The sequence below is a fragment of the Prunus persica genome, chromosome G7, assembly GCF_000346465.2.
Source record: "Prunus persica cultivar Lovell chromosome G7, Prunus_persica_NCBIv2, whole genome shotgun sequence".
Lineage (NCBI taxonomy): Eukaryota > Viridiplantae > Streptophyta > Magnoliopsida > Rosales > Rosaceae > Prunus > Prunus persica.
The window spans coordinates 12632131-12703807 of NC_034015.1; the positions used below are offsets into that span (position 1 = coordinate 12632131).

General features: G+C 36.4%; 6 protein-coding genes across 10 annotated transcripts; 3 read left to right on the top strand and 3 right to left on the bottom strand.

Annotated features, from left to right (window-relative positions):
- Positions 8138 to 25242, top strand: LOC18771672. Of its 2 annotated transcripts, none has more exons than XM_020568062.1 (28): positions 8138 to 8542; positions 8707 to 8795; positions 10163 to 10286; positions 10724 to 11347; positions 11540 to 11908; positions 12003 to 12107; positions 12293 to 12475; positions 14169 to 14310; positions 14398 to 14579; positions 14665 to 14750; positions 14833 to 14881; positions 15715 to 15781; positions 15870 to 16348; positions 16425 to 16524; positions 16944 to 17077; positions 17697 to 17764; positions 17845 to 18061; positions 19022 to 19237; positions 19387 to 19542; positions 19673 to 19726; positions 19826 to 20040; positions 20136 to 20205; positions 20779 to 21092; positions 21943 to 22120; positions 22213 to 23595; positions 23693 to 24466; positions 24755 to 24826; positions 24967 to 25242. In XM_020568062.1, the coding sequence occupies exons 1-28, from the start codon at positions 8468 to 8470 to the stop codon at positions 24985 to 24987; spliced, it is 6546 nt and encodes a 2181-aa protein (XP_020423651.1). In that variant the 5' UTR covers positions 8138 to 8467; the 3' UTR covers positions 24988 to 25242. The 2 variants fall into 2 exon arrangements, with proteins under 2 accessions (XP_020423651.1, XP_020423652.1); XM_020568063.1 differs by having other exon boundaries at positions 15715 to 15778.
- LOC18771857 (dof zinc finger protein DOF3.5) lies at positions 27082 to 28073 on the top strand. Its single transcript, XM_020569175.1, has one exon. The coding sequence runs from the start codon at positions 27082 to 27084 to the stop codon at positions 28012 to 28014; it is 933 nt and encodes a 310-aa protein (XP_020424764.1). The 3' UTR covers positions 28015 to 28073.
- Positions 31619 to 33308, bottom strand: LOC18771530 (E3 ubiquitin-protein ligase PUB23). Its single transcript, XM_007204363.2, has one exon. The coding sequence runs from the start codon at positions 33005 to 33007 to the stop codon at positions 31790 to 31792; it is 1218 nt and encodes a 405-aa protein (XP_007204425.1). The 5' UTR covers positions 33008 to 33308; the 3' UTR covers positions 31619 to 31789.
- Positions 40046 to 41953, bottom strand: LOC18771438 (E3 ubiquitin-protein ligase PUB24). The gene has a single exon (XM_007203189.2). It carries the CDS (start codon positions 41528 to 41530, stop codon positions 40319 to 40321), a length of 1212 nt encoding a protein of 403 aa, XP_007203251.1. The 5' UTR covers positions 41531 to 41953; the 3' UTR covers positions 40046 to 40318.
- Positions 47227 to 50287, top strand: LOC18770284 (BTB/POZ domain-containing protein At3g05675). Of its 3 annotated transcripts, XM_020569369.1 has the most exons (4): positions 47227 to 47357; positions 48446 to 48500; positions 48619 to 49845; positions 50009 to 50287. In XM_020569369.1, the coding sequence occupies exons 2-4, from the start codon at positions 48489 to 48491 to the stop codon at positions 50030 to 50032; spliced, it is 1263 nt and encodes a 420-aa protein (XP_020424958.1). In that variant the 5' UTR covers positions 47227 to 47357; positions 48446 to 48488; the 3' UTR covers positions 50033 to 50287. The 3 variants fall into 3 exon arrangements, with proteins under 3 accessions (XP_020424958.1, XP_020424957.1, XP_020424956.1); XM_020569368.1 differs by having other exon boundaries at positions 48619 to 50287; XM_020569367.1 differs by lacking the exon at positions 47227 to 47357 and having other exon boundaries at positions 48417 to 48500; positions 48619 to 50287.
- On the bottom strand, positions 51054 to 56050 carry LOC18770310 (BEL1-like homeodomain protein 1). 2 transcript variants are annotated; one of them, XM_020567754.1, is made up of 7 exons: positions 55660 to 56050; positions 55262 to 55389; positions 55006 to 55055; positions 53460 to 54385; positions 52699 to 53072; positions 52457 to 52517; positions 51054 to 52346 (listed from the first exon to the last, which is right to left on the bottom strand). In XM_020567754.1, exons 4-7 carry the CDS (start codon positions 54300 to 54302, stop codon positions 51501 to 51503), a joined length of 2124 nt encoding a protein of 707 aa, XP_020423343.1. In that variant the 5' UTR covers positions 54303 to 54385; positions 55006 to 55055; positions 55262 to 55389; positions 55660 to 56050; the 3' UTR covers positions 51054 to 51500. The 2 variants fall into 2 exon arrangements, with proteins under 2 accessions (XP_020423343.1, XP_007204251.1); XM_007204189.2 differs by lacking the exon at positions 55660 to 56050 and having other exon boundaries at positions 55262 to 55579.

Below are 71677 nucleotides of genomic sequence, written 5' to 3' on the forward strand. Positions count from 1 at the left end.
CCATGTATTTTTTATAAATATTTCAAAACAGAGTATAGCCGTGCGGCTATACTATTTTAAATATAAAAAGGGTCCCCAATCATTAGGCGCCACGTGTCAGCCCTGGTATTTTAAAAAAAAATTTCAAAACAGAGTATAGCCGTGCGGCTACACTATTTCGAAATATAAAAACGTTCCCCAATCATTCTGCGCCACGTGTCAGCCCATGTGTTTTTAAAAAATTTTCAAAACAGAGTATAGCCGTGCGGCTATACTATTTTTAATATAAAAAAGGACCCCAATCATTAGGCGCCACGTGTCAGCCCAGGTATTTTAAAAAAAAATTTCAATACAGAGTATAGCCGTGCGGCTAGACTATTTCGAAATATAAAAACGTTCCCCAATCATTCTGCGCCACGTGTCAGCCCATGTGTTTTTAAAAAAATTTCAAAACAGAGTATAGCCGTGCGGCTATACTATTTTTATTATAAAAAAGTCCCCAATCGTTAGGCGCCACGTGTCAGCCCATGTATTTTTAAAAAAATTTCAAAACAGAGTATAGCCGTGCGGCTATACTATTTCTAGATATTAAAAAGGTCCCCAGCGTCACGTGGCTGCCCATGTTTTTAAAATTTTTTTGAAAACTGAGTATAGCCGTGCGGCTATACTATTTTTAAATATAAAAAACACCCCACCCATTAAGCGCCACGTGTCAACACATGCCTTTTTAAAAAAAATATTAAAAACACGGAGTATAGCCGGTCGGCTCTACTCCCCCTTTTTTTTTAAAAAAAAAAGAAAAAAAAGAGCCTCCATTGTTTTAAGCCACGTGTCAAAAAAGGTATACCCGAACGGCTATACTGTTTTTATTGTAAAAGTCTTTTGTATAGCCGTGGGGCTATACTGCTTAATTAAAAAATTAATGATAAAAAAAGGACCCTCCTACTTGCATTGGTTTGTACCTTATGGATATTAATTTGCAACCTATCCAAAATAGATATTAATCTTCCACTGTTTGATATTTTAATATAATTTTTATACCACATGTTATTATTATTCAATAATGCGTGAGAATTATTTGTATAATACGTGAATTTTGTGTGTCTTATTGAAAATTTCCTCAAAAATACGTGTACAAAACATTAGAAATACGTACGTATATGTACAATACGACTATTGTATGTTTGCTTTTTAAAGAAAACGTGAGACGTGTATGGAACACGAGTGTATTGTTGAAAAATACGTACCTACATATGTGTGTGTGTGTGTGTACCTGAGTATAGCCGCGCGGCTATACTGTTTTCAAATATAAAAAAGCCCCCCTCCCAGGCATCAAGAGCCACGTGTCAAGTTAAAAAAATTTCAAAACAGAGTATAGCCGTGCGGCTATACTATTTTTAATATAAAAAAGGTCCCCAATCATTAGGCGCCACGTGTCAGCCCATGTATTTTTTATAAATATTTCAAAACAGAGTATAGCCGTGCGGCTATACTATTTTAAATATAAAAAGGGTCCCCAATCATTAGGCGCCACGTGTCAGCCCAGGTATTTTAAAAAAAAATTTCAAAACAGAGTATAGCCGTGCGGCTACACTATTTCGAAATATAAAAACGTTCCCCAATCATTCTGCGCCACGTGTCAGCCCATGTGTTTTTAAAAAATTTTCAAAACAGAGTATAGCCGTGCGGCTATACTATTTTTAATATAAAAAAGGACCCCAATCATTAGGCGCCACGTGTCAGCCCAGGTATTTTAAAAAAAAATTTCAATACAGAGTATAGCCGTGCGGCTAGACTATTTCGAAATATAAAAACGTTCCCCAATCATTCTGCGCCACGTGTCAGCCCATGTGTTTTTAAAAAAATTTCAAAACAGAGTATAGCCGTGCGGCTATACTATTTTTATTATAAAAAAGTCCCCAATCGTTAGGCGCCACGTGTCAGCCCATGTATTTTTAAAAAAATTTCAAAACAGAGTATAGCCGTGCGGCTATACTATTTCTAGATATTAAAAAGGTCCCCAGCGTCACGTGGCTGCCCATGTTTTTAAAATTTTTTTGAAAACTGAGTATAGCCGTGCGGCTATACTATTTTTAAATATAAAAAACACCCCACCCATTAAGCGCCACGTGTCAACACATGCCTTTTTAAAAAAAATATTAAAAACACGGAGTATAGCCGGTCGGCTCTACTCCCCCTTTTTTTTTAAAAAAAAAAGAAAAAAAAGAGCCTCCATTGTTTTAAGCCACGTGTCAAAAAAGGTATACCCGAACGGCTATACTGTTTTTATTGTAAAAGTCTTTTGTATAGCCGTGGGGCTATACTGCTTAATTAAAAAATTAATGATAAAAAAAGGACCCTCCTACTTGCATTGGTTTGTACCTTATGGATATTAATTTGCAACCTATCCAAAATAGATATTAATCTTCCACTGTTTGATATTTTAATATAATTTTTATACCACATGTTATTATTATTCAATAATGCGTGAGAATTATTTGTATAATACGTGAATTTTGTGTGTCTTATTGAAAATTTCCTCAAAAATACGTGTACAAAACATTAGAAATACGTACGTATATGTACAATACGACTATTGTATGTTTGCTTTTTAAAGAAAACGTGAGACGTGTATGGAACACGAGTGTATTGTTGAAAAATACGTACCTACATATGTGTGTGTGTGTGTGTGTGTACTGAGTATAGCCGTGCGGCTATACTGTTTTCAAATATAAAAAAGCCCCCCTCCCAAGCATCAAGAGCCACGTGTCAAGTTAAAAAAATTTCAAAACAGAGTATAGCCGTGCGGCTATACGATTTTTAATATAAAAAAGGTCCCCAATCAATAGGCGCCACGTGTCAGCCCATGTATTTTTTTATAAAAATTTCAAAACAGAGTATAGCCGTGCGGCTATACTATGTTTAATATAAAAAAGGTCCCCAATCATTAGGCGCCACGTGTCAGCCCATGTATTTTTTTATAAAAATTTCAAAACAAAGTATAGCCGTGCGGCTATACTATTTCTAAATATAAAAAGGGTCCCCAATCATTAGGCGCCATGTGTCAGGCCAGGTATTTTTAAAAAAAATTTCAAAACAGAGTATAGCCGCGCGGCTATACTATTTCTAAATATAAAAAAGGGTCCCCAATCATTAGGCGCCATGTGTCAGCCAAGGTATTTTTCAAAAAAATTTCAAAACGGAGTATAGCCGTGCGGCTATACTATTTTTAATATAAAAAGGTCCCCAATCATTAGGCGCCACGTGTCAGCCCAGGTATTTTTAAAAAAATTTCAAAACAGAGTATAGCCGTGCGGCTATACTATTTCGAAATATAAAAACGTTCCCCAATCATTCTGCGCCACGTGTCAGCCCATGTGTTTTTAAAAAAATTTCAAAACAGAGTATAGCCGTGCGGCTATACTATTTTTATTATAAAAAAGTCCCCAATCGTTAGGCGCCACGTGTCAGCCCATGTATTTTAAAAAAAAATTCAAAACAGAGTATAGCCGTCCGGCTATACTATTTCTAGATATTAAAAAGGTCCCCAGCGTCACGTGGCTGCCCATGTTTTTAAAATTTTTTTGAAGACTGAGTATAGCCGTGCGGCTATACTATTTTTAAATATAAAAAACACCCCACCCATTAAGCGCCACGTGTCAACACATGCCTTTTTAAAAAAAATATTAAAAACACGGAGTATAGCCGGTCGGCTCTACGCTCCCTTTTTTTAAAAAAAAAAAAGAAAAAAAAGAGCCTCCATTGTTTTAAGCCACGTGTCAAAAAAGGTATAGCCGGCCGGCTATACTGTTTTTATTGTAAAAGTCTTTTGTATAGCCGTGGGGCTATACTGCTTAATTAAAAAATTAATGATAAAAAAGGACCCTCCTACTTGCATTGGTTTGTACCTTATGGATATTAATTTGCAACCTATCCAAAATAGATATTAATCTTCCACTGTTTGATATTTTAATATAATTTTTATACCACATGTTATTATTATTCAATAATGCGTGAGAATTATTTGTATAATACGTGAATTTTGTGTGTCTTATTGAAAATTTCCTCAAAAATACGTGTACAAAACATTAGAAATACGTACGTATATGTACAATACGACTATTGTATGTTTGCTTTTTAAAGAAAACGTGAGACGTGTATGGAACACGAGTGTATTGTTGAAAAATACGTACCTACATATGTGTGTGTGTGTGTGTGTGTACCTGAGTATAGCCGTGCGGCTATACTGTTTTCAAATATAAAAAAGCCCCCTCCCAAGCATCAAGAGCCACGTGTCAAGTTAAAAAAATTTCAAAACAGAGTATAGCCGTGCGGCTATACTATTTTTAATATAAAAAAGGTCCCCAATCAATAGGCGCCACGTGTCAGCCCATGTATTTTTTTATAAAAATTTCAAAACAGAGTATAGCCGTGCGGCTATACTATGTTTAATATAAAAAAGGTCCCCAATCATTAGGCGCCACGTGTCAGCCCATGTATTTTTTTATAAAAATTTCAAAACAAAGTATAGCCGTGCGGCTATACTATTTCTAAATATAAAAAGGGTCCCCAATCATTAGGCGCCATGTGTCACGCCAGGTATTTTTAAAAAAATTTCAAAACAGAGTATAGCCGCGCGGCTATACTATTTCTAAATATAAAAAAGGGTCCCCAATCATTAGGCGCCATGTGTCAGCCAAAGGTATTTACAAAAAAAATTCAAAAGGGAGTATATCCGTGGGGCTATACTATTTTTAATATAATTGGGTCCCCATTCATTAGGCGCCACGTGTCAGCCCAGTTATTTTTTAAAAAATTTCCCAACAGAGTATAGCCGTGCGGCTATACTATTTGGAAATATAAAAACGTTCCCCAATCATTATGCGCCACGTGTCAGCCCATGTGTTTTTAAAAAAATTTCAAAACAGAGTATAGCCGTGCGGCTATACTATTTTTATTATAAAAAAGTCCCCAATCGTTAGGCGCCACGTGTCAGCCCATGTATTTTAAAAAAAAATTCAAAACAGAGTATAGCCGTCCGGCTATACTATTTCTAGATATTAAAAAGGTCCCCAGCGTCACGTGGCTGCCCATGTTTTTAAAATTTTTTTGAAGACTGAGTATAGCCGTGCGGCTATACTATTTTTAAATATAAAAAACACCCCACCCATTAAGCGCCACGTGTCAACACATGCCTTTTTAAAAAAAATATTAAAAACACGGAGTATAGCCGGTCGGCTCTACGCTCCCTTTTTTTAAAAAAAAAAAAGAAAAAAAAGAGCCTCCATTGTTTTAAGCCACGTGTCAAAAAAGGTATAGCCGGCCGGCTATACTGTTTTTATTGTAAAAGTCTTTTGTATAGCCGTGGGGCTATACTGCTTAATTAAAAAATTAATGATAAAAAAGGACCCTCCTACTTGCATTGGTTTGTACCTTATGGATATTAATTTGCAACCTATCCAAAATAGATATTAATCTTCCACTGTTTGATATTTTAATATAATTTTTATACCACATGTTATTATTATTCAATAATGCGTGAGAATTATTTGTATAATACGTGAATTTTGTGTGTCTTATTGAAAATTTCCTCAAAAATACGTGTACAAAACATTAGAAATACGTACGTATATGTACAATACGACTATTGTATGTTTGCTTTTTAAAGAAAACGTGAGACGTGTATGGAACACGAGTGTATTGTTGAAAAATACGTACCTACATATGTGTGTGTGTGTGTGTACCTGAGTATAGCCGCGCGGCTATACTGTTTTCAAATATAAAAAAGCCCCCCTCCCAGGCATCAAGAGCCACGTGTCAAGTTAAAAAAAACGTGAGACGTGTATGGAATACGAATGTATTGTAGTGTCTTACTGAAATTTTCTAAAAAATATGTGAAAATTTTAATTTAAATAATTAACAAATTGGTTTTAATTTGGAGCCCAAGAGCCCCAAGGCCCAAGGCCCATCTTTTGATTAATTAAATGTATTAATTAACCACTGAGCCATCTAACTAGGCATTTAACCTTAAGGCCATACCCACATGCCACTCAATTAGGCCACTTGTATAGCATGTACAAACTATTCTATTTCCAAGAGTAAGTCTTATAAAGACTTCCAAGGAGCTCTATTGTTCCAATGTGGGAACTCAAACATGTTTGCAATGCCTTGCAAAACCAACAAAACTAAATTATGCTTCAATTTTCAAACAACACTTTCCTCAATTTATTCTAGAAGATAAGATTTCACGTCTACATGGTGTTGACTGCAACATAATATGCACACAACCTCGTCGTATTTCTGCTGTGTCTGTTGCTGCTCGTATATCCTCTGAAATGGAAGAGAATCTTGGTGAAACTGTTGGTTATCAGATCTGCCTGGAATCAAAACGTTCTGCTCGAAAAAACGTGAATTTTGCACCACTGGAGTATTACTTAGACAGTTGGTAATACAATTTTTCGAATATGTTTTTCAAATACTAAATTTCCTCAATCTATTTCTTAGAAAAATTGTGCTGGCTGCAAACATAGCAGAGAGTAGCATCACCATAGATGATGTTGTGTATGTCATATGCTGTGGAAGGCCAAAGGAAACCAGTTATGATGCTTTAAACAAGTTGGCTTGTCTATTACCATCATGGATTTCAAAGGCTTCAGAACATCATGTATAATTTACTACCAGAAGTAACCGAATTCAAGGTTTTACCTGTATGTCAAACTTGTTGAGAATCTACCAAGCTGGATCCATTTATGGTTTGTCAAAATAAACATTTTATTAAATTTTATTGCTTTGGTGATGATTCCAGAGGCGAGGGCGTGCTGGCCTTGTGCAGCCTGGAGTTTGTTACAGACTATATCCAAAAATGATCCATGATGCAATGCTCCAATATCAGTTACCTGAAATTTTCCGAACACCTTTGCAAGAGCTATGCCTCCACATCAAAAGTTTGCAGTTTGGAGCTGTTGGGTCTTTTTTGGCTAAGGCACTTCAGCCACCAGATCCTCTTGCTGTTCAAAATGCAATCGAACTTCTCAAAACCATTGGAGCTTTAGATGACATAGAGGAGCTTACTCCGCTTGGCATGTAAGTTATGCAACTCTCTACTGAATATCAGCTCTGGTAGTTGACTGACAAATCTTACATGACAGGTCACCATCTTTGCACACTACCATTGGATCCAAACATTGGGAAGATGCTTCTAATGGGTTCTATCTTTCAATGCCTGAATCCTGCCTTAACAATTGCAGCTGCCCTTGCTCATCGTGACCCTTTTTTCCTACCAATAAATAGGAAAGAGGATGCTGATGCTGCAAAACGATACTCGGTGTTTAAAAAAAAAAAAAAAGTACAGCCGCCCGGCTTTACTACGTTGTCTGCATACTCATTTTTTAATAAATAGTATAGCCGCGCGGCTATACTCGGTTTTTCTTAAATTTAAAAAATAAGTATAGCCGATCGGTTTTACTCGTTTTAATTTTTTTTTATAAAAGAGTATAGTGCGGCTATACGCTTTTGACACATAAGCGCTAAACGGTCCTTTTTTTTAAAATTTATAAATAGTATAGACGAGCGGCTATATTACAAAATTAAAAATAATTAAAATACTGAAATACAAATTATTCATTAAATAAAGAATAATTAATATAATTAAATAAGCTAAGATATTATTTAATTGCAAATACTAAACTAAAAAAAATCAAATTTCTATAAAAATAAATAAATAACAAAGTCCATAAAATAATTTAAAAGAATGAATTGCTATTTATGAAGTAATTTATGAAATTAATAAAATATATAAATACTAATTATTCACTAAAGAAATATTAGCCTTGTTTTAATTACTTTAATTCTAACCTGAAATAAATTTTCACTAAATTATCATGAATGATGTAACTTGTACAAATTTGTTTCATTTTCCAATTTTTTTGTAGCTATTTAACTCAATCACAATTTTTTTTTCTGGAACTGAGGGAAAATTAGTAAATTAGGAGTTGCAGAAACAAATCAATTGCATCCCAAATCTAAGCATAAAATTTGATTTACTAGGCCAAAAGCCACTTGTTAAAGCCCATTGGGCTAATTTCTTTTTGTTTATTTGTCGTTTAGGGCTTTTGCTCCCAATCCCACCAATAATTAAAATAATTAAAATCAAACTATTCAAGAACTCCAACCCTAATTCAAATAGGTTTACCAAAAAAATACCGCAATACAAAACGCGAAAAAGTCATAAAACCCCTTCCTTTTCCTCCCTATTTTCTGTTTGATTCATTTTCTTTTTGGTCAGACCTATTTTCTCTCTCTCTGTCAGCTTGGTGACACTGTGACAAGCCTGAAAAACCCCCCTTCTTTGCAAAGAAAGAAACTTGAAAAACCCCTTAAAGCGTTTACCTTAGTTCCAGAGAACCTCCTAAACCCTAGAATTCAAATCGACGAGACCGAAGTCCATGTTTTCTTGGCGACGTCGATTTTAGCACCAGAAATTCACAGAATGGGCCGGCCCGAGCCTTGTGTATTGTTCGCCCAAACCTTCGTTCACCCCCATCTCGACGAATACGTCGACGAGGTTACTCTCTCACAAATTTTCAACTTTCAGTTGCTTTCGCGGTTAATTTAATGCCTATGTTGTAATTAATTTACGAATTTTGATTTATTAGTAAATCTTACTTTGTATGAATTGCTAAATTTTTAGTTGAATGTTACTCATTCGAAGTGGATTTTCGTTGCTAGGTATTGTTTGCTGAGCCCATCGTCATCACTGCTTGCGAGTTTCTTGAACAGAACGTGTCGTTTGCTTCTCAAGCAGTAACACTTCTTGGGTAAGTGGCATTACTAATTTTGCAATTGTTTCAGCTTTCCTTTACTTTTGTTTGTGAATTTTAGAACATTATGATAAAGATCATGTAGCTTAGGCCTGAACATTACCATGCAGGCCATTATATTCGGCATTCACTTAAGCCTGTTATAAATATCACATCTTTAGCTCCATCTGGTTAGTTTCCTTTAGGAGTGGTAAATACCACAGCCGGGTCAGTTGGTGAATTATTCTTGAGGCTTCTATCTGATTTTTAGTTAAAGACAAAATTGGCACAATTCTAATGAATACGTGGCATGGTGGTTATTTATGTTTTACACTGTTAATCTACATAGTGCATTTTGTATCCTGGTCGTTGGTATCACTTACAGTTGTTTTTGAGGGTTAGTGTTTTATGTGAAGTGGTGAAGTTTTCATAGATAAGTGTCATGTCGGTTAAAAGGTAGAAATTCCACAAGGCTTACATTAGTGCAGTTACAAATATACTTTATTTCATCAGGTCAGGTTAAAACTTCCAAATCGTATTTCAATTGGTTGGTTGACGAACTGTGTTTACCCTTTTTCAACCCAACCCAAATGATTTGGAACACTACAATACGGAGTAAGGTACAACAGTGCTTGTTTGAAAAATCACTCATGGGAGAGTCAACACTTATGGTAATGTTGACTGCAGGATGCCTAATATATGTCTTTCACTCTCATGGTGTATTATGTGCAAACTAGGAGCAGAGGATTTTGTCCATTTATTTCGCCATTGCTTGTTTGCATTTAGATTGTGGCACGGTATCTTTCACGAGGGAAGATGAGTTGGGTCATTATTTTGGGGAAGTTTTGTGTATTGACTACTTTTTGGGCGGTTTGGCTTGAAAGGGATGCTAGAATTTTTGAAGAAAAGATGGATTAAGAGGTGTCGGCATTGGGGAATAGATCATAGAGTGAGGGTTTTGTTGATAAATTTATTGAGCTGCTCCCACGCACGCAGACCAAAAGATCTTTGTTGTCCTGGACTTTACAAGTATGTAGAGGCCTTTGGGGGACTGGGGAGGGAGTCTCAATTTCTCAATCAATCATTGGAATGTGTTTTCTGTGTTAGTTACAAGTTGTATGAAAAATAGAATGAAACTGGTGGTTTAAAGATCACTTAGTTTAGATGGTGGACTTCTTGTCCAGTGCTGGATATTATATTTGTAATCTTTCTGACTTTTAAAAATAAAATTTCTCTTGGTATTAATTATACTGGGGCTTTTACTACTCAAAATGCTAAATTGGATTTGAACTCTTGGTATTAATTTTGTTTGCTTTTAATGTCAGATGATGCATGATAGATGTTGCATTGGTATTGATTTTCTGAAGTGCTATTGTTGTTTGCAGGGCGACTTCACCTCCTTCATTTGCTTTGGAGGTATTTGTTCAATGTGAGGGGGAGACAAAGTTCAGGCGCCTCTGTCAGCCTTTCCTTTATTCTCCTTCTTCATCAAATGTGCTAGAAGTAGAGGTAATTATCATATTACACCCGATTATGTTTCCTCTTGGATTCTGCATATTTCTGCTTCTTAACAATTTTAAGGTGAACACTTTAATGCACTTACGTCTAGACTATTTTAGAGCTCAAGTGAGGAGCTATCTGAGAAAGCCCTATCTATGTTTAGATGTCAGTGCTCAGTATACCTTGTCTTATCTCATTTCTTAATCTCCTTTCCAATTTTTATATATAACATACTTCTTTGTGGAGGATAAGTTTCTACACTTGCGTTATACTAAAATATCAGAATTTAGCAAGCTAGGAATAGGTGAGCCTAGTTGTTAATGTTGATGGACCGCTTCCTTATCTAATGCTATAGTTCTTTATATATTTATGTGCATATGTACACAGACACACACCGTTTATTTGTTCTGTTGGCTATTCTCACAGGAGTCATTATTTGTCTGCAGGCTGTTGTAACTAATCATCTGGTTGTAAGGGGCAGCTACCGCAGTCTGAGTTTAGTAATATATGGAAACACAGCAGAAGATCTGGGGCAATTCAACATTGAATTTGATGATAGCTCTATAACTAATCTTGTTAGCTCGGCTGTGGGAAAGCTTGAAGACCTCCCTCTGGCTTTACATTCAACTAATCTGACAATTGAGGATTCCATATCAGCTTTGAGTACTCTATGTCTACCTGTTGCGGCATCAGATATATCTGTTGAAGCTAATCAATTATTACAACTGATGTTGAAGGTTTGTGAGTTGCCCAATCTAGGGGATGCATTGCATAACATTGTCAGCACTGTAGTATCAGCTGCCACTTCTTATGTTACCTGCTCTTGGGGAAGATCCAGTGATTGTGAAGAGTTGAACAATGTTCTTAGTGAGGCAAGAACAGAGCTTATTGAGCTCTATAAAGTGTATAAACAAGAATCGAGGAATGCATTAGGTGAATCATTGGCAGACAGTGGACTTTTTGAGTCTCAGGCTGATTTAGTAAATTCCAAACAGTTGGTGGATGTGTTAAGTCAGTACTTTTGTTTTAATAGGGACTTTGTAAGTGATGGACATCACCAACTTCCACAGGTGATTAAATTATAATTTCCATCACTTGTATACTATTTCACAGATTGAAACTACAACAGATAGAAACAAAGACATGTGCTCTGTCTCTGTCTCTATCTCTCTATCTCTCCCTCCCTCCCTCCCTCCCTCCTCCTGTCTTCCTGTATGTGTATTGAATGTGATTCATTTCTAATATTGTATCTTGAATTTCAGAATACAAATGTCATGCTGGGGTTGAGTGTAGCTCTTCTTTTGTGCTCTGGAAGAGAGAGCTGCTTTCACTTTGTGAGTGGTGGGGGAATGGAGCAGCTTGTACATGTTTTTTGTCGTGATGAGCAGATTTCTACCGCTACTACATTGCTGCTACTTGGAGTTGTTGAGAAGGCTACTCAACATTCTTTCGGGTGTGAAGGATTTTTAGGTTGGTGGCCACGTGAAGATGAAAACAAGCTATCTGGTGTCAGTGATGGTTATAGTAAATTGTTGAATCTGTTATTGCAAAAACAGCGTCATGATGTTGCTTCTTGTGCAACTTATGTCCTTCATCGCTTAAGATTTTATGAGGTTGCTTCAAGATTCGAGGTATACTACCAATTTGGTGACATTGTTTGTGGTTTCACGTGTGGTCCTGTGACCTAAACTAGGTGGTTTCTTATGGTAATTCCATTCTTTGCAGTGTGCAGTTTTGTCGGTATTGGGAGGTCTCTCTACTGTTGGTAGGGTCACAAGTGATACTTTGGACATGCTTATCTGTGCAAAGTCACAACTTAAAAAGCTGTTGGTCAGTTGTCATCTTTGTTGCTTTTGTTTTCAGTTATATATGGAACCTTTATATATATATATATATATATATATATGGAACCTTTATATATATATATATATATATATTTTTTTTTCCACTTTAGGTGTCACACCAAAATTGCATTTTAGTTTTTAGTTCATATTTATTGACAAGTATTAATGCAGAAATTGATAAATTCACGTGGTCCAATTGAAGATCCTTCTCCAGTTGCCCGTGCAACCAAATCATTGATTCTTGGTCAAACAGAAGGTGTGCTGTCATATAAAGCATCCAATAACCTGATTACTGCATCAAATTGTTGTTTCTCAAATTGGGATATCGACTTGCATTTGCTGGATCTTCTCAAGGTAAATTTCCTTCTTTGTTCTTTCTTACCCCTCCTGCATGTGTTGCGTTTCCATTATATTTTGTGTAATCTCTTTGATGTTCATCCCGTTACTGCTCGATTGTTACTATATCCTGAATTGCCATGACCTTTATTATTATTATTATTATTTTTGTTATTCTTTTAAAAAGAGTGAAAGTCTATGTATCTTTTAAGGAAATATTAATGGGATGTGGTAAAATTTTATGCTGGCTGTCAACTTAGTGCAACCCTCCTTTGTTTAGGCTTGGGACCAACTGTGTTAAGATTAAAAATTAAGCTCTTCATAACATTGGTAGACCAAATAGATAGGTAGAAGAAAGGAGACTAAGTATATGTTAGTAGGGGTGCAATGGAGAGTATGGCTTTGGATAGATCTGAGCAGTAGAGGAGAGTCCATGTTGAAGAACCTAACTCCCAAGACTTAGTTGAGTTTAGTGGTTTACTTATTATATGCCAATGAACATAAGGTTCCTGAAGGCCTGCACGAACCCGGAAGAGGGAAGAGATAGAGAGAGAGAGAGAGAGTAACATGAAATGACTTTTTGTTGTTGTTGGAAAGAAACGATATTTAATTGCAAAGCAACAAAAAGAACAACCGCAAACGTGGCCAAGACAGCCACAAGAAAAACAAGCACAACAAGCAAAAACGGCAACGCTACAAAATTACAGCATTCCAGTATTCCAGTTCAATAAAATGAATCTAAAATCTATTTCCTTAAATTCTGGGGACGTATAAGCCCACAAGGATGCCAAAAAACGAATCCTATCCCATAGTTGGTCAGTCTCATCCCCATTAGAGTCCTAAAAAATTCTCCTATTTATTTCCCCCCACACTACCCAAAAAACAGCCATTACCACACAATAACCCAGCACCACTCCCCTCCTTTTTCCTCCAAAAAAAATTCAAACGATCCCAAATGACTATTGAGGCCAAAGAATCTTTTAAATTGAAATTTGTTTTTTGATGACGCCCCCCAAATCCCGCATTTGATAACTCATAGTTCACCCATCATTTTCTTCAAACTCACATACTCACTCTCACACTCATCTTCCATTGTTGAAACAAAGTGAACCCTAACAAGCTCATTAGAGGTTCAAAATCTCACAATTTGATGAAAAAAATAATTATTTTTGACGAATGAAACATTAAATATGCTCTTCATAGCCTCCAAATGAAGTATGGGCTGATAATTTAAAAAGTTCATTAATTTTTTTTGGATTTTTAGTTCTTCATTTTTGTGTTTTCATTCGGTGCACTAGAAGCGAATAATTGAGGAACACTCGGTAGGTAGGTGTTGAATAATACATTTACGTTTGGTAAGACCTCACTGAATCAACTTTTTTGGCACTCTCCTACCAAAAATGTTAATGGTTTTTAGTAGTGTCCCACTTAAATTTGCATATATTTTCAGCAGAACCTCACTGTATGGTTTCAAAATTTCAATGCCAATTTTTATCAAAAATCGTTTTCCGCTGGAGTAGATGATGGGAGTTCTTGGGTTGGGTTGGTGCCTCGGTATTTTGATTGTTGTGTTTTGTCCCTTTGGGGGAGTGTGTAATCAGAATAATTTGGCACTTCTTTCTCGTTTAATTCTATGTATTGAAATTTATGTTGCAATTGATATTTTAACATTTTTCTTTTGCGCTTAATATTTGAAATATCTTGTTATCAGGAGAGGGGATTTCTACCTCTATCAGTTGCAATATTGTCATCATCCATATTGCGTTCAGAAGTGGGACGTGCTATGGACGTATTTGTGGATATTGCATCATCAATTGGGGCCATACTACTTTCCCTTCTATTTTGTCGCTCAGGTATTTTTAATGCTCTGTTATTATCAACCTTGTTATATTTATCAGATCCAGATCATTGTTAATGACATTCCATGTTATTTTATTCAGGCCTAATTTTCCTCCTACATCACCCTGAACTTTCTGCAACAATAATACATGCCCTAAGGGGTGCTAATAATGTGAATAAGGATGCGTGTCTTCCTCTTCGATATGCGTCTGTTTCAATATCCAAAGGATTCTTTTGTGCACCACAGGAAGTTGGAATGATTGTTGGGACCCATTTGAGGGTGGTTAGTTCCTTTGGCTCCTGTTGGTTTTTCAATCTTTATTGCATACCTTCAGCCAAAATACCAATTTTCTAAGGCTTTGGTGCAGGTTAATGCCATAGACCGTTTGCTTACTGCATCCCCAAACTCAGAAGAATTTTTATGGGTGTTGTGGGAACTATGTGCTCTTGCAAGGTGAAACTGAATTTCTTTTGTTGATTGTGGACTATTAATACAATATTAATGGTCATAACCACTTTTCTGTTATGATTTGCAGGTCTGACTGTGGACGACAGGCACTATTGGCTTTGGGATATTTTCCAGAGGTATTGAATTGATGAATGTGCTATCTGAAAACCATATTTGATATACAATGCATGACCATAGAAGTAGTTTCTGTTTAATGCTTGAGATGCAGGTAGAATTGGATTGGAAGATTTCAAATCTGGGGATGTTGGTTGGTATTTTATGCATAAATTGCTGCAATGGAAGTTTAACAAAACTTATCATTTGGTTTGCATTGGAAGAAAGTGAAGAAAAATAAGTTTTCTGGATCAACAAAATCACTAGTATATGGATTACAACTAATTTGTCTCTTGGCAATTTCAAATCCGAATCCGTTTAAAAAGATTGTATCTAGAGAACTTTTGGTTCTTCCAACCAATTTAAACTGACTTAACTCTAAAATTCAAATCTCTTCTGTTACATCCTTGAATAAAAAACTAAAATACAACCTTTTGCATGCATGTGGAACTTGTCTTAGTATTATTCATATTCATTTGGTAAGTAATTTGCTAAGCTTTATATTGGATTCAAAATTTCTCATATGTATCACATTAAATGGTTTGAAGTTTGTTTTGTTTTACTGGTATGGTTAGATGTTCATTGGCTGGTGCAGTTTTTGAACTTAGGCCTCTGGTACCATGCCAAAGAGGGTTTACCACCTAACCTAGGCAGCATTAATGTAGGGCAATTTTTGTTTAGTATAGACTTATAATTAATTACAAATGTAGGTCTGTATGGTGCCTTTACAAGTAGCTAATTCTATATATTTGGTATCTGACAATCTTTCTGTATGTGTTCTTGATATTCTTATTGTTAGATTATATTTTATGGATACATGCTTCAGCTTATTGACAAATGATTAACTATTTTGTAGGCTGTTAAAATTTTGATTGAAGCATTACATTCTGCCAAGGAACAAGAGCCAGTTGCTAAAAATAGTGGTTGTGCACTTGCCCTTTGTCTAAATCTGAAATTTTGCAATTATACCTTTTAGTTATGCATTTACTCAAATAAAATTCTGCATTTCAGGAGCCTCGCCACTAAATATTGCAATATTTCACTCAGCTGCTGAGATTTTTGAAGTTATTGTTTCTGATTCAACTGCATCTTCTCTTGGATCTTGGATTGGACATGTTGTGGAGCTCCATAGGGCTTTACATTCCTCTTCTCCAGGGTCGAATAGGAAAGATGCCCCCACACGGCTGTTGGAATGGATAGATGCTGGTGTAATATATCATAAAAATGGGGCTACAGGTCTTATACGGTATGCTGCTGTATTAGCTTCCGGAGGAGACGCCCACTTGACTTCAACCATCCCACTAGTGTCAGATTTGGCAGATGTAGAGAATGTTATTGGAGATTCTTCCGGTGGTTCTGATGCTAATGTTATGGAAAATCTTGGAAAGTTTATTTCTGACAAGAGTTTTGATGGTGTGATTCTTCGTGACTCTTCAGTAGCACAGTTGACAACAGCATTTCGCATTTTAGCATTCATTTCAGAGAACTCAGTATGTAGTCATCTATTGTTCTAATTTATCATTAGAATGCACTTTTATCTTGCTCATTGTTGTTTTCTTGATGTAGACTGTTGCTGCTACTCTATATGATGAAGGTGTTATAGCAATAATCTATGCAGTTCTGGTCAATTGTAGGTTCATGCTTGAGAGGTCCTCGAACAGCTATGGTACGTGATTTGGAAATAGTTGCTTTCATAGATTGATTTGTATGTATAAACTATAAACCCAAAAATTTCAACAGTAATACCCATAAAAAGGTTACATCACTAGAGATAGCAACTTTTAGAACATTCCCAGGCCTTCTACTGTAGAGAGAACAAAACCTGTGTAGTAAATTTATGCTGGAATTCTTAGTATACTTTACCAGGTCTGCTTGTGCTCAGTATAGTATATCTTCCATAGATCATAAAGTTTAAACCTCTTTTCCATTGTACCTAGTAGGTGGCATGCTATCGTGCACACTTGTTTCTCACTACCACTGTGTACAGTTTTAGGAATTTCATATTGTACAGTATTCTGATATTTTAGAAGGTCCATTTTATTTCTGAATTTTGGAAAAATTGCTTTTTTGTTTTGTCTTGAGCAGATTACCTTGTTGATGAGGGCACGGAATGCAATTCTACATCAGATTTACTGTCGGAACGAAATCGTGAGCAAAGTTTAGTTGATCTTGTGGTTCCTACACTTGTGTTGTTGATCAATTTATTGCAGAAATTGCAGGTTTGCTTCATTTAGTTCCTAGTGTATATACAATTGAGTTTTTATGGAAGTTTTATTTGAACGAGAGCGGCATTTGATACTGCAGCAAAGTTGTGTTTGTAAAATGATTACAATCTAATCTTGATGCTCACAGAATCCATATTTGATGGATGATCATATGATTAACAAACTGTCAAATGGCATTTTTATTTCATTCTACCCACGAGTTGTAGAAAAGAGGGAAAGTTTGTCCTTCTATGTAGGTCATGGGATAGCTGTGTTTGGATAATGAAACTACAGGCAATTGTTTAGATTATGTAATAGCTGTAGGATATATCCAGTATTGGCCATGAATCTAACTAAATTTGGAGAAAGGATTCTTGGACTAGAGTCCTTTAGATAATCACAATTAACAAACTATTACATGGAATTTTCATTTCATCCTACCCATGACTTGGTAGTAAAAAGGGAATGTTTGATGGTTCAACAATCTTTCTGTTTTTAGATCTGGGGATTGTGTGAACTAGACACGATCTTTTAATTTGGAGGTCATTTGGGGCTTTAGCAATGGTTGTATTTGTAGAATGTATGCTTTCATCAGCTGTCTGTTAAAATGTGGTCCTTTGACTGCTGTCTGTAGGAAGTACAAGAGCAGCACAGAAATACCAAATTATTGAATGTCCTTCTACGATTGCACCGAGAAGTAAGGTATGTCATCCTTGTTTTCTTCTTCCATAGACGTGCTAGTTTTATTGATATGAAATTTGACTGAATTTATTCAATTGTAGTCCGAAATTAGCTGCATGTGCAGCAGACTTATCTTCTCCTCATCCTGATTCTGCGCTCGGTTTTGGAGCTATCTGTCATCTTCTTGTGTCCGCGCTTGCTTGTTGGCCAGTCTATGGCTGGACTCCTGGCCTTTTCGACTCCCTCCTTGCTAATGTTCAAGTTACTTCCTTGCTGGCCTTGGGTCCAAAGGAAACATGCAGTTTGCTTTGTCTTCTGGTATGCTAGATCTCCTCCTTTTTTTTTTGGGATTATCACGTAGAACTTTCTTCATAAGTGAGCTAGTGAGAGATTCAAGTATATTTTATAAGGAGCTTGACTTAAAGCTAGCTAAGGTTTTCCTCGAGCAGGATTATGAAAGACATCAGTGATTCAGCGTGCCAGCCCCTTATAATTCTACAATGGCCACTTCAACATGTTTATTTATTTATTTTATTTTTATAAATCTAGTTTATACAAGTACTTGACTGCTGACGTCTTGTCTAAATTGCTATTTTTGTTGATTTATGTATATTTGATTGTATAGATTAGCTGCTGATTAGTTGTATTTAGCATAATTTTAGGGTCATTCACAGGAGTTAACTTTTAGCCTTTATTTCCTTCCTTATTTGTAACTAGCTGTGTATTATTTAAATCTTCCTAAGGGAGAAGAATACATAGCTTCATTCCTATATCTCTAGAGAATTCTACATCGTATCAAAGCGGGATGATTGACTGGGCCCGAATTACTGGGTCTGTACTGAGTACATGGTATTCACGTGCTGAGCTCAATTTACTGAGCGCGAACTACCCTTAAAAAAAAGATTAATGACCAATGTGGAATCAGCTGCACATGTAGCCCACTCTGTGGTGGTCCCACTTGAGGGGGCAAGTGGTTCCATTACTAGTAACACCGATGCCTTTTGCGATAAAAACCTCACTCCTGTTGTGCTAACAAGTGGTTAAGTTGGTCCAACTATCAATGTTGGACCAATTAGTAGTGGGCTGCTGGCCTGTCTCTGAAATCACTTGTAGTTTATCGTTTCTGATACTTTTTGATTATTGAGTTGGTAAATGTGGCATACTTTGCCTACATCATCAGATTTGTTCTACTTGCAACCTTTGTGGACTGCCATATGATGTATCTAACATGTTTTAACCTTTTTCTTCATGTTTTCTCTTTCCTTGTTGTAATGGAAGAATGATTTATTTCCGGAAGAAGGGGTATGGCTTTGGAAAAATGGGATGCCCTTGTTGAGTGCCCTTAGAAAGTTGTCCGTTGGGACTGTTTTGGGTCCTCAGAAGGAGAGAGAGGTCAATTGGTATTTGCATCCTGTGCACCTGGAGAAGCTTCTTAGCCAGTTGATGCCGCATCTTGACAAAGTTGCCCAGATTATCCAACATTATGCTATCTCTGTATGTGATGTCTTTAAATGAAGTTAACTGCTATTTTACTTTTCTTTTCTTGTTCGAACTACCGAGAGAAGAGTAGGCAGTGCAACTATTCTCAATAAATACTTGCAGCCAGTGTCATCTTGCATTACTAATGAGATCACTTTAAACAGGCATTGGTGGTCATTCAAGACATGCTTCGAGTCTTTATTATTCGTATTGCTTGCCAAAAAGCTGAAAGTTGTTCAATACTTCTGCGGCCCATATTCTCATGGATTCTTGATCATGCTTATGACTTTTCTTCTCCATCAGATGTGGATGCTTATAAGGCAAGTTTGTGGCCACTGTTGAAGTTTTATAGTTTGTCTAATTTGGTAAACCTAAATGTTTAATCTTTCTTTGTCTCTCTCTCTCTCTCTCTCTCTCTCTCTCTCTCTCTCTCTCTCTCTCTCTCTTCAGGTTTATAGATATCTTGATTTCCTTGCTAGCTTATTGGAGCATCCACGTGCCAAGGTTTCCATTTTCTTTTTCTGGTTTATTTTGTTCCCCTCCATCCTTTTGTCTAGTAAAGAAGCATGGGATTTTACTTAATTTTGATTTCTCCTTCCCCAGGCACTATTGTTAAAGGAGGGTGTGATTCAGATGCTAACTAGAGTGCTGGATAGGTGTTTAGCTGCCACGGATACAGATAGAGTAGAGATTCTAGATGGTAGAAGTTCAGCTAAATTTGAATTCGGTTTGCTTAATTGGTCCCTCCCTGTGTTCAAGTCCTTCTCACTGATTTTTACTTCTCAAGCATCTCTACACCATGCTGGGGAAAATGATCTGTGAGTAGATAAGATGCATATTTATTTCTTTATTTATTCCTTTTAATTGAGATGATACAACTTGTGTATGCTGAACTAGTTCACTGGTTTAATAGGCACAAATTTGAAAATTTGAGTACTGAAGATTGCACAATCATTTTAAAATATCTCCTCAGATTTTTTCAGGTAATTTGCTCCTTCCTATGTTGTATCTCTAGTTCGATTAGAGTATGTTAGTTATTACTGTGATAGTTCTCTAGGAGCTAATTTCGGCATATGAAATGCACTTGAGTACAAAGGTGTTGGTAAATTCACCAAGGACTAGATTGAATTGCACCTTCACCAGGGATTATTGTTATTTATTATTATCATTATCTTTTGGAGTGTGGCGGTTGAGGCGGTGGGTCCAAAAAGGTAAAAATAAGAAATTTGCTTGAGCACAAACTAGTTAAATGCTCCACATTCTGACGCATGTAAATTGAGCATTGAAGATATATTAGTTTTTGGAACTTCCTTCTGATGATTTTACGTCTTTGTGGAATTATTAATGTGGAAAGTGACTAAACTAACTTCACCTTATAAAACGTTCATTCAGATCACTTCTATCTAGAGGGGGTAAAAGTTTTATTTTTATCCTTTTTATCCTAAAGATGCAACCAAAATCACCCGAAACCCATACCAGATGAAAGCAACCAGTAAAAGATTTGGAACTCCTTATTTGCTTAGTTTATTCTAACTGAGCGTACTCTCATTTACCAGGTTCTACCGGTTGGAAAAGAATTACTTGCGTGTCTTACTGCTTTTAAAGAATTGGGTTATTGTAGTGAAGGTCGAAGAGCTTTAGCAGCCACTTTTGATTGTGTCTCCTCTGTTGTTGATGATCGTGAAAAGGATGGCAATGGCAATTATAGTCTTCCTAATGAATATGAATGGAGAAAGAGTCCCCCATTGTTATGTTGCTGCAAAAACTTGTTAAGATCAGTTGACTCAAAAGATGGTTTGTCAAGTTATACAATCGAGGCTGTCAATGCATTGTCTATGGGATCTTTCAGCTTCTGCCTTGATGGGGAAAGGTGACTTCTCTTGCCTTATTGGTTATTTTGTTGATCTAGCCAAATTATGTTTTTAGTTTAGACTTGTTATATGTTTTAGTTGTTGAACATTGTCATCCTTTTTTCCTTTGATTGATTTTATAATTATTGGATATTTGGTCTTTTGTAAAAAAAAATAAAATTGGATATTCATTGCAGTTTATTTTATAGTTTCAAATACTTGCCGTACTTCAGAACTATAAAAGATGACTGTTCCTTAAAGAGAGTTGTGTTTTTGTTTTTGGAGTATGTTTTTGCGCACTGAGGCTAGATGGTGCTAGATAATCTCACGGGCCTTATTTTCACTAATCATCTCAGGGTTCGCGCGAAGCATTGGTGAATTGTTTTACCATTCAACATGGTTTTTTGAGTTTAGTCATGCAACAAGAGCATTCATTGGAACTAGGAGTAGTGGCTATCCTGGACTAGCTAGCTTTAAGAATTTGAAATCGTGCAAGTCTCTTTCAATTATATTGCTTGTGGTACTGGCTGCCAATATGCTTTTACTTTGGGTTTCTTTATAATGTTATTTTCTTATGTAAACCTAGCTTATTCTAGAACCATTATATCTTAAAATTTATTTTATTCATTACCTGAAGTAACTTTTCATTACGAGTCTGCCACCTTACTTGAACAGGATCTGTGCCATAGGTTGTACCTCTGTGTCCTTGAGTTCTGAAGTAACGTTTTATTGGTTCCTTGGATCTCTCTATGTGGATGTGCCTTAATACATTTTGGCTGTGATTTCTTCTGTTCCATATCTGCATTTTTCTTAACCCTTACCTTAAGTGTCCACATCACTGGTTAGACTTATGGTTTGCTTCTGTATTAGATTGAATCCAGATAGGGTTGTTGCGGTGAAATTCCTGTTTGGCATTCCTGATGATATAGGTGAAGAAGATAGTGTTCCTCATGCAAACATAAGCTACATTCGTGAATTGACCTCTATGCTGAAGACCATAGCCGCTGACCATGTAGCTGACTCTGATACTCAAACCCCTCTATGTCAGGTATAACTGATACTGATTCATTCTTTCATAGAAATTTTGCAGTCTCCCAAATTGTTTGCATAATATCTGACATCGTCGTCATCAATGCACAGGTTTTAGAATCTGTGAAATCATTAATACTGCTGTTGCAAAAACCTAGTTCTTCATTGAAGCTGGATGATGTATTTTCTAGTGATTTTGTTCCTCTGCCACTAAATATTATAGTTTCTTCAAAGATCCATATAATGTCAGATGGTGGTGCTGAAATGGCTGACGATTATCTTTACCAAGGAGCACTAGGAGACAAATTTCAGTGGGAGTGTCCTGAAACATTACCAGATAGATTGTCACAATCAAATCTTTCTGTTAAGAGGAAAATGCCATCACTTGATGGCCCAAATAGGCGTGCTAGAGGAGAAAATTCTCCGGCTGAGACCCCAAATCAAAATGTGTTTTCACGAGGATTGGGTTCAACTACTGCCTCGTCTGGCCCTACTCGTAGGGATACCTTTAGGCAGCGCAAACCAAATACCAGCAGACCTCCTTCCATGCATGTTGATGACTATGTTGCGAGAGAAAGAAATGATGGTGTTTCTAACTCTAATGTAATAGCAGTACAGCGAGTGGGATCTACTGGTGGGAGACCTCCGTCAATTCATGTGGATGAATTTATGGCCAGGCAAAGGGAACGCCAGAATCCAGTGTCACCTGTAGTTGGGGATGCAGCAGTACAGGTGAAGAGTGCGACTCCTGTGAACGATACAGCTACGGAGAAGTTCAACAGACCTAAACAATTGAAAGCGGATCTTGATGATGATCTTCATGGAATTGACATAGTATTTGACGGTGAGGAGTCTGAACCTGATGACAAATTGCCCTTTCCTCAGCCGGATGATAATCTGCAGCAGCCTGCTCCTGTCGTTGTTGAGCAAAGTTCTCCCCACTCTATTGTTGCAGAGACAGAGAGTGATATTCATGACTTGGCCACGCCCTCAGCATCTAATATGGATGAGAACACACAAAGTGAATTTTCTTCCAGGATGTCAGTTTCGCGCCCTGAAATTCCATTGACTCGAGAACCTAGTGTTACTTCAGATAAAAAGTACTATGAGCATTCTGATGACCCAAAGAATGCTACACTACTCAGGACTTCTAGTGGTTTTGATTCTGCAACAGCAGCAAATAGTCCCAGATTCCCTGTTTTTGCTTATAATAATTCTTCAGCATCTTCGGTACAATTACCAGTTGATTCTAGGATGACTCCACAAAATTTCTTTCCAAAGAGTAGTCCACAACATGCTGGTAATGCGCCTGTAGCTTCTGGATCTCCAGGATTTTATGACCAGAGATTTCTTCCAAATCAACCTCCTTTACCTCCCATGCCTCCTCCTTCAACAGCTGTGATATCTCAGACATCTGAGTCAGTTCCAAGTCAATCATCCCCTTTTGTGAACTCTCTGACTGATGTACAGCAGCAGCTTCCAACAGCCTTCCAGGTAAGTTTTATAAGCAATTTTCTTCACATTTCTCATTCAGCTGTCTCTTGTTGGTTTATCTGCAATTATGTAATCTCTTGATTGTTTGTCATTGCAGATTCGTTCAGATTATCTTTCTGCATTCAATAATGGTTCTACATCTTCAAGAAATTCCGTCTCTTCTCCCAATGGGGCCGCCAGGCCACCACCCCCACTTCCTCCTACACCACCCCCTTTTTCTTCTAGTCCATATAATTTAACGTCCAATAGAACTATTTCGCAGTCTTCAGTATATAACCAGACAAGTGTGGGAGCAACTGAACTTCCTCAGAGCTCTACTGCACCCTCAAATGATGCTCGGTTAGGTGGTCTTTCTGCTTCAGGGGCCAGAGTAAATACCTATTCGCCACCTTCCTTAGTGCCACACATGGTTTTCAGGCCAGGTTCTAATTCTATGAGTCTTTATGGAAGCTTACCAACTCAGCTGCAAGGCGACAACGCAAGTATTTTGCAGAATCTATCTATTCCTCAGGCAATTCATTCCCTTGCTCAGTTGCAGCCACTGCAACCCCCACAGCTTCCACGCCCTCCGCAACCACCCCAACATCTTAGGCCACCTTTACAAGCTTCACAACAGTTGGAACAAGGTGTATCTTTGCAGAGCCAAGTTCAAATGCATCATCCACTGCAGATTCTGCAACAGCCACAGGTTTCACCTATGCATGCCTACTATCAATCCCAACAACAAGAGTTTGTTCATGTACAGCAGCAACAGCAAGTTGACCATTCTCAACTGCAAGCAATGCATCAATCAGGGGATGCTTCATCCCAACAGCAACAAGATCCGGGAATGTCCTTACATGAATACTTCAAGTCTCCAGAAGCTATTCAGGTATTTGTTACTTAGGATCCTTTGCAGACCGAAAAGACATTTTATGATTTTTGGATTTGACTTTCAATTTTAAAAGATCCTCTGGCCATCTAAGATGCAAAAATGCATCAGTGGAAAACATCAATTTTTGAGCTTCTTCAAATAGACCTTTCAAAAGAAACTTCTATGAAAGATGTTTTTGGAGAAGCTCCGCCATCTGGACCTTCTACTTTCTGACAAAAGCTTTCAGATGTATTTGATTGGTATGGCCTTGGTCCGTTCTAATTATTTGTTTTCCTTTCATGGCAGTCTTTATTGAGTGACCGAGATAAACTTTGTCAGCTTTTGGAGCAGCATCCAAAGTTAATGCAGATGCTTCAGGTATATGTTCTTTTACGCGTTGCAGCCTGCTAGTTCTTCAAAGAACTGGCCTTGTTGCAAGGTTTAGAAACATTTATGATATAATGTGGGAGGCTGCTATTCTAACCCACTGGATTTTGCTGGTTTTTGTGATTTTACAGGAGAAGTTGGGCCAGCTATAACGGAATGACTTGGACCTATAAATTGATGATCGAAGTCTTGCATCCCCAATGCATATGTTTGCAGGAGTTAAACCTTTGATCATTCATTTAATTTGTTTGTCCCCTGAAATTTTGTATTGATAATGTACTCTAAAATGTGTATATTAATATTCTTTCCATCTTTTTAGTGTAATATTGAATTGTAAAAAAAAGTGTTAATATTGCTTTTTGTTAATGTAATTTCTGGCCGCGGTAATTAGCTGCAAATGTGTTTAATCTGTAGGTCGAAGGTGTATTTATTCTGTAATGCCTCATTTTCTTCCTCATTATGTTCCTCATGTCTCCTTTGTATATTTTTTCTTCTCTCAATAGCGTATTTTGTTTTAAACCAATACAAGTTTTTGGCGCTGTGTTTTTGGTTATGAGAGATTTGCTTTTTGCAGTCACTAAAATGCTTGACAAACTTGTATTGGTTTCCTTCCAAATTGTCTTTTCATCATGTGTTTTTCTGCATGATCGTCTTCTATCTAGGACGACTAATATAAAACTCCCAAGCTTGGGATCCAAGAAGCCCATGATCCAAGAGATCCTCTCCGAGTATGTAGAAGTTAACTACCCACCGCCCAGGAGACATTCCTACTTCAAGAAATTCTAGGCCTTGAGAACAGATGCCAGCGATACTAAATACAAGGGTTGCTAGCTCTTCATTTTCGAGATCATCCTTCAAGGATCAATTCCTGCAAAAACTGCTTAGCCGTTTGATTAACAATGTAATAATTAAACGTTTAGTCCGAACCTAGGTTTCTCTACGCAGTCAGGTAATAGTTTGGATTGTTAGAAGATCGTCGATCATCGCATGATGAGAACAGGATCGGAGAGGGTAGAAATGTAGGCTACATCCCCATTGTAGCATACATCGCCCTTATAGAATCTTGACAAACATGATTCTCTCGTATAAAAGAGATAAAAGAGTGAATCAACGGATTTTCCTCCTTACAAAGATGAGCCCAAAAATCATAAACAAAAAAAATGACGAACAAAACTTGAAAATAGACCAACAGGTCTCGTTCGTACATGCTGCCATAGTTCATGAGGAATTTGAATGCCCTTTTAACGAGGGGTTTGCATTGCATTGCATGGGTAAATGGAGGACATAACCAACCAAGCACTTCAGATTATTTAATTGAATGATATAATTAATAATTAATAATCAAGGGAGGCTGTCTGCTCCTGAAAGGAACCTGAAATTAGTAATTACCATTCCGAGGCTTTTGCGTCCTGCTTCGCCCTCACAAGTCATGAAAATCGCACTAATATCCTTGTGCTACGTGTGGCCAACACCGACACCCTCTATTAGCCTACGGGCCTGTGACACACAATCATACCCTAACCCTACCCTAACGTCCTTAACGCCACCAAAACCTCATGTGCACGTACGGGCTGCATCAACAGTCAACATTTCTATCACAAAAACTTCATCCCTACTCTACAATACAATTAGATACCAACTCAAAGCAAGTTACTGTTTAATACGTATGTATAAACTTTTTTTTTTCTTGTATGTGTGCGTTTAATGAATTATTTTTGTATATGTGATATTAATATGTAAGTAAAGAGAAATGACTCAAGTACTTGAAACAAACTAGTAATCGGTGAAGATGATAGAAGAATTCTCATTTCTAGTGTGGGAAAAACTCTCAACACACAACATCATGTGTGGCGTGACTTAATCTCTTATTGAAACTGCTACAATATTTTAATAGACTTCAGAGTATCTAATTCAAATCAATTGATCGGAGTAAAACGGAAGGCAATAATTATATTTGGTAAAATCACACTATTACATTATCGATGTGAGAGAATATTTCAACACACTCACTGCTAGAATGCAATGTGCACGGGGGTGGTGTACTATACACTTCTTTCTTAATTATACTCTATCCCATATAAGTGTATTGAAAGTACTATTACATTTACATATACAGCCCAACTGAGCATTCTCTCTCTCTCTCTCTCTCTCTCTCTCTCTCTCTCTCTCTGTGCAACTCTGCAAGAGAGAGTAGGGTGTGTGGGAGATTTTGATGAAGCCTATGCGGACTTGGGTCACAATTGGTGATGGAGAGAGCAGGATGGAAGCCAAACGATGATCATCATCAGATAACTCCAAATTGTCCCCGGTGTGGTTGTTCCAACACCAAGTTTTGTTACTACAACAACTATAGCTTAACTCAACCAAGGTACTTCTGCAAGGGCTGTAGGAGGTACTGGACCAAGGGTGGGTCCCTCAGAAACGTCCCGGTAGGAGGCGGCTGCCGGAAAAACAGAAGAGGGTCCAAGTCCTTAAGGCTATCCACCACTGCCACAGGCACAGAAGGTCATGTTCATCAATCTAATAAGAGTACTAGTAATTTGGGTAGTTATGGGGGTACTGTTCACAATTCATTTGGCAGCAATGTGAACAACTCATTGGGTGATTCCACAAGCTCCTCAGTAAGTCAAGATGGTTCAAGTATTGATCTTGCACTTGTTTATGCAAATTTCTTGAACCAAAAGCCAGACAATTCGAATAGCACTGGATCTGATCATCAGCTGCCAGAATTACCTAGTGAATTCGATCCAGCTGCACTAGATTTTTCAAGCATGGCATTGAACATGAACAATGCAAGCTCAGGAGGCAACATTAGTAGCATTCAATTAACGGAAGATCATCAAAATGGTCTTGTTGGGTCACTTGGATGCCACACTGAAAATTGTAGCACCAATGAACTCATGTACTTTGGTGGATTGGACCCATTAATTCATCATCATGAGAAGCATCATCATCAAATTCAAGATGCAAGTGATTTTGGGTTGCCACCAATATTGCCAGTAGGCCAAGAGGAGGCATTGTGGTCTACTTCTCAAATGATGGCTCATGCAAGTCATACTATGCAAGCTGCTACACCACTACTAGGTGGAAGGCCAGAAGCTCATGATCCAAACCTCTTAATTGGTAGTTGTTGGAGCCCATTTGATTTGCCATGTAATGAAACTTTCTCCAGGACTTGATGTCAAGATTGATGTTCTTTTCTTAATTTGTTATCTTTCTTTCATATACTATGAATATAATTAGTTATATATATGTATAGATCGAATAGATTGGAAATTAAAAATCACCATGTAATAATATCTATAATTATGCTCCTAGCTATTACTTATTTTTCCTTTGTAATTTTTGTTAATTCTATCTACAAGGCGGTACGAAATTCGTGTATGCGTTTCATTCAAAACCCCATCTGCCCTTCTGGATTTAGTGAGTAGAGAACACACTAAAGATTGAGGTATTTCTCTCTCTCTCTCTCTCTCTCTCTCTCACACACACACACACAGACAGTCGCAGAGATGATTTTGTAGCCAGTTTCCTACTCTAGGGTATATTTTCCTTTTCCGAATCCATGGAAGCTTCTTTTATAAAGCTCGAAGCTTTTATTAATTAGTCTCGTAGAAGCTTCTGTTAATCAAGCTTAAGTAGGCTTATATATAGACCATTCATCTAACATAAATTAACCATAGAAATTCTCTCCCGGAACTCTTTCATTTTCTTGGTCTTTCTGCTTCGAGATTTGGCAGTTAAGATTTTCTAATTGATGTACCATGAAGCTGCTTAACCACTCATTGAATCCCCAAGGAGGAAAAATTAGTGTCAAAACCCTCCCTATTAATGCAAATTACTTATAATAATATTTGGTCAAGATCAAGGACTGTAAAGATTGATAGAGTCCAAGTGGTGCCTCTGCCGGTTTTCAAAGGATGCATGGTTTCGTGGTTCCAAGGGAGGGAGGGAAAAGTAGTCAGTCTACTTGTTGTGCCGTTTATAATTGTCACTTGGATTAAAAAGCAAAGAATATGAAAATGTCAAATTCATTGGAAGCACATCTTGTGGGGCTGAAAACCATGCATTGCCCAGGTTTGAAAATTTCTTGGAACAAGTCCCTGAATAATCTATTTTATTATTGATGAGTGTATTAGTGGAGGTTGGCAAGGTTTAGGTTAGAGATTTTGGGGGGATTACATGAAATTTAGTGCAACACATGATCCCAGAAACGCCCATGATCCAAGATATATATAACTAACTTCCACAAATCATCTTCCAGCCGACAAACATCTAGTATAAAGTGCCTGCAAAGTTTGATCAAATCATATATTGATCAATAATAAAAAGATTAGTGGTCCCTTAATTCCAAATCTATCTTATTAATTACATTATCAAGTTAATTATCAATTAAAAAACTGCAGGTTATGAATACAAAATGCTGCAAATCCCCTAGCTCTATAACCCGGTCATTGCCACAAAAAACTATTAAGAGATGTAACCAAACAGACCGCAAGAAACTCAAAATCCACTTGTTGTGGTGAGGCTGGTGGAAGTAGAATGACCACGTATGTCGATACTCTCTATGTTTAATTCGGGGGGACTGGTAATACTACGTGACCTAATTTTTTATATGTACAAATTGACGACTCCCTAGTGTTGAAGATCCACAAAAAATGAATGGTTGATATTTATTTGGGCAACTAATCATAGCAAAGCTCCTCAATGAATAGTGTAATGAATCAATATAGAAAATTAAAAACATCACCTAGTCAAAATCAAATGCATGTAACTTATTATTATATTAGTTTTCATGCCAAACGTTACAGGTTGCTCATCTACCACGTAATCGATCATATGATCTTGGTGAACGACGTGAAAATTGATTTGCTTCCATGGATGCAATTGCAAGCTGCTAATGCTGACTGCTGCTGAGACTGACTACGACCCGATCAAGTTATTGGATATCCAATTTGAAAAAAAATACGATACGGAGGAGACAGCATGGTTGCCCATCATATTCATGATATCACATTAAAAATGTCGGACCAACTTTGGATCAGATATCATCCGACGATACAGAGCCAGGTAACCATTGTGAAATCTGTACCGTACACGTGGAGGCTCGGGATTGGAGGGGATTTATGCTGAAATTATGAGTTGACTAGGGGAGGGGGTGGTGGAGTGGTGTTCATTTTCTTGAGAGTTGAATCTCACATAGTAAATAACGAATTTGCACCACATGTTTGCTTCTTTGGCCATAAAATTCGTGACACTTTTGCTTTTGTGTTTGTGGAAAAAGGTATATGGACATGATTCTTACATATTCTCAATCATAATATTTGTAGAATTTACGTGACACGCATATAACAATAATCGCAAATTGATAAAATTGGAACGTATATAACACTTCATGCCTTTCCCACCTGTGTGTGCGCTTTACAACTCAGCATAAACTGCAATAAACCAGTTTCCAACATCTCATGAATCATGTAAGTCAAAGTCCGAGCTGGCAAAATGTTTTCCACGTCCCGTGCGTATGGAACCAAATATACGGTCCACATTCATTCCAATGAATATAGGTACCGGTATCATTAGCATTTTGTTTTGCAGAATAAACAAGGTACGTACTTAGAGGTTTTGGGAAAGGGAAATGTATTGGTTCACACATACATGTGTGTTCAAAATTCCAATCCACCCTACCCTAGCTAATTAACCGATCCGATCCATTTATGATCAGGTTCGATAAGTTTGGAGGATTGAATTAAATAATCAGATTGGGACTCATGAGTGTGAAACTACACAAAAGAAACAAGGAAAGTGAAATTTTTTTCAAAGAAGCACAATACCGAAAGTAGAAAGAAATTAAGAAAGGAAAAAAGGAAGAAGAAAATGTGAGGGTAAATAATTGTCCACTACCATTGCTTTTCCCAGAGGAAGGTGAGTTGCGATAAAGGGAAATTTCTTTATCGGCGCCGCACACAGCATGTGCTGCAATAAGGTCCCAGCCGCAATTTGATTTTACTAGATGGAGGGGGGAAGTTTCCCCTCTCTTCTCTTTTATATACTAGAAGGTAGAAGGCCCTTCTGGATTTTGCAGATACATCACATCATGCGTCTAATGTCTTAGCATTATTATTGCACTCTTGACCAAGATGCTGTATGAGATAGACTATGAATTTATATTTTATAATATAATAATAAATATGAATAAATTTACAAGGTGTATTTAACTTGAACAAAACGTACACCGTTATATATACGTGTACAAGTAGTAATCACATCATAGAATCAGCAACATAAATCTTTAATTATAATGCAAAGTCAAATACAAAATGTTGTACTTGTTTTGCTGAAATGGAAAGCTGTAACTAAAAAGAATTAATAATCCCATTGTTTATCTGTCGTATTAGGTATATAGAAAGTACATAATATAGAATTCGGTCCACAAAGATGGGCAAATTAAATTGTATAACACACTTGCAACGAAGATATGACTATTTTCTGTGGCTGGCTGGCTTTTTTGAGGGAGAAAGTCTAGGTCTATAGCTAGTAGGTGCTGGTGCTGCTGGTGCTGGACCAGTTCTCAATCAATTTGCATGAACAAGGTGACCCAGAAACTGCTAAAAGTATGGGCTTATTAACACTAATCTTTGGATTTCTCTGACCACAAATTAAAAAGAAAGCAAAAGATTTCGATTTCTCATAAACGACTCAAATTCCAGAACAATGAAATGATCTGGAAAATATATGTAATCTCAGTCCAAATCTATATCGAGCAATTAACTTCAGAAGGACCAATTAGACCAAGAACCAAAACAGAACAAAATCCATGCGAATGTGATCAAACATTTAAGGGACTTGCCCGTTAATCTGTATATATATTTTTATCATAACAACCATCCAATAATGTACACAAAAATGGAAAATTACTGAAAATATATAGAGAAAGCAACACTTCTTTCTCAATCTCTATGAAGGATAAGAAGAAACCAAACTGCTTGGTATACAAGTAGAGTTCTTCCATGTCCTTGCATGCAATTTCAAGATCTCTCTGGCCTTCTCCTTGGTCTTGCTCCCACTGTCCACTTGAAGCACCAAGCACAGCTTTGCTACAACACCCAGTTGCATCATCTCCTGCAAAACACTCGGGGTCGCCGAGAACTTGCAAATGGAGAACAAAATCCTCACAGCCCTCTCGCTCCCCACCTTCGAAACTCTCATTATCTTCTTCGAAATCACCGCGAGTCCTGCCCCGTGGTTCAGCAGGTCTGCGCGGCCTTCTGCGCACGCGCATATCATGTCAAGAACCATCAGTGTCATTTCCAAGGTCCTCCTGTCTGCAGATGTATCAAGGAGAAGCTCGATCAAGACATTAACTGCCCCGGCTTCGACGGCCTTGATTCGGTTTCGTCCCCAAGGGCAGAGCTTGATGAGCAGCTGCAATGTGGCTTTTGAGGCCTGCTGTGAGATCTGATCATTCAAGACCTGAACGACTTCGATGAAGAATTCAGGTCTTAAGTTTGTCATCTTCATTGGGTCGTCAGCCACCTCGAACATTGATCTGAATAACATCACTGCATAAGCTCGAGACTCGTAGCTTCCACGTTGCATGAGCTTGATCAAGGCGTCGATAAACTCCCCTTCTTTGCCTACAAGTGTTTTGAGTGCGTCTTCGCTGAGATTGAGGTTGTAGAGGATGCTCAAAGCTTCTTCGCTTTCAAAATTGTTGTTGTTTCTGACGTTGTTGATGATCATGGAAGACAAGAACTCGCTTGCGCCGGCGGCTTTGATGCTTCTCTTGTTGGCTTCACTGTGGGACGCCATGGACCGGATCTCTCCAAGGCATCTCGACAGGCACTGTGGAGACTTTTTGGCTTCTCTGAAGAGCTTGGCGATCTGGGTTTTGTTGACAGGCGGCTTCGGAGTAGGGATCCGCTCGATGCCGTGAGAAGCGTTCAGGGTGCACCAAGCTTGGAGCAGCCGGCGGAGAGTGTGGTTTGGGGTGATGTCAGAGTCCGAAACCACTTGTTTGGTGACGGGGCAGGTGTTGTTCTTGCTCAAGAATAGCCATTTCTCGATGCTCTCCCGGTCGTAGGTTATCCCGGTTGTAATTGTGACGGGGTCTTTCATGATTTCCAGAGAAATAGGGCAGATGAAAAATGAAGGAACATCAATTTCTTGATCCATTGATGGAAAAAGAGCGAAAACGCAGAAGGGAAAAAACTGGTGGAAATCAAAACTAAGAAGGTTTTACTGAGGATTATGAACAGGGATCAAAAGAATTAAAGGAGGTTTTGTGTGTAGAGTGTTTGATGATTGATTTGATGATGAAGGTGTTTGATATAGTTGTGAAATGGTTTGAATAAGTTTATGAGGTTATGAGAAAGGGGTTGAGTTTTTATTTATATATATGTGGAGATGGGGAGGAAAGAGAGATTTTCAAAATGAGAAAGTCAAAACACGGGTAATATGAGCGTTGAGAGAGAGTAGAGAGAGAGAGAGAGAGAGAGAGAGAGAGAGAGAGAGAGAGAGAGAGAGAGGAAGATGAAGATGAAGACTTTTCCAAGCTATTGAAAGGCTCAAGTTTGATGAACTTTACCAAGTCATTAATTATGGAGGGGATGGTGGGGTTAAGGGGCTAAATTAAAATTGCACAAGGTGAAATGCACATGCAAATAAATACAAAATTTTGGGCAAAGATGCATTAGGAGTTTCCAAACCCGCCCTTTGACTTTCTCTATGTAGAAAAAAGAAAACACGACATAATAATTTTTCCTTTTTTCTTTATGGCTCGTGCCAATTTAAATTCTGCTTTGCCTGCTTGCCGACAAAAGGCGATGGGTGTGGGGGCTATTTGGTAATGCCTTCTCACTCCATTCGTATACTTGGCCATTTGGGTTGTTGCCACTGCCCACATCCCATTTGTTTTGACCAATACAATGGTCTCTCTTGGGTTTTATGGCACGTGGAGGAAATATGGGCCGTTTGATTTGCATGTGAAGTACGTTGATCTTGTTAATGTGAGAGAGAGAGAGAGAGAGAGAGAGGAGGTGAATAATTTTGTTAAGTCAACCTAATTATATCTGATTGAAAGTTACTAAAGTATTGTGCTTCATTATGAAAGTTACTGAGGGAGGGAGGGGGACCGGTTGGTTTCATTCACTATGATTTGCACTCATTACTAGAGATGGTAAAAACTATAAATTAACCGAGTAACCAATAACGGCTAGATTCTTTTTTTTTTAATTTAAAAATTATATCTTTAGCAAGACAACAAGGGAAAAAAGAGAAGAAACTTATTGTGAATCATAATTTCATTACCAAACAATAGGAAAAAAAAAAGAGGTCTACTTACTAGACAAAATGCTATGATAGCATGAATGAACTCGAGATTTCACACCAAAATAAATTAACAATAAAGGGAATAGTTGAATTTTTTATAATTCTATGTAACGTTTCTTAAATTTTCAATATAGGACAACTATTCATTTTATATTCTCACACACTTCAAGTGATCCATGACCTTCACCATTGTACCTCACCATCCTTCACCATTGATACAATTAGATTTAGAAATAGCGGATCTACAAAACATGGTTAACATTGCAACCAATCATGATCGAAAAATGGTCACTTGAACGACCATTGAAACCCACTTTTTTGTTTTTATTTTTTTGTTGAAGAATATAAAGTCTCACATTAAAAAATTGACTCAATAAAATACAACATATAATGAGTGGTTACACTCATAAAAGCACCGAGGTTTTTGTGATAAACCCTCCCACCTACTGGGTTTTGTGTATGTGGTTAATTTAAAGACAATATCGGTGTTGCTAATAGTGGACCGTTGATCAGTATCTTTGAAATTTGATATGGTATCAGACCAAAGTGGTTAATTGACTGGCCCAGAAGTACTGGGCATTTACCCTTATCCCGTACTCAATATATGGTGTTCATATGTTGGACTTGAATGTTTACCCTTACTCTTTATCCAATATGTGATGTCCACATGTTGAGCTTGAATGTTTGACTTCAATGTGTACTTGGCTCCACATGTGGGTCACTATGTGGTGATCCCACGTGAGGGGACGTGTTGACGAATATAAAGTCCAACATTATAAACTTGATTAAATAAAATACAACGTATAATGAGAGATTACACTCCTAATAACACCGAGACTTTTTGTAATAAAACTTCACACCTACCATACTTTGTAGGTAGTTAAGTTGGAGACAACGTTGTTGCTAGTAGTGAACTATTTGTCCGTCTCTCTGAAATTTAACATTTCTTATGTGAAATCTTGTATGAGAATGTGGTATAGGAGTGCAAATCTTAATAAAAACTATGATAATGAGTTTTATGATTATTAAGATATAGTCAAACCTTAACAATAATCATTCTGATAATGAGTTTTATCATTGGTTGAGATATAATCAAATGTTAACAATAATAGTTTTGATAATAAGTTCTATGATATATTCTTGCTTACAACATTTATATATAATTTCTTTAAAATTCTCTCTCTCTCTCTCTCTCTCTCTCTCTCTCTGACATTCAAATTCAACCCCTCACATACTAGTGATGCGACTAATTTTATGAGATAGAGGTTGTAGACCATATGTGTGGTGTGGATAGCTCATCTCCTTTAATTGCCTAACCCCCTAAAAAAAACTATTGATGAAAAATACCTCTTAGTTGACTTGTGTATTAATTGAATACACTTTTTTTTCCCCATAAGCTTCCAATAAATAAAAGAACTAATTTAGTTTTTTTTAGTTTTTTTTTAATAGCTGTATTTGTGTATTTTTATATTGAAATACTGTAACAATGACATTTCCTAACGCGTAATCGAATGCCTGCTAATGACGCAAGAGGTTTTTATATCCAATCGCGTCATAAAAATCTGGCAAGAATTCGCATGGCTACGTTTGTTGCTTGCTGGATACCCAGATTTTGTCTCTATCAATATCAATTTTCGAATCTTGTCCAACATGATCAGGCCAAAATACAACAGTGTCGTGTCCTACGTGAACAGAAAACACGACGCACACACGCGCACGTGGTTGAATATTTGTTGCATGGTTTGCTTCTTAGAATAATTATGTGTTCAAACCTCTTGCACACGTTGTTATTGTTTTTCAATTAAGTTTTCACTTATGTATATGTTTGTATTTTGAGGGGTAAGGTTTAATATGCCTCTGATTATATGTATGTTTTCTTATTTATTAATGAAATTTACTCGTACTGAGTTTTTTTTGTTTCAATTGAAAATTTTAATATAAAAGTTAGCCCAAATTATTTCTTAATCCAAAATCTGTGCTGACGACCGTAATGATAACTTGTCCAAAAGATTGTCACATATGATTTCTTTCTCTCAGGTGTCCCAAATACCACTACTACTTTTGGTAAGTAGAAATAAAAGTAGAATTAATATTATTACGCAGTGGCAAACGTGTGCCCGCAGCGTTAGGGCCGCCAGGCACAACTCAACTCAAAGTCTCAGGGGCTTATCCATCCACAGCCATAAATGGCCTTTGAGATTGAGAGGCTGAGAATGAGAGAGGCGTTTTCAAACTTTTCATTTTCATTCTTGTGGGCCTGTGTGGATGTGACCGCACATCGCATATTTGCTGACCACCAAGAGCCGTGTTAACTTTATCCACACTCCATATGGCCAGTTGTTGAGGAATTTTCGGCACGGGTTGAACACCTCATGTTATCATTTTATTTTCTCGTATAATTCTGTTATTATTGAGAGGAAATTAAGAAATATCTTATATTAGAAAAGTTACAAATGTTTGTTTTATTCAAAGTTGGTATACTTTTCATTGTCAATTTGTTTTGGGATGGAATCTACTTTCTATTTGGAATTAAAGTAGGTTAACTTATATATGAAGCTTAACAGTCATACATGCTCCACGTTACCCATTTTAGTGATGGATGAGCCACAAGCCAAGGCTTCCCCTTACCCCGGGCCAAATTTTTTTCTTTCTAAACTATTATTCACACCTCATGTTATTTTGGGTAACTAGTAATAGAAAACTTGTTAATAATTTAAGTATATGGCCCTTCCGACCAATGAGTACATGAAGAAATGAAAAGTATAGTTAGCTATAATATGAAAATTCTTAATATTTATGTATTTTTCAAGTTAGTATTTACATTTGACCTCTCAATTTTACAATTCTAGTCATACGCCCCTGACCTGGTTGATAGCTTTGGTATTTTCCCATTACTTTTCCATCATTACCAAATATGAAAAACGAATCTTCCATTTCCTATCCTTAAAAAAAGACATGAAAAATAATTTTCCGCCAAGAGAGGAGTTTGAATATATTCAAAAGTCAACCTTATAAGCTATGGCCACCGGTACATGTCAGCGGGTCGTATAAGGTATAGATAGATAGATATACGATGCATCAGTAGTTATTACAGACTGAAGAGTAAGTGGCTAATTATGCATCACGTGAGAGGCGACTTTGAATTTCAAACAATCATGGCTGACTAGAAAAGTCTGGTTATTTGTATATATATGAATTATGAATTATGAAGGGTTACGTTGAAGTGATTGGTATATTTGCTGGTTGCATGTGCATAGTCTTAGTACGTACGCTATTAATCGTCCAAATTAGGAAAAGTCTGTGTTTTGAATACCTCATTACCCGCAAGCAATATGATGTCTGGCTGGCTGCCTCTGAATCTCTGATTATCTTGGCTACTGCCTCTAATTGACCAATTGATGATGATTTAGTTGTAGTTATGGATGAGAAAGGAAAAAGAATAAAATTTTGTACATGTCCGGCAGCCATTTTGATACATTTCCCCAGAGCCAAATCTTGAATCTTCTTGTGTTCAATTCCATCTATTTTGCATGTTATCATTATCACACTACAATATCGAAGTTGACTTTTTACGACGTGATCAAGGGCTGCTAAGCAATTGCATGATTGGAGGATTGCTTTGCATATGTTTATAATCTTACGACATGCCTTGCATTATGTTCGTTCCTCAGAAGTCACAAGTAAAATTCAAACCCAATTTTCTTTTGATCGATCAGGTTATGCAGAATACTCTTTTTTTATTGATTTAGCTTGACCTAATTAGCTAGGAATCAGTGAGATCTGCTAGTGGATGGCTTTCAATTCTATAAACAAAAAACCTTCCTTTTTGAGCAACCTGTGGTGGGGTTGTTTTTTTTCTTTTTCTTTTTCGCTTAGGGACAGTTATATTTCCACTTCGAGAGCTTGATTTATATAAATAGTGGGTAAGTACTAGTTATGAATTTGTGCCTAATGTTTAGTTAAAGAAAGGGGCTTTGGAAGACCTGAAATTTACACAACATCCACATGGTGCATCGAAATCCTCTTTGGCTGGTATTCAGTTGACTTTCCAGATCGATCAAAGTTATGCATCTTGAATAAAAATTATACCCCAAATACTAATACACCTCAATGAAAACAAAGGATCTTATACTGCTTCTGATATTGTGCTTATGAGTTAGGATCTTTGCGTCCCGTTTAATTTGTCATACCCCAAATACACTCTTTTGTTTTTTGTTTTTATATATAGGATGCAAAAATTCAAATAAATTGTACACAGAAAAATATTTTAAAGAAAATCTCAACCTTCTAGATATAGACCGATGAAAAATGACCCACATTGCATCAATTTGACATTCACGCAATGCCAGCAAAAAATTGATTTATCGAGTGTCTCGTAAAACATAACGGTTAACTTAATAATAATTTGAGCATGTATATATACTTATAATAACATCGCATAAAAAATAAAAATAATAAAAACTACTAAAAGGATCAAAAGTAACAATCCCTGTTTTTTTGTTTTTTTTGTTGTTTTTTTTAATCAAAAGAAAAATCTTAATTACTTTCAGTAACAATCAATATGACATATAAAAGGACACCTAAAAAAACTGAAGAAAAGAAGTGCACCTAGAGTGACCTCATTAAAACCTTTTCATTGTACTTTCACGTGCAGCCCATCAAAATTCACTTTGAATGAAGCTGCTACTTTGAACATTCAAAAGTGGTTAAAATTAATGATGCAAGAGCCAATACCTGGTAAGTCTCACAATCCAGATTAACATAGTAAATTAATGGTCAAAGCATAACAGTGAAAGGTATTAATTAGTCAAATTATATATCTAATCGACAATTAATAATTATACAACTTCTATACCCTCGAAGGAATGGACAAAATCAAACAAATCATACATGAAATGAGAAAATCATTGACTGCGCGCGCAACATTAAAATAATGGTGCAAGAACTGGACCAAATTATTTTCTTTTTAATAATTATTTAGTCAAATTTCTTCTCTGAAAACAACAAATCTCAAGTTAATATATTTTTTATTTGAATAAAAAAAACAGTTTGTTGTATCCTCTTCATCGAACAGAACACCTCGTAGTACCCTGTATTCTTGTAGTTGTAGAACCTCTGATTTTAAAACACTTTTTAAAGAAAGTCATTGGAAACTGAGTTTGGGATCATCTACTGTGCAAGCATGTAATCAAAAGGCCAAGGCCCAAAAAATAGATCACCAAAAGGCCCAAGTTTTTTTTTTTTTTTTCATCAAGGCGCGATTTGAACCGGGGACATCGTTCAACACTGGGAAGAAAAGTACCACTAGCTAGGCTTCTAAATGAAGCAATTTCTTTAATTGAGTCAACTGTTGGTTCAAATGTTCTATCCATGATTTGGAAACCTTAACAACATTCTCACAAATATATATATATACAAATTTTTTTTTTAATGAACTACACCATTTAGATCTTTTTATATTTGAATTTACGACCTCAAATATGACCACTAATCTTGGGATGTGAAAGAAGTTGAGGTTCTACCTCAAAACCAATTGATAATGGGGGGAGTAACCCAACTCATTATAAGTCCTTGCTAGGTTTCTCAACTTTTCAATATAGGACTCTTTAGCTTCACATTCTCGCACGCCCCGCACGTGTGACGAATGTTCAAGCTCTTGCTAGGTTTCACACGTGAGCTAACCTCCTTTGATACCATGAAGGAAGTTGAGATTCCACCCCAAAACCAATTGGCAATGGAGGGGAATAACCCAACTCCTTATAAGCCCTTGCTAGGTTTCTTAACTTTTTAATGTGGGACTCTTTACATTTACATTCTCACAGGATGCACGAGTAAATGTTCTTAACTACTTAAACTATAAGTCCCTTACATTTCAAAGAGATCTTGAAATAAAATTTTGGATGCCATATGTTATTACTCAAAAAGAGTTTGAAAAAAGAGAAGATGGGTCAAGGTAATTTGCCTTTAAACAACAATACTTTAAGTTAATGCCAAGATTCTCATAAGAAGTACAAATTATTGCAAAAATTAATCTGGCAGCACAGATTGCATGCTCTTTCTTTCTTTTTTAATTTGTTTGTTCAACAAATTTCATTTTATATATAGATAATATAATAGTTATATGATCAAGTAATATGAACACTCCGTTGCATTTAATCATCTGGGATGGAGAGAAATACCAAGACAGGGACACTTCTTCCACTCCTCATAATGTGATCTCAGGATTTGCCTTGCTTTGTCTTTCAAGTATGGAGCGCAGTCAACTTGGAGCAAAGTGCAAAGCCTATACACAGCTCCAACCTCCAACATTTCCTGAAGCACCATGTTGGTTCCTGAGTACTTGCAGATCAAAGAAAGGATCAAAACTACTCGGTCGTCTGCAGACGGCGAAACCTTCAAGAGTCTATTCGACACAACAAAGATGCCTCCTTTGTGGCTCACAAACTGAGCCCTCCCATCAGCACAAGAACACAAGTGAAACAATATTCCGAAAATGAGCTCTGTGATTTTCTTTTCAGGTGCTTCAAACTCAAGCTCAATGAGCTGGTAAACCGCCCCGGCATCGACCATCTTGATTCGGTTTCTTCCCCATGGACAAGCGTCTAACATGATATGTAGAGCTGCGTTTGTCCCTTGTTGCGTAACCCCGTTTCTCAAAACCCCAACAAGTTTCTTGAAGAAATCAGGGTTCAGAGTTTCTAGCACACTTGAGGTTGCCTTCTGGATGATCGATTTTAGTACCAAGACTGCATGTGTGCTCACCGAGATTTGATTCTGCAATTTGCAACCAAAAACCCACGTCAACGAATCGATAATCTGATCGTTTTCCATGAAAAGAAGACTTAGTTCTTCGGATGAAATCCGAACAAAGTGAAGTATGCTAAGGGCTTCTTCAAGGCCATCAACCAGACCCTCCTTATAACACCTGTTTGCGATGAACAACAACATGGCCTTAGCCACGCCAGCGTCAACCAAGTACTTCCTATTCCCTTCGCTTTTGGTCGCGAGGAACTCGATTTTTCGAATGATTTTCAGTTGGAGCTTAGGGTTCCAGAAGTCCTTGAGGAGCTTAAGGACTTGAGCCTTATCCAGAGGTGGTTTCGGGGTTGGTATTCGATCAATGCCATAAGACGCATTTTCAGTGCACCAAGCCTGAATTAAGCGGCGTAAGGTGTGGTTAGGGGTTAATTCTGAGTCTCTTGGGAGAGGCTGTTTGGTGACGGGGCATGTGGTGTTCTTGCTCTGGAAAAGCCAGTGCTCGATGCTGTCCCTGTCATATGTGATGCCGGTAATGGCCGTCACAGGGTCTTGCATGATCTGGAGAGATATTGGGCAGACGAAATACTGAGGAACTTCAATATCATCCATGAAAAAAAATAAGTGAAAGTTGGTGGAGAAGAAGAAGAATTAACAAGAACAGAAGTTGATAGATCTAGAGGGATTAAGTATTAAGAAGAGCTAGCTTAATCAAATGGAATTAAATGATGAAGAAATTAAAAATAATTCAAATATTCCATTCAATGTGGAAGGAGGAAGTTTTGGTTTTGTGGTGGTAAGAGTATGCGGCTATATATTTGACCAAGGAGAGAGAGAGAGAGAGAGAGAGAGAGTTGTATGAGTAGTTTGGTCTTTAAATCTTGGTGGTCTTCATGCTTATATTTATGGTGAAGTCTCTCATGGGGGCAATTGGATTGTACCAGTAAGAGATGCCTAATCCATTCCAAGGCCAGCGTTGAGTGGTCAAAAGGGAAGAAAGTTGTGGCCAATGCTCAGAGCCTCTCAAAAATTAAAAAGAACACGGAATGCTGAAGAGCAATGGATTGGGACCCTTTTGATCTGAAGCTTCTTTTTTTAATCGAGTCAAGGCCAATATAAAATTTATATTATAAAAAATATAAAAAAAACCACAAACTAAACCGACTTTTATCATTTTTTTATTAACCTAAAAATATCTCTCTATTAAACTTACAAAGGCTTCTACTACTGGATTTTCTTGTTAGTGCAGGATAGCACGTTCATCGATCTGTAAGCCTAACCAATCACAATATATATAATAGTAAATTGAGTTTAGACTTATAAAATTTATTTTTAATTTCTTACAACTCTTTTTTTTATTTTTTTATTTAAAATATTTAATTTTTTTCAAATAAAACATGATGATTAGGATCCAAATAAGTAAGTTACCTAATCTAACTTAAAATCTAATTTATTCTATTTTTCGGATTCCGAAACTACCTCTATTTACAAGTTAACGCGTTATGTGAGGGTGTAACTAACGACACACGTTGAATTTGGAAAGATCTTCAAATGGTTGTAATGGATATAGAAATTAATTTAGAAACTTATTTGATTCAACATTAACGTATTAGTAATCTACATGTAATTAACATTTTGGTTTATTTAATAAAGAAGAAATTATGTTGTTTTCCTTTTATGAATTATACTACTAACAATCTATTTTATTATAGTTTTATAAATAATAGTGTACATTCTAATTATGTTGAAAAATATTTTGATAATCTATTTATTGTTTGTTTTATGAAAAAAAAAAATTTATTTAAATGAACCTATTTTTTCTCTAAATAATGTTTCTTTTTTTCCCTGAATAAAGTGCCTATTATTTGTTTTATTAAAAATAATTTGATCATCTTTTTATTTTTATTTTTTAAATGAATCTATTTTCTCTCGTCAAATAACGCACCTACTTTTTTCTCTAATAATGTACCTATTTTCTGTCTCTAAATAATGTACCTATACATATTTATAGGGTGTTTTCATATTTGGGTAAAGGGCACATTTCCTAATAGAGATTGTAGTCATTCACCGTTGGATATTAATCCAATAGTTTAAAAAAAAATTTTAAAATGAGTGCAAGAGTAAATGAACCGTTGAATTTACATCCAACGATGAGTGACAATAAATCTCTTAAACCCCTGTAATTCAAAAAATTAAAACTGTTCCTAATAGATGCACAAAGAATTAATCAATTGAATTTGAGCTGAGGGACGTAGATCTAGCATTGTGGATAATGTTTTGTCGTGCAGTGATTCCATGCAGAACACACGAAACTTCCTATGAAGCTACATTATTAATTCCTAGTCAAAAAGGTCGAGTCAGCCTAAGGTCCTCTTTCCTTAAATGTTCTAACAAACGTATACTACTTATTGGTTGAGGCAACACGCATATCACGTTCAACCGTATCTCTCTCTCTCTATATATATCTATATATCCATATATATAAAGCAAAAGGCAGAGAATGGTGAAATATTCAAAATACCAGAAAATATCCTTGGTTAATGCAAACATTAAGAATTGAAATTATTAATTAAATGAGGATAATATGGTAAATTCACAATTTTTCATATTAAAAAAATTAAAATTAAAAGAAAATTCAGATAATAGATCTTATTTTTATGGAACACAACTATCCATTATCTTTTTTAATTCTAAAATAAATTTAAATTTTTTTAAAAAAAACCTCTCGCAAGTGCAAAAGCGCGTGCAGAGAGGCTAGTATATATATATGTACATGTTTTCCTTGCAAATTTGTACTCTCAAAGACTGAAAAATAAACCCCACTTCCCCCGCTTTTATTAACTTCACATTTGCAAGTTTATGTTTCTTTGCAACCACAAAAGGAAAAGAAAAAGAAGGAAACTTCTTCATAGCATTTGGTCTTTTGTCAAAAGTTTATTGTTTATGTTTGAAGCAAAAGAATAACAATGCAAAGTAGTGAAAAACGAAAGGAAAGACTTGATGCTTTGGTTATTCTTTTCACTTTGGTCCACTAACACTACTAGAAAAGTTCAATATAAGTCACGAATACATCCGTGGCTCAGAAAAAAATGATTGAAAATAGAAAATGGAAAAGCCAAACAAGACCGAATTAAATATATATATATGTATATATCTATTCACGTTCTTTAATCACTGTTCAACAATTTGACTCCAAGTTGATGCATGTGTCGAGAACTGTTCATAAATGTGGCGTTCACTACTTGTTAGTCAAAGCATGAGGAATACTAGTAATGAACTGATTTTTCAGTTTTGGCAAGGTGAGTCAATGCATTATAGCATTAAAATTACATGATTCGATCGCCTTCTATTTGCCTAGGCTCGTTCAACCAAGTCTACATCATCATTATATATATGATATAGTCATAGGGGGCTGCTGATCAATGCAAGCAATAAATAAAATTATTCAACTGCTAATTGGCATTCTAAAATAGTCATTATACACTCATTTTACGTTAAAAAAATAAAAATTAAAGGAGTCTAGATCAAAATATTAAATATATAAAACCAATATGATTTCATATGATCAATTGCTCTAATTAATTGTTAAAATGTTTGGCCAAAAAATATTCATAACGTATATGTGACTTTTCAATTATGGGATGCAACTGGAGGTTTGTTATGATTATATTTACTAGACTTGTGTTGAACAGTCTTAGCCCACAATTTCGGCTGGTTCTGGTTCTTGTCCCTTGAATGTTGCCACTTATTCTAAGTCACTAGTCTTTTTTGTTTGTTTCTGTGATTCCTCAAGCTTCCTTTGGGACGATCTCATCTCAGTCGCACTCCCTTAACTTACAAATTTGGAAGCACTACAAAGGGGAGCTCAATCTAGTACTAGTCCACAATGGCAAAAGCTTTCAAAACCAATTATCGAATATGCCAATACCATCCCCGCTTCATATCCGATGAGGATTTTTTAAATTTGGGGATTCTAATATCCGATCCCCGTTTTGCCTAGATATCTCCCCCCGTTAGGGCCAGAGACCCGATTCGACTGGGATTTCTGCCATCCCATACCCATACATAAGTTTTTAAAGTTTTTTTTTTTTTATAAAAGAAAAAAACAAGTGATAGTCTAAACTACTCTAAATTAAAATACTTTATGGCGGAGGATTAAAACTTGTGTGCATGGGGGTGGGTTCACTCCATGTCCAACTAGCCTAATTCATGTATGAAGTTTTCAGGCTCTTTGAATAGTTAGTTTCACTACTCCTTGGTCAACTTTTTAATTTGAGTTAGAGCATCTCTCCAAAACACTAAATAATTGCAAACTTAAAATAAATACAAAGTAAAGACTCATCCTTCACAAGGAGAGTAGTCGCGTGCTAATGGCAACATGAATGTCTTTTGACTTTCTCTATGAACCCTATTTATTTCCCTCTCTTCTTGTTCTTTTTGGTTTTCTTTCTGCGATTTTCGCATCTTTTTCTAGTTTTGTTCTCTCTCTCTCTCCCTCCAAAGTTAGATCTGAGGTCAAATCTTAGTAGCAGATTGTGTGATTGTGGTTGCTTTAATTAGGGGTTTTTTTTATCTTGCAAGTTTGAGATCTTTAATCTTATTTATTTTTAAGCAAAATTGTAGTAATAGTCCCTGGACTAAGACTAGACTTTACTTTTCTTCCTTCATATTGCTAAATTGTTATGATGGTACTTTAATTATGCCTCTATTTTCAGAAATTGTCCTTTTTATCATCTCAGTCAACTTTTTCGTTAAAAATGATGACGTGGCATGAACAAGTCCTACTTGGCATGGGCAAAAATGTATTTTCACACAAATATTTTAAAAAATAAATATCATCTCTCTCTCTCTCTCTCTCTCTCTCTCTCTCTCTCTCTCTCTCTCTCTCTCTCGCACAAATTTCTTCTTTCCCCCCATCCTTCAATTGAGAGACTCTTATCGGCTAATTATTAGCTCTTTGACAAGTCTGGGGTGGCGGTTATTTAAAAGAGAAATGAAAGGGATCCACAAGCACAAGAAGAAGAAGAAAATTCGAGTCCAAGTAGGGTTGCAAGGTCTTGGTTTGTTCGCGCATAGAGAAAGAGGATTGGGAAGGTGGGGTGCCAAGAGTTGCAGACCCAAGTCCAAACCACAAACCCATCAATGCCACAAACCGACCTGAAGAATTTTGCCAGAGAAAAATTCTTATTGTATGCTGTCATAAAATAAGAACCAGAGAAAAATTAACTCTGGTGTGAACTATTATGTTCTCAATTTCTGTTCTTTGAGAATTGAGAAAAGATCGTGGAAGAAGAGTGGATCACATGAAAAGACAAATATGCCCTCATTTTTAACGAAAAAGTTGACTGAGATGACGGAAATGACGATTTCTAAAAGTGAAGGCATAATTAAAGTACCATTGTAACAATTTAGTACTATGAGGGATGAAAAGTAAAGTTTGGTCTTAGTCCAAGGACCATTGCTACAATTTTGCCTTATTTTTAATTACTTCTACAGTAGTTGTCTCCATTGCTAATGATTTATTCTTTTTAGATGACTACCATCTGTGCTGCACAACTTATTTTTCAGATTATACACAAATGATTCAATCCTTTTGTTATTTTTATTTTGCGTTATAAAATGATTATTGTTATGTTATTGTGTCTTTTGAATGTCATTTGTGCTCTCTAGATTTGCGATGTATAATTTTGGCTGTAAATGGAGGGTTTGGTAGATATTGTGCAGTTGATTGAAGAAAATGGCTTATTACCAAAAGTTATAATCTCAATGATTAATTTTTTTATGAGAAAAAATAAAAATAAAAAATGTGAAGAAAGTCTATTTATTAATTATATGAAAAGAAAAAGTGTAGTTTTTTAGCATTTTCAGTGTAGATTTTGTTCTTTCAAAGCAAAATGAAATGTTTTGAAGAGCCAATGTCAGTTCTGAAGAGAGAAAAATGGGTTGCAGCTTTGGTAATTGAGTTTGACAAGTCTGTTGGAGAGAGTTTTGCTGACATGACTTACATATTTTAGCATTCCAAAGTTATTCAAGAGGCTGTTGGAGATGCTGTTAGTAAATTACGTTTGTATTTATTTAAATTGTTTATCTTTTTTTGGGTCTAATTTGCTAAAAAAATTGAGTTGGATTCAGATTTTTTTTATTCCTCCCCTTGTGGGCCGGAAATGTTTCAGCTATTAACAGAAGTTTGGGCTCCAAATGGTTTTTGATCCAAAATGTTACGTCAGTTAGGCCTCGTTATAGAATTTCGCATTACCTCATACATATCAATGGGCCTCAAACCCAAAAGACCCACTTGACCACTCAGAAAGACGGACAGAGAGGGAGAGAGGGTCCGCGAGCAAGACAGCGAGCTTCAACAATGAGCAATTACCCCTGTTGTTGCTTGCTGATGCGAAATCAAGCCCTCCAGAAAAGAAGTAGTTGGTGAGAAGAGAGGGTATGAATCCTCAACTAATTTTTCTCTCTTCCAATATTGGCTTTGTATTTTGGTTAGCAGCAATTCTTTACTTTCTTTTCCTTTTTGTTCTTGGGCTGTACTCTGAACTTGGGATTTTTCTTGGTATTAACTCCTTATGCATTAATCACTTCCAGCCCTCTAAAAACCTGTATCTGGGTTTCTATCTTATTTGTACAAAAACGTTAATTTTCTTAGAAGCAAGATATAATCATTTCAAATTCTTTCCCTGAAAAGTTGCTCTTTAGTGAAGTGAATTTGGGGAAGAAAGACGTGAAACAGGTGCTCAGAATTTAATTTAAAGGGTGTTTTCTTACAAATGAGGGCAAGAATGTGTGCCCAATTTCATATTACAACCTCATTTGCTAAACTGTATATGCATTGGTTTTCTTCTTCTTCTTCTTTCTCCTTTTCTTTTCCTCATTTTAATTCATATCACGTTCTTGTATATTTTTCTAAAAGAGTATCCCATTAGCTAGTGTATGTTTGATTTTGACCGAAAGTCGATTGTTGTACAACAAGAAAATTTTTCTTGAAGAACTTGCCCTCATGAAGACACCTTAATTGTTTTCTTCTTTTTATGATAAATTGGAGTTCTAGACTATGTGTGGAAGAGTTAGATCTGTAAGTATTACTTTGGAGATGGGGGTACAACTTCTATATGGTAAGGGTGCCCAAGTTCTTTCTAACAATTTTAAAGGAGAAAAGGAAAAGAAGCATTTACTTCCCTAGTTTAGATTTTAGCTGGGTGTTAGTGCTTAGCTATCCTTTGAACCAACATATAGTTGAAATGTAACTAGACCTTACATGTGGTTGACTGTTTTGTTAGCACCTCTCTGTAATGCAATGGTTTGATTATTCTAGAAAACGTTTCCTAGAAGATTAGAAATCTACTTTTAACTCTTTCGGGACACTTAATGTTTCTCATGAGGTGTGATTTCATTTATTCTAAAACCATATTTGCAACAATTAGCTCAATTATGTCGATAGTTATTACAATGGAAGTACTTGGTAAAATATCCACTCTGTATGGAAATTTTAACAGTTGTGCTAAACATGTTTATCTACAGATTCCATGTGCTCAACATATGTTCATTAGTGTGTGGTGCTTCAATGGAATCTCTTGTAAGTTTCCCCGAGCTCTTCTTTGCTATTCTAAAAATGTTTTGTTATTTTTCCTTGTTTCTGTTTTTGTATGGTTAACCTATTATTCTTCTATTATTTAATGTTTCTGTTCTTTCAGGTTTCTGAAACAAGGACTCCTATCAGGATTGGGGACCGATCAACCAGTGATGTTGTTGTGAGGATACGGACACAGGATGGGCGGGATGATTGGTTTTATTGTCACTCGCAGGTCCTCATAGAAAAGAGCAAGTATTTCGCTGATCGCCTCTCTGAAAATTGGCCAACATGTCAGATTCTTGACTCACGCAACTGCGTTGAGGTATACTGCCAAGAATCAGAATTTGACCACCATGTCAGTGTCCTCCGCCTTCTCTACAATGTAATAGATGGCTTCGTTGATGACATGTGGCATGGTGTTAAAAATGCCCTTGGAATTCTTCAGGTAGCTGTCAATCTTGGATGCCCACAAATCATAACTGCTTGTGTGGACTACTTAGAAGCAGTCCCCTGGGAAGAGTCTGAGGAGGAGGAGATTTTAAAAATCATACCACGGCTCGGAACACAAGTGGAGCCAATTCTTGCCCGTCTCCTACCAGTCAAACAATCAGCCATAATGGGAATTTTTTTCTCAACCATCCAATTTGCCACATCTTCCCCATCTCCAATCATGAATGATCTCAAGTCTTCAGCCCAGGAACAGCTTGAGTACATGCTAACCGAAGATGATGATGCCCCTCTCTTAGCAGCTGATGACGAGATAAAATCTGAGGTGAAAGATTGTGTGAAGAGACTATTTGAAAGATTTAATAATCTATTAGAAGCTTTATTATGTGAGATGGAATTATTTTCTGATGGAGGGAAGATGCAATCATTTCAATCACTTTTATCAGATCTGTCATGGGCATGTCAGATATTATGTAAGTTGGAAATTATGAGGGAACTTGTCTGCAACTGGACGGATGCATCAGATAAAATAGTTAAGGTTGTAAAGGAAGCAAGCCCAACAGCTGAATTGATTGAGACAAAGCTGAGGGTTATTGAGGTGGCGGCAAAGATTCTAGAGGCAATAGGTTACGGCACAGTCATTTTGCCCACTGCAAAACGGCTTCATATGGTGAAGGTGTGGCTTCCTTTTGTTAGGGTTGCGAAACCACTGATCGATTCTGTCACAACTGCCCGTGATGATGCTCCAACACTGAGAATGGATACTGAGCTGTGGCAATCCCTAGAATCCACATTTGTTTCCGTAATTCTTGCACTTCCATCAGCGGAGCAGGCGGAGATATTGACCGAATGGTTGGGAAATGAGCATATTCAATATCCTGACCTGACTGAGGCATTTGAGGTATGGTGTTACAGATCCAAGGTATCCAAAAGAAGACTATCATTTCTAGCGGTGAACCATGACAAGATCAATACATATTAAGTCATTAACCTCTTCTCTTGACCCTTTTAAACCTTTTTAGTAGCTGTTCACACACCCTTTCCTTAACCAATGTATTTTGCAGAAACCTGGGGAGAAAGGAGGATGATTATGAGAAGTAGACACCATATTTGAATTAGTAGCCCTATTTTGAACTTGTTCCATGTAGATTGTGCATCTAGGGTTTCATATGTCATTTGGATTTGTCTTGTAACTCCTGATTAATTGTAAAAATTGTAATTGTTGGGGTTCTTAATGTCACAAGGTAACCTTGATCAAGGTGAAAAATCATATGTTCAATTCTAATTTTGTAAGTATCAATACTTTATTTGAGCAGAGATGTATCAGTGAGAACTTTCTCCAATTTTCATACTGTTAGTGGAATTTGTTATGCTCTGGTTGGGGGCTCATGAGAACCTTCTGGATACTAAAAGCACACCAAAAAACTCTTATTCAATTCAGCTCACCCTATAGCAAACGTGGAGCAATCTTATTGATATTTGGTATCCTTGGCATACAAGATATCTTAAAACAAAAACAAAAGAAAATGGGCTGTGTCATCCATTTTTATCTCAAAATAAACAATAAATTGTCTCTGTGTGAGAGCGATGTTGCATGCAACCATTTGGATGCAAGTTTTTCTCCATAAGCAGATTATACTAAAAAAATTCATACATTAAAATATTGCTTACTATATTTTATACTTTGCTAACTTTAATGGGACATGCACTGTCCTGCTGTAAGCTTAGAGTCAAGGCCCAAAAGCAAAACTACTCAAGATAATCATGCTTCCTATTAGTCCCACATCTTCTTTTAATACAATCATAGCCATGCCACCGGGGTCTAGTCTAGGGCTTTCACCCGTCGACAAGTGATTTATGATTTGAATTTTTACAATACCTTGACAGTGTATATGAGAAAATCACACGTCCTAATATTACTTATATAAAAGTCAAATATATATATATATATATATATCATAGCCATTGTAAATCTATTTCTATGTAGATTTGAGAAGAATAAATAAGATATTTTGATTGATTTACTGCAAATCAATATCTATCTTCTATGCTCGTGTGTAGATTGTATAGATTCTCAGAGTTCACAACAAATAATATTATCAGATCAAATAGTCTAAGCCCAAAAAAGTATTCATTATTTGAGTTGAGCTGGTAGCTAACACCAGAAGTATGGCATTATTTAGCGTACACCCAGTTACTTAAATATCAATATATATAATATTGGTATACCCATGCCACTTAAACTAAAGTTTTACACCAATCCATCTATCCAATCTCCAAAACTTACAAACTAATATACAATCCTCAACCATATGCTCTCAAATCCTAAAGCTGTCTAAGAACTGAAATGATTCTATGCAGAAGTATATACCTATACTAAAGTAAAATCTTCTTTCTTTACACTACCATATGCATTGATTTCCCTTGTTCCCCAAGTATTTAGAGGGCATAGAAAGAAATATTGGGATGAAGATCTTATAAAGCAGCAATAATGACATGACATCCCCTGCAGCCAGTCAAGCTACTTCAATGTCTTCTAAATTATTTGCATCATGATCAGGCCACAAAGTCTGGCAACAATTGTGCTACGAACCTCTTTCGGTTCTGAATGTCGATGTTTTCGAATGCTGCAGAAGAGTGAGGAGCTGAAGTGTTTATGGTACCAAATTGATCATTTGCTTCACCAATGTCTACTCTTCTCCCAAGTTGAATGTTTTGGTTAGGGAGAAAATTTTGGTGGTGATGAGCTCCAGACAAGGAGAGGTTTTCACAGTGAGGAAGGCCAAGAGTGAGAGAAACACCATTGCCTGAGAACCTTGGTGTGAATTGGTCAGCATCAAACCTGCCAATTTCACCAATTGGGTATTGTCCAAAACTTCCGATAAAATTGGTCTGGCCTCCCATGAATGAGTACCCATCTCTGCCCTGCCTCTCATCCCCAAATTTCATAGAAAGTTGCTCATTGTTTACCTCTTGAGCCTTGTGATCCATATTCATACATGGGACACTACTATTTGGTGACTGCATAAACTCAGTGCTCCTTGGCTTCTTTGGACTGCCTTGTGTGATGCCATCCAACTCCGATGACCCGATGAGAGAGAATCCAGACGGATTTCGAACCATGTTTGTGGGAGATGTTGAAGGTGTGGAAATTGACATTGATGGAGGAGCAGCAATATTGTTATGATTTGTTGAGTTCTCCTGTTTGGAATTGAAAGTGCTTGTTGTTTGATTATTCTCAGTGTCTTGTGGAGCTGTGGACTTTGATGCAGAGTCCTCATTGCTCTTACTCATTTTCTCTGATGATCCATTCTGTTCATGCTCCTTGACCTCCTCCAAGTACATTTCCTCCACCATTGGCTTCCACAGCCGGACTCGAGCATTTATGAACCAATTAGAAACCTGCATAATCAAATGCTCGAACTCATCAACACAATAATTCCTCACAACTGAGTATCAAAACAAAAAAAAGAAAGATTTTGCATTTGAAAAATGTGCATAGATTTCAGTACCTGGCTCCTAGTAAGCCCTGTCTGTTTTGCAAGCATGTGCTTGTCTGAATCCTTTGGGTAGCTGAAACACAAAATTCAACCATTCTTAGTACTTTGTGTTAAGAACACTTAGAGCAACAAAAAAAAAAAAAAGGAAAGAGAGAAAGCTATCTAATTTAAGAGTGCATCTTGCAAAAACTGCATAATGCAGAAAACACAACCCTATAACGAATCGGGGAATTCAGGATTATGAGAGTACTTACGGGTGGAGGAAGTGTTCGAAAAGCCAAGCACGAAGTACGGAAACAGATCTTTCGGGCAAGCCTCTCTGGGGTCTCCAAGCATTGTGCTGGATCATTCCCAACTGTTGGAGAGCCCTTTGCTGCCTCAGCTGATGGTCCACATATTTGAGCCTTGACCCTTCAATCTTGCCTGCTGCACAATCTTCTTCTCCTAAGCTCTTGTTTGCTGCTCGAATTTGGTTTGTTATGGCATCTTTCAAGCACCTGAATTGCTTTGAGATGGTTTGTAGGGCCAGAGCAGTGTAAGTTCTAGCTGAACCAATTCCAGCTGCTTGCTCGAAAGATGAAATTACCACTTGCATCTGTCGGTGGTACTGCCTGTACCTTTGGTCCACCTTCAATCAACAAGAAAAATGGGACAAACTAAATTAATGGGAAATTTCAATTGCAGAAAAGAGTTGGTAGCTAGCTGCTTCAACTTTGAATATGCTTGAGCTCTCTGTTCCAAGCCTATGAGAATTCTATCACTTTATGTCAAATTTAGAAACCTAAATTCTCAATTAGCTCTTTTCATAATCCTTGTTAGTAAAACACCTTCTAAAACACTTTCAATAACTTTATCATGTAACATAATTAACAGTGAAATCAAATAATACTCAGAATTCATTTCAGATACTGAAAGAGGTATAAAGGCATAAAGTTCGAATCTCTAACTCTCAAATTTAAAGAGAAAGAAGGCAAAACAAAACTATATTCATCAATATCACTAAACAAACAATTACCTCATCAAGCATGCTGATCAGCTTTCCCTTCTTCATCTGAATTTCCTGCCTCTCAGCAGTGCTCAACTCAGCAGCCCGCTTCCCACTTCCTTCACCGCCTACCGAGCTGTCTCCGGCGGCCGCCATGGACGACTCAGCCACCACTTTACTTTGCTGCCCGCTACCCTTCTTGGGCAGCTCAGTCCTGATCCCGTTGCCCACGTTCACAACCTCCTCAAGCAGCTCCTGCGCCGCCTTCAAGTACTTAGAGCTCAGCAACACACTCTGCATACCCGAAACCCCATTCGTCACACCCGAAGCCGACGAATTCGACCCGCTGGAAACCCGAATATCTTCCCCGGACGGGACCTCCCTGTCCGAGGTAGCCCCACGGAACGACCCAAACCCCGGCTGCTGTGAGGAGAGGGTCAGAGACAGGCCCTGCTGGGCGCGTGGGGTATCACGCGCCGCCGTGTTGGGGTCAATTGAGTTCCAAAGCGCATACTGCGTCTGAATTCTCGGCATGAAGGCATGCAAGGAGGAGAGGTCGGGGTGGGCCTGATGCATGGATGGGGAGTTGTTGTTGTTGGGGTCATGGGAGAGCGGGATGCCGACGAATTGCTGAGGGTGGGAGGGCGGCGCGTGGGACAGAGTGGAGGGGTGGTGAGGGAGGGAATTGGTGGGGGAGTTGAGGAAGACGAGGTTGCCTGCGGAGGGGGGCTGGTGTGGTTGCGGATGTGGCGGCGGCGGTGGAGTGTCGGAGTATTGGACGTACCCGGGGTTCATGAGAACGAGGGTTTGTAGGGCGCCGTCCGAGGAGGCTTGGATTTCCGAGGAGTTTCCATGATGAAAGTACGTCGCCATGACAATAACTCAACACAGATTTCTTCTTTGATCAGCTTTTGAGATTTAACTCCGAGCAAGAGCCTCAGCTTTTTACTTCACTACTGAAAACAGACTACGTTAATATTTATATACACAAAGGCTTTCACAATCCACATCATATCATTTCATATATATATATACACACCCAACTACCAACCCCCCATAGAAACAACAAAACTCACACACCCACATGAACACGTCTCTCTCTCTCCCTCTCCCTCTCCCTCTCTCTCTCTACCATGCATATAAAAATATGTTTATTATTGCTTATGTGTGTGCTGGAGAATTGAGAAATGATTTTGTAGATTGTGAATCTGGTTTCTGAATGTGTCCATGAATTGGGCAAGTGAGTGGTGGAGAATTAAGGGATGAGAAGCCCAAAATCTGATGTCTGATCAAAATTAAGGGAGGCAAACACAAATCCAAAAGTTGGGTAGGAAGATTCAGCTGTTGGGTTATTGCCTTGTGTAAAAGCAGCTTGGGTTTTACTGCTTGGAGTTAGAGAGAAGTGAATAAAAGAAAGGGGAGAGAGTAGGATATGGAAGTATGTTGGCTTTATATAGAGATAAAGAGAGATATGGAAAGAGAGGGAGAGGGAGAGAAAGAGAGAGAAAGAGGTATAGTGATTGAGAGAGAGAGAGAGAGAGAGAGTGAAAGGAATTGATTATAATAATATTGGTACCTGGTGTGATGGAAATCTGAGTTTGCACGTGCTTCATGATCATCTCTGGACTGCAAAGGAAAGAAAGAATTTCACCAACAATGACACAAAACCCATGAAATTGAGAGAGAGAGAGAGAGAGAGAGAGAGAGAGAGAGAGAGATGACCAAACAGTTATGGCTAAAAAACATGAGCTATAGCTATACAGAAGGATGTATCTACTATCTATATATACATGAAAAAGAGAAAGAAGAGACCAATTGAGACACCAACACACCTGTCTATGTGTAAGTGTGTGGGATTTTAGCAGTGCCTTGCTTCCTTCCAGATGTAATATAGGAGATGGATAGGAGAAGGGAAAGGAAAGCCCCTTCTGTCAGACTCAAAACTCTGCAACTTCTCCCACTGAAAAGGAAAAAAAGAGAGTAGAGAGAGAGATGGGGTTAAAAAGGTGTTTGAGAGAAAAAGATAGCCATCTTTATTCATTCACCTCATTATCCATACAACACATTTATGATGACCCCATTCTTAATTTCTTCAACAAAATTTAAGAAATATATATATATATTGTAACTGAATTGCTTTCTTTTTCTTTCTTTTTTTTTCCTTCTTCTTCTTCCTCTCTCTCTCTCTCTCTCTCTCTCTCTCTTTATGTCTTTTTGGGTGGAATTGTACCTGCGAATAGATCAAAACCACGAGAGAACTTCTGATTTGACCCTCCCTTTTCAAATCATTTGATGCAGCCAAGCACCCTTTGATGAGAAACAAAGAACCTTTTTTAATATGAGAAAGAGAGAGAGAGAGAGAGAGAGAGAGAGATCGATGGAAATGGTTCTGCCTTAACCAAAATTATGGATCAATAAAAATATATTTCAAGGCTTGTCAGAAGATACAAACAGCTGCAAAACGAGGAAACGTCTTCTTCCACCAAAGCCCTTCTTAATAAAAAATAAAAGAAGGAAGATGATGAAGAAGAGGGTTGTGTGTGGACTGTGGAGGGTCCTATTCTTCAATTCAATATTAAATATCTGCTTGTCTTTTTCATGTACATTATTTTTATATAATTTCCTTATTTTCTACATCTTTTTCATTTTTTGATATTTTTTGTGGTTGGATTCCTGAGTTTGAAGATAAAGCAATTAAATTGCTAAGGAAAACAGGACCAACCACCATAACAACAACTTTAATGCCTATCAAGTTAATATGTGTTTGTCTCCATTATTTACCCCACATATATAAAGTATATGTATGGGAACATAAAGGCATATATGTACATCTTACCCTACACAACCATGGGTAGAGAAAATCAGAACACAATAATACAATTTAGTCCTTAGATCAAAATTCTCTTCTAATAAAAAATGACAATGAGCTGGGACTATTTAGCTCATAATGAATAGTGTGTTTTGATAATAGAGCGTGTAACTTGGCCAACGCGCGTTTCAGGTGCTTGCGCGCACATATATTGATTAAAATTTTGTAATTACATGGAGATTTCTTTGTAACAAGAGAATTAAGTATTTTCTTTTACCATTTTGAAATTAAGTATTTTCTTCAAAGGCCCTGTAAATGCTCATTAAAGAAATCCTTACAATTAAGAACTAGAATGGGTGGATATAAAAGAAATTGACCAAACCAAACCCTAAAAAAACACTTAAGGGTAACAAATTAATTAGCCTAAATAATTACCCTTTCACTCAATAAGAAGGCATTACACCCTGAAAGGACAGAAAACAACTGCTTAATTAATTGTTCTCACCTGGATGCCCTATTCTTGAATTCACAACCTTAATTTCATGAAAATTTTCCATCACCATCTGTAACACTGATGGTATCAGAATAAACAGTGACCTAAAGTTCCTGATGTTAAAAGGACAGGACATTATAAAAAATAAATAATAAAAAGACATTCATGTTCACAAATCAGGTAAACTTTGTGATGTAGGCTATAAATATATATATAGGTCTGTGCACTGAGAGCAACAGGCTTTTTCCTGTGATCAACTGTCATCTCCCAATTTCAATATCAACAACAACAAGGGTATTAATTTTCCCTACTTCTTATGATTGAATCATGAAAACTTGTGGGAAGTTTCAAATCCATATATATATATATATATATATCTGCAAACATTTACTGTTTTCCATCTCTGTTGAAACAAAAGCTCCTTACAGAAAACGTGTGTTTAACTATCTCATTCATCTCAAGTACCCAATTGGTCAGGTCCTTCATGTATGACAATGAAAAGGGTACTGGTCTTTGGAAAAGGTCATCAACCGTTGCAGACAAAAACAGTGCATCCCACACAACTGATTGAGAAACTTTCCAACAGGAAAGTATACCCACATGTACTGCACATTGAAAAATACTGGTTCTTTTCCATGCAAAAAAACAATTTGATGACATGTGTGTATACACTTTTCTTTTTACGATTTTATTGAATTATTTATGTATTTGTGTTAAAATGTAATTCGTATTTTTACAAGTAAAATGTAGTGACTCTTTACATGAAAGAAGCCAATCAGTACTTTGTTATATGATTTTTTTTTTCTTCGTGTTACACATTTAATCATCTATTAGAGGGTTTACATATACGTGTTTTTATTTTGTATTTTTTTGGGTCCAGAATCAAGGAGAAATGGGTCGTGAAAGTTGTTATTCGTGTTTTTATTCTATCAATCAAGGTTGAGCATGACACATTTTTTCAACGATAAATTGTCGAACAATTATGGTAGTTTGGTGATCAGCACTGACTTTTAGATTTTAAAGAACACTTGTGTCAGCTCAGTTCATATTATTATAATACATTAATTTGGGTTGTTTACAAGACATTAAGTAAAGCAAACTCTATAGGGTTTAGAGTTGTCCAAAACGCTTTAGAAACCTAGAAACTTCCTAAATACCTAGAGGAAATTTCATAAATACCTAGAGGAAACTTCATAAATATTTTAGCTCATTTTTGTTATAGCAATCTCAAGTTTCAAAACGCTTAAAAACCTAGAAACTTCTTAAATATGGTCCCAGAACTCCGAATACTACGTGGGCAAATTAATATACTAATACACACGTCCAAGGAAAAACAATTGCAATTTGCATGTACTCCAATTTATGATTGCATTATTACTCAAAAGTCGTGTGACTACAATAACAACACTATATTGCAAGAATCTAGCTACGTCTTGTCTTAATTTTTGTTGTAATTTTAATATGATTATTTTGTATATTTGATTTTTGCCATGAAACCCTAAATTATAAATTAAGGAAACCTCGAGATTAATTTTTATTTTTTTAGGATAAGTGATAGTCTAAACTATGATGGCGTGGGAATTCAAACCTGAGATCTCTAATCAGCAAGTTAAGGTCCTTTTCAACTGGACTAGACTCCCTTGACTCTCGAGATTTATGGTATAGTGAATTTGTAATCTCCATTGATGACTTGCTCATTTTGAAGTTCAAATTTCAATGACTTGTATATAGATATGGAGATGGTAGCATCAATTCGTGACCTTTCAACATCCACATTTGTGCAATAACAAAACTTGATTCAATTTGTTTTTCTCTCAAAAAAAAAACAAAAAACAAAACAAAACAAAACTTGATTCAAACGCATATTGCTTTCGGAACAGCCGCATATCAAATTATAGAATTGGTACAGCTGGTAATTTGACCAAGAAAACAAATTATTTGATCATTGACTAAGTAAAATTTGAAAGAAGTATTATTTTATTAGAACCCTATCACGGAGTTTATCATCATCACAGTGACATTAGATAATGATGAAATTTTTTAGTGAGAAGTTTGACAACTTTATATAGCATAAGATGATGTAATTTATGTATTGATTATGATCTTGCTTGTGGTCAAAATTGTAGGATTTAAATGGGGCCAAGAGATTAATTCAATTTTAGATATTTTTTAATATCAGTTATAAAAGTATCACTAAATCAATAGCTAGTTGGTCAAAATGATGAATTTTGACCTGAAAGACGATATCAACGCAGAATATCTAAACCCCAAAATGGATCGTGGTTATTAATCATCATCAAACGTGCACATTACTAGATCACTATCATTACCAAGTAATTGTCAATTTGTTAAACTTAGGTTTTAGCACTAAATGTCCCCTAAATGGTATTACTAGTCAGTTTGGAACACACAAAGTGGCACATATCACATCCCAAAAGCAAAACCCAAATCCGAAACTTGTCTCTGCCACCTTACTATGCATAGTTGTCCCTCTCTCCAAATATACATATATCTTAGATTATTATTATCATTATTATTATAAAAATGTAAGTGGGTACGGTCCCTTGTGTTTGGTCTATCGATTTCAATATATAGTTATAATTAGACTGTTGGTTGCTTGTTGCTGCTTGTCTCTTCCGCAAGGGTTCCAAATTTCTTTTCAGAAGAAAATGACCACAGACGAGGAAAACATTGAAAAAGCTTTGGATTTCATACTTAAACAATTCGAGTATGTGTCAGAAAAGAGGCAGGAAAATATTAGAAAGGTGAAAGTCGGTATGTGGAAACACAAGCACAAGGCACATGTGGGCAAGAGTTTCTTTCTCAATCACCAAAACAAAATCCAGTTTGCTTGCGTGCATCATCATCAATTCATCATCAAAACTAGTTTTAGCCCTTCCTCTCTAAATAATATCCATTATTATTTGTCAACACCATCATTTTGTCAAGTATAAAAACCTTGAAACGTCTCTCAAGATTTGGGTATTCAATGCAACACTAACGCTTTTGCAAAAGGTAATTGGCGGACCCATTTATTTATTTTTTATCTTGGTTCAAAGGAGGTCTAACGTTTGCAGGTTTACACATTAGAATTGGGTATAGGAAAAAAAGAAATGATCGCGTTTATTTGTAAAAAGAAATGAAAAATATGTGGATTCCACCTCAAAATTCGTAATATCATTTTAGTAATCAAATTAGTTTAGTTTATGATTCATGAGAATTAGTAAACAATAACAATGAGAATCAACTCCATTCATGTGCTGATTCTATATCATTAGTAAACAACTTAATGGGAATAATTCTTTTCATACCAATTCATTACTTCTCCAATTCCTTACTTCCTCCATTCCTGATAAGTAAACGGTATGAAAATTTCAACCCTAAACTATGAGAACAATCATCATTAAGAGCATTCAAAATAATATTGGATCTTCAAACCAAATCATATATGAATTAAGGGACAAATCAAATCTAACAATACGATGACCGATTTAAGGGAGTCACTATCGAAATAAGATCGAAATTTTTTATTCCAAACTAATGTGAAGTGTTCTATTAATATTTTAAAAAAATTAATTTAGCTACTAATTTTCACCCTTCTTTAGCCAAAAAAACAAACCCTATTTTTCTTTTCTTTTCAATTGTGCTACTAAGATGTAATCTAAAATTTTAGTACATGCCACACATTTAATTGTCACCTCGTCCCTTTTTAATTGTTATGCGTTTACTAGTTTTTTTTTTAACAGTTTGGTGTAGCTACTAAGGTTAAGTTTTGATTTCAACTCAGCTACAATAAAATTTTACCATTTAAGTTTTAGCCAAAAGCACGAGACAATAAATTTACTTGGGACCGAATTCTGACTACATGTCAATTATAGCATTGTGTAATATTATCCAATGTGACTAGGTGTCAGTTATACAAATGTGATACCAGGTTGTCATTTCTCATATTCCAACGTTTTCCCAAATAACAAATTGAAATTTTAGTACGAGTCACGGTATAGAACAAATTATTTAAACAAAACCGTACGTGTTCAACTTGATTTGAAATATGAACTTCTCTATATATACCAATATTTATCTCATTGATACATTTGATATTTTTAATCTATTGTTTATTCCTATTGAAAGAAATTTTTTTTTTATAAGACCTTTTATATTGACATGAGCGATAATATACTAAACTCACACATAGCTACGGAGTCACCTAAGGACTAGGGTGGGCCCAGTCCCTTTCTCAGTTTTTTAAAATTTTCGAAATTTAGAATAATTATATGATTGTAATGAATGGATATATTATTACTCAATATGAAATGATAGTATGAAGAGGGCCAAAAAGACTAGGTAATGTGGTATATTAACTAATTAACCAGTTAGCGCTTGAGCCACTGAATAAAATGAGAACCCTCTAATTATTTTTTAAATTTTTGTAAATGACTCTCTCTAATGTGAAATCCTAACTTCGCCATTGCACACACTATACAAATGTTAGGACTCTAAACCATTACCTTCCCCGGAGAGCAATTGTTCTAAATCACTAAATAGTGGGTCTTTTGTAAAGAAAAAGATTCTTAGTTGAGAGAGAGAGAGAGAGAGAGAGAGAGAGATGTTGTTTTCATTGGTGGACCATGCATGCCTAAGTTACCTACTTCAGTGGTCTGGTACATGATTCTTCACTTTGCTAGAAAACCAGTACAAAGACGCAACCAACATTGGGTTGTTCTTGAAGAGTAAAGATCTCTCATATATATAATTGGGAATTATTCAGTTATATGAGAATAATGCAAGCTCCATCATCTTACATTCATGTTGATGCTATTGTAAAATTAATATGGAATGCAAATGTGGTATTTTCCTTTGGGTTGCATTTTGAACAAAAACTCCACCCTCTTTAAAGCCACTTTTAGGCCCTTTTCTCTAATAAAGGCACAATACAACTTTTGTTTTTTTAATTCCAAAAATAAAAGGAAAAAACCATTTAGGTCTCTCCACTGCTGACCCTTTTGAAAATAAAGGATTTTGACAACTTTATTTTGCCTAACTCTACAACCTCTCCGCTATTCATTTGTCTCTCTTGTTTTTTTAAAAAAATTTACAAAGAAAAAGGGTTGGTTTTGGGTCAAGGGTTGAAATTGACGAAATCTCTAAACCTTATCATCTTCTCATCATTATAACTATAGCTTTTGTTAATTTTTTAATGAACAATTATTATCCCGATTCGCAAAAAGTAAAGGAAAACAACTATTATCCAATGTGACTAGGTGTCAGTTATACAAGAGAAATTTTATTTTAATCTTTTATATTTTAGTTTTTCTTTAAGAGTTGCGTATTAAGCTTCCTTTTATTTTATTTTTATTTTTTTTCAACGTTAGAAAGAGAAAAAGAAAAAATTCACACACACATCACGAGTATCATGGATCTTGAACCCTAAACTTTCTTTTCATATCATGTTTTTGGCTTTTGCCTAATCGAAAAAGCATTTGAAATTATGGCATCTTTGTCAAATTCATTGAATTACTACCACAATAGACATTTCCATCATTGTGTTTCATTTATTTACTATTTACTTTTTTTTTTTTTTTACCTTTCATTATTTTAAGCTAAAAAGTTGGATTGACTGAGAAGTTGAGGACTCTTTAGCACCTCATGGAATTCTCCAAAAATTTATTTTATTTTCTACTATGCTACTTTCCAAAATTGGATTTATCTTTTCGATCTCTTCAACGTATCAAAATGGAACTCCATTGAACATTGCGGCCTGGAATAGACAGTTAAGTTTTGATTCCCAAATCAACCACAATTCTCAAAACAAATGCCTCCATGGATCAAGCAGTGCCATCCAGTTGGGGCTGCATGCCCCTGATGCAGTGTCACTACTGTAAATATAGAAAATTAATTAATAACAAATACTCCTATGCTATGGGCCTATGCCTATAGATTCTGTGATTTAACTTTTTAACAATAAAAAACAGTTTAGTGGTGTTTAGAATAGGGTTTAGGATTTATGATTTACAACTTTACTGAACCTAAGCTCAAAAGAGGCTCAATTAAGGATTTGTTTGGTTCATGTTTAGGAGTTTGGGAATGTGTATGAAATTGAAATTGTATTCTCATGTTTGATAAGTGAATTATTGGAAATGTTAGACTTGACTCATGGCTATGAACTTCCTATGTGGAGAAAATTTCACACTACCGGCTCATTTTTATTCCTCTTTTAGAAAGCATTTAATGCAATTTTCTAGCCAAACTTACGCCTGTTATCATTTTCAAATAACATTGTTGACTATTAAAAAGACTTTTTGTATTTCTTTTTGGACTAATTAAGGGCATTAGTAGAAAACTAAACAACTTTTTATTTCTAATATTGCACAAATGAGACTTGAAAATGGGTAATACTGGCTTCTCCTTATCCTCATTTCTCAATGTTCCCAAACATGGGAATGAACATCATATATTCCCATATTGTGAGATTAAACATGAGAATTTCATTCCCAGGAAGTTCAATTTGCAAATCAAACGGGATTGCTAACCGTTTTTCAAGTGATTGTTTTCTTGAAATGTTCCTTACAAACATGAACAGTCGATGGAAGCTACATTAGTTAAGGATTTTTTATTTTATTTTTAATTTGGGAAATTCTATGTTTGCATTCATAATTCAGCCAAAAAAGCCACTAGCCACAAAAGGACTATTACAATAACGGAGCGGTCTAATATCAAAATTAAGAAAATCAGGTATGTCTCCACTAACGATCAGGCAAGATCGAAGAAACTCTGGCATAGGCATCCCAACTAAGATTGCAAACTTAGAATAATAAAAAAGAGATAAAGCTTGAAAAAATCAAGCCATAACAATACAAATAAAACTCTCACCAAGGAGAGATGAAAAGCTCTCACAAAGGAGAGATGAAAAACTCTCACAAAAGGAGAAGTGAAAATTACACAGAGAACCCAAAGAGTCTCTGCAACTTCTTCCAAACATAAAGAAATTGCAAAAAAAGATGGTGGTGGAGATTCGACGCCGAAATGCAGGTGAAGATCCGACGTTGAGCCGCAGCCGCCTTTAATATTTGGATGAAAATTATAACAAAATTAAGACAAATAGGGACAACCCATTGTCTTTGAAAATGGAGGAAAAGGTTAAAGGATGAAGAGAGGAAGAGAAGAGAGGAGAGGGGGGAAGAACAATGGTTTCCTCTCCACTCAAAGTGAAAAAGGCTCTAAGAGTGTTTTTTGGGAGAAAGGGGGCTAGTGTTTTTGTTTTTTTGTTTTTTTTGTTTTTTTTGTTTTTTTTGTTTTTTGTTTTTTGTTTTTTTGCATTAGTTAAGGATTTAAAAGGGCTCAATTAGAGTTACAAGAACCAATTGGTAAAATTACAACAATTATTAATTAATAGTTTCTTAATTATGATTAAGGTTTAATGTAACTAATTACGATTACTAAATAATAATCATCAAGTTGCCGTAACCTGCCCGTAGGTGATTTGTGCTTTGTGATTTACAACCATTACCTACAAGTCTGTAAAGAACCAAAACATGTCACTTCGCCAATACGACAGCGTTAGTTGCCGTATCATCCCAAGCAATTTTCCCAAAAGGCGACAAATACAAGAAAAAGAAAAACCGAGGGGTAGCGTAGTGGTGGTGGAGGAGAGAGTGGCACGTCAAAGACACCACTTAAATGCAAAAGAGTTAGGCAGGAAAGCGGGCCCCACTGCGTCCCAAACGTGTGGATCCCACGTGCAACTCCTACAGCGTAATAAAGCTGTTCGTCGGGGGGAACCTTTTTTTTTTGGCCCCCGAAAAATAAAAAGGAAATTCGGTTGAGGGTTTGGGCGTTGGACTTTTAGGGCCCTTTGGCTTTGTTTGGCCAAAACACGAGGTGGTCCCCACCTCCACCACTGTACACGCGTCAACCGAACAGCACGCCTACCCCCATACCCTACTCCCTCTCTATTTGCCTTTTTGGCGCCTTTGGGGCGCTTTAACGAAGATTCGCGCCGATGGGCCCCGCCCAAAGCAAAAACCGTCCAATGCTATAATTTCCGGGGCGTGTAATTCCACGAATTGGGGGGCCCCACGTGTTAATAAGTCAAGAAAGAAGCCAATGGGAGGAGAGCTGGGTCGCTCCGCAACTGCCTTTTTCTTTATATTTGTTTTGCGGATATATCTCCCAGCTTGTCGTTGTCGGCTGGAATGATTGAACACGTGGCGCTCTGTGAGCCCACGTGACCATCTGCCCCCTCTCTCTTTCTCCCCTTCCATACTAAAATGACGAATTTGCCCCTCACTCATTCACGCACTACGCTCGTACTCAAACCCCCCCATCTTTTTTTTCTTTTTCTTTTTTCAATTTGTTTTTTCGAACACTACTTCGCCTCTTACAAAATCTGTTCGATATATATATATATATGCAAAAGTAACTCGTTAAAATTACAAAAAAATATATCATATTGTAATTTGCATGAAAGAAAAAATGGCTTTTTACATATAAGTTGCCAAATATTTTGCTTTTAAAATTTTTTTTAAAAAAAAATTCATTACGATCTGTCAGCTTCAGATGGTTGCATTCAAACCGTTGATGAAGCGAGTGCGTTGAGAATTTTAGATGAAGATTGAAGGGGAATAGTGTACGGACATTTGGGAGAGAGAGAGAGAGAGAGAGAGAGAGAGAGAGTGGTGAGGGTGTGGATGTGGAGGAATGGATGGGATGGGATGGGATGGGATAGAACAGTACGTAGGTGATTGATTATTCGGATGGGGGGAGGGATTGCGTGTAGAGAAGGGATTGGAGGGTGACGTAAGCGGTACGCAGAGGCCGCAATCATATATCTCTCTCTAAAACAGGACAAAAATTCCACAGTAATATCATCTCCAATTTGAACGAGAGCATTGATTATTCAGCTGTGTTGTGGTGTGTGGCTGCTCACTCCCTCTCCCTTGGCGCGGATAAAGAGCAAATTTTAAGTCACCCTCACAGAAATTGTCTGTTACATTTTTTGGTGGCTTTTGAATTCTTGATAGTTGTTGTTGTTGCATATAGTAGCAAGAAATTGATGTGCACCAATAATTTAGAGTGCCAACTAAAATAATAGAAGGCAAATTGACCGCGTCAACGAATGTTGTTAGCATAATTTTTCTGTCCGTGAAAATAAATACGTTAATATAATTTGTTATTTCAATGGTGTAAAAAAGTACGGATTGCAACAGCAAAACCCTTATTGAAAAGACAAATAATCGACCATGTTCATTTCATACTCATTTCATATGAATTTGGAGAGGAATTAGATATTTTTATCATTCATGCACCCTTGGAAAAGTATTCCACCTGATCACAAGAGAAAATCTAAGATGTCACCGATGACGAGTTAGATGCTCTAATAGGAATACATGGCCATAATAAGGCATAATTTCCCAAAGTACTCATAGGGACAATTGGGTACTTTACAAAACCACCTAATCATACAAAGGGGGTGGCCCTTTGAATTGAAAGCCAAGACCAGAATTGGAGAGCTGCAGAAGATGAATATGGTGGAAAAACAGTAGCCCTAAAAAGAGTTTGACTCATAGGTACATCATATAGGGCTACCCATTTGGTCATAATTCAAATTTTCATCCCAATCCATGTAGGACTACCCTACAAGGAGAGGGCACACTTGGTTGTGAGAGTTCTTTTCTGCCAAGTAAAGAAATCATTAAGCCTGTACAACAGGTGGAAGAAAAGAGTAGGGTAAAAAAAAAGGGGGGGAAACCTCAACTACACTATAAAAGCGTAGTTCTCATGAGATCCCCCACAAAATTATAGCTAGCAAGTCATTTATTTTCAAATGGGCAAGCAACATTTTGTTCCTAAGGGCAATTAAAATCAGATCTTAATTATTGTGGGTTTTCTAGTATGTGGTAGTATCTCTCCCTCAATCAAATTAAGGCGTTCCTTAATTTCATTAATTGGATCCAAGGGTACGTATAATGTAGCTAGGTTGTTGAACCCTCACTTCACATTATGTGTTTTAAACAAGGATAATGAAATGAAACCAATAATCAACTTTGAATTATACGAGTAATCCTCTCTGCTTTGCCGACGTTTTTGAGTTGGATGATAGACAAATAATTGGATCTTAAAATCTCACAAGTATTGAAAAATTTAAATATTTTCTAGGTATGTGACAGTAATATTATATCTTACTAATTCACGTATTACAATATAACTAGACAACCAGTTTATGAATTTGTAAAACCTCCTGACGCGTTATGGCCCCTCTGAAAATTTTCTCAACTTGAACGCAGTCACTCACCTAAGTATACTCCTACAAAATGTAAGTTGGTTGGGAAGACCTTTTTTTATTTTTTATATATAGTGCCCACTGCCCCTGCCGGAGCCCAATTTTGTCTGTGCCAACAAGCCAGCGAGGGGAGATTGGCCCTAACCAGATAGATGGCATGGACCACATTGGCCTAAGTGTTCCTTATGCTTGGAGGCAGGCAGACCACCGCATATAGAAAGAAAAGAAAGAAATGGTTAGGTCCTCTTTGCCTCCTCACCAATTAATATTATGACCCAACTAAAGTCGTTTGGAGTGATCTTTGCGGGGGTTCCCTTCAAATCATGCCTTCAACTTTGAATAAAATTCACATATCAAATTTTAAAACAAGATTTGAATGTTCTATAAAAATTAAGAAAGAGTTTTGAATATTATATCAAATTTTCTTTGTATTCTAATAAGTATAAGTCAAGCTCATGCAAACATTTGAATAATTTTTTTATTATAAGCGATAGTCTAAACTATAAGATAAAAAAAATTTCTCAGATAAATACCTAAAACAACAAGATAAAGAAAACTCATTGTATTTCGTTTTTCAGTCTTCTCATTTTTTTTTCACTCATTTGTGGTCCTACTACCTCAAAAATGACCCATAAAAGGAAAAATGAAAACACGAAAAAGCCTTAACTCTTACATTATTGTCACTCTCAAATTTACAAGTTAGTTATCTACTTGTGTTTCTGAAATAAATAAAAATTTGGGTCCCCCGGTGGCTGCTGTTCTTGAACATGATGCAGTGATTTTCAATTAAATTCTTCTGAGATTATAACAAAACTTGAATAATTAATGATGAAGTTCCTTCTCCAACTACAATAGCATAGGTGTATATAATAATTGTGAAAGCAAGTCTTCATCACGAACGTGGCCTTTCTGCGTCCAAGGGACTAGCAACAAGTGGTTTGTTAGGCGCATTGTTTGAATGGTGAGGGCAAGCAAGCGTCCAGAGAAGCCAGTAGGTAACATAATCTTCACTTTGACTCCTCTTTACCAATAAAGATATTGACCTTTTCTTCTTCAGTCTCGACAAAGACAAACAAATTTTTCCATCGGAAAAACCCATTAATTTGGACTTGCCAAACATTTCGTGTTGAGGTCCAACCAAACTACTTTAGATTCATCAATGGTTTTAATTTTAATTTTCTATGTGACACTGATATGTTTCTGTTTCTGTTTCATATATAATATATATGGAGAGAGAGAGAGAGAGAGAGAGAGAGAGAGAGAGAGAGAGAGAGAGAGCACTGTCCAGATCAGGTTGTGCAAAGATCATCCATGTCCTAATAAAAAGATTGGATTGTGACAGGGATGACGCTATATCCATACAGGTGAACTTTGGGAAGAAAGAAATTATTATTTAATGAAACGATAGACAGCACTTGCACAGAGTATAACACTTTACTTTCAGAATCCAAGTGCCCTACAAAAGTAGATAACAAAAGTACTCTTGCCAAAATTTATCTAGTGTGTCTTGAAAGCAAATGACACCTATAATTAAATTAGCAATCTCTTGGACTAGTCCTTGCTCTAGGCATAATTTAATTCATTGCTTTAAAGACTATTAGTGACTGGGATGGTGCTTTTACTAACTTTTTGGCTAGACCAGCTCCTAATATAATATATATATATATATATTATATACATAATTGCTTTTTGGTTCAAAGAATGATATGTAGAAGAACCTAATTTTTAAGCGATAAATGTTCTACTCCTAAAGTTATGATGAACAACTTATTTTTTAATGCAAACGATATTCTAGTTTATTATAAATTAATTTAATTTATCAGGAGTGAGATTCGAACTTAGATAAAAAGGGAAACAGACGCACTATCCTAACCAATTGAACTAACTCATATTTGCATAATGATGAGCAACTTATTTGATAAGATAATAATAAACAAATAGATATGTCCTCACATATGTTAGATTGTAGGAGCTTTAGTACATGCAACTGGATTGTGTTGCAGATGTCGAGGCATCTCAAGGTCCACAAAGTTGTCAAGAAACCTAATTCAATTGCAATTTTTAATCCAAAGGCAGCAAGGTAGCTAAGCTCCTACAATATTTGGTGCTTTGTTCTTGTGTTGTTTTAGTGCACTAGGCACATTATTTAATTGGGGGTTGTTTTTGCCTTTTGCCTTTTATTTTTTGACTAATTGACCACGAATGAATATAATGCTGATATTATTAGAGCACTAGGCACATTATTTTTTATTTAATTGGTCTGAATGCATGCATGAATGCTGATATTGATTCTCTCTTTTGAAATGGATGCTTGAGGTTGGGGTTCTGGAGAGGTTTCGGTGCCCCAGAAAGTATGGGCAATCCCGAGCCATACGTAATATGCTTCACTACTGTCCTTTCAGTAAGTCTTCTGTTGTGTTTCTCTATAGCAATCATAATATTAATATTAAAATCAATCTTCATGTCTTGTCTATATGTTAATTTATAAAGAAAAAAGCTCCCAAAACTCCACTATAAATATGGGCAAGTAATCTTCCTGTCTCTCTTCTCCTCTTCTTCCATCATTCTTTGTGTTGTTCAATCATTAGATTTTCACCAATAGGGTGTTAATTGAAGTGACTTAAATTTTTGGTGTGCTATCAAGTAGTCTCGAATTCAAGTCCCTATAGTACCTGTTTATGTCAATTTTCCCCTTCATGATGTAAAATAGACGACAGAAGTAATCGAAGAGAAGTTGGAGAGACGCGAGCTCAAGGACAAATCCGGAAAGCTGCATGTTTGGGCCCATAACTAATCGTTTCAAAGAGAACGGTGTCACGAATTAAAGTGCATCCGAGATCGTTTAGCAGCCCAAAAGTGCCTTGTTAGGTTTTATAAGTTTTTAAAAACTTTGTTAATTTTCCTATTTTAATTCATTTTGGATTCCTAAGGTTCCTAGGGTATTTAAATCAACTTTAAACCTGCAGCTAGGGTTATGTTATGTTATTTCATATTATCAATAAATTTGAGGTTTGCTCATTCTTTTTAGTGGATTCCAGAATTGTGTTTTAGGCTATAATTTTAGTCATTCAATTGTCACGCTACCTCACTCCCATTCCTAATTTTAAAAATAAAAAAAAGCACTAGATTTCCATATCTTGTTAGGACAGTGGTGGCTCAAAAAGCCCCAAGGCATGACTTAACTTCCATGTCCTTGCATTGTTTCTTTGTCCTTTGTTTTTTGATTCTGGTTATAGTGGGAACCAGAGCCCAACAACTTGAGGAGACCAACAGCAGGCATTAAACAACCAAAATCAGATTTAGGTCCATATATTACACGCAAGCCCATCATCAGCCACAAATTTCCACCACATTGTAAAGGAAAGGTAAAAATTACTGTATCATACTGAATATATTCATATGGCATAGTTAATTCACATGTTATAATATGTGTATAGAACGAATTGATATTTTACGATATATTATTAACAGATAAAATACGTGCTATGACTTAAGTATAATGTTACGGTCTCATCAAAAAATAAAGGTGGAGGGGATCCTGTGGGATTTTTTTAATCAGGAATTACATCGAGCGATCGTTTAATAAGTGATAAGTTATTTTGAATGTAGAACTTAAAGTTAAACTATTCTTGGACCAAAATGCCCCTTATAAGATATAAATATATGTTCGACCATTTATTTGGCTCAAGGTATTTGAGTCTCTTAACATGCAAAATAAATTAGAATAATAGAATTTGGTCAGCTCAAGTCAAAAACAGTTAATTTCATGCATCAATGAAGTGGAAATTACGTTGAAGCCCATTCTGTTGCAAAAAATAAAACATAAAAAATTGAAGCCCATACAACGTAAGCTGATAGGCCTACAAGGGGTGGCAAAATGAAGCCCATATAATGTATGGAGATACTCCATGCGTTACTCAACCTACAAGGCTTCAAATAATATAGTCAGGCTTTAAATGAATAGCCTGCTTTGACTTTTTTTTATTATTATTTATTATTGTAATGGTCTAAAGTGACCTGAATTAGATTCTCTTGTTAGTCCATGACATGTGTGGTACTTTTTTCTTTCTTGGGATTTGTCCCATGAGGTTGTCCTAGGAAAGTTTTAACGAGACCACTGTATCATGTTGCTCTTTGTACGTCTGTGTTTTTATGAATGAATTTCTCCTTCTCAAAAAAAAAAGAAAAAAAAAAGAGATGGGCCGATGGTACACTACTATAATTCACCCAATATCGATAATATTCTTAACGTAACCACCTGTATAATTTAGTAAATATCGAGTTTTATCACAAAATATCTTAATGATATTAATAATGAAACCACACACTTATATATTGTATTTTATTTTGTTAAGTTCTTGATGTCGGATTTTGTTGAGAATGTCAGCTAGAATAAATATATTGTATTGTATTTTATTTTGCTTGACCATACAAATCCAACAAATGATCGAGCACACGCAATTTAATATGAATTAATCTCATAGGCTTATAGTGATCTTTTTAAGCATGAGATAATTGATTAAGATGTTAGTGAAATTAGTCTTTTGAGAAAAGAACTAGAATAATGATGATTGATGTTTCCAAGTATCCCTTTTCACTTTAGAACAAGTACAAAACCACGTATATGAAAAATTGCAACACTAAACAAATTACGCTAGGAGGGGGAG

Coding starts and splice junctions, on each gene's coding strand:
- LOC18771672 (XM_020568062.1), top strand. CDS start 8,468: ATGGGCCGGCCCGAGCCTTGTGTATTGTTCGCCCAAACCTTCGTTCAC. Junction 17,078..17,696: donor ATTTATTGCAGAAATTGCAG/GTTTGCTTCATT, acceptor TGCTGTCTGTAG/GAAGTACAAGAGCAGCACAG. Junction 23,596..23,692: donor AGCTTCCAACAGCCTTCCAG/GTAAGTTTTATA, acceptor TTGTCATTGCAG/ATTCGTTCAGATTATCTTTC.
- LOC18771857 (XM_020569175.1), top strand. CDS start 27,082: ATGGAGAGAGCAGGATGGAAGCCAAACGATGATCATCATCAGATAACT.
- LOC18771530 (XM_007204363.2), bottom strand. CDS start 33,007: ATGGATCAAGAAATTGATGTTCCTTCATTTTTCATCTGCCCTATTTCT.
- LOC18771438 (XM_007203189.2), bottom strand. CDS start 41,530: ATGGATGATATTGAAGTTCCTCAGTATTTCGTCTGCCCAATATCTCTC.
- LOC18770284 (XM_020569367.1), top strand. CDS start 48,432: ATGTTTATCTACAGATTCCATGTGCTCAACATATGTTCATTAGTGTGT. Junction 48,501..48,618: donor GTGCTTCAATGGAATCTCTT/GTAAGTTTCCCC, acceptor CTGTTCTTTCAG/GTTTCTGAAACAAGGACTCC.
- LOC18770310 (XM_020567754.1), bottom strand. CDS start 54,302: ATGGCGACGTACTTTCATCATGGAAACTCCTCGGAAATCCAAGCCTCC. Junction 52,518..52,698: donor TTCGAACACTTCCTCCACCC/GTAAGTACTCTC, acceptor TTTGTGTTTCAG/CTACCCAAAGGATTCAGACA. Junction 52,347..52,456: donor CAGGGCTTACTAGGAGCCAG/GTACTGAAATCT, acceptor TTGATTATGCAG/GTTTCTAATTGGTTCATAAA.